Source organism: Heptranchias perlo, unplaced genomic scaffold (assembly GCF_035084215.1).
Source record: "Heptranchias perlo isolate sHepPer1 unplaced genomic scaffold, sHepPer1.hap1 HAP1_SCAFFOLD_55, whole genome shotgun sequence".
Classification (NCBI taxonomy): domain Eukaryota; kingdom Metazoa; phylum Chordata; class Chondrichthyes; order Hexanchiformes; family Hexanchidae; genus Heptranchias; species Heptranchias perlo.
Window position 1 is genome coordinate 2,867,205 of NW_027139570.1, and position 71,933 is coordinate 2,939,137.

Sequence of the window (71,933 nt, forward strand, 5' to 3'; positions counted from 1 at the left end):
CTGGGTCACTGTGGTATCATTGTCCACAGTCTGCTTTGTAATTTCCGCCATTTCGTCCAAGATGACTGCGTACTTTCCGCCATTTTGTCAAAGATGTCTGCCGCACTTGCCGACATATTGTCCAAGATGGCGGTCGTACTTGCCGCCATTTTATACACGATGGCCGCCATGCTTGCGGAAATTATTTCTAAAATGGCCACCGTTCTTTCCGCCATTTTGACCAAGATGTCTGCCGTAATTGCGGCCATTTTGTCCAAGATGGCCACCATACTTATGGACATTTTGTTCAAGATGGCTGGTGTACTTTCCGCCATTTTGTCCCAGAGGGCCGCCGTACTTGGGATGTCTGTGGGGTGACTGGGTGCATTCTGGGATCCCTGTTTATACTCTGGAATCACTCTGGGGTGACTCGGGGCACTCGGGATCCTTAGATGCACTCTGGGATCACTCTGGAGTGACTGGTTGCACTCTGGGGTCCCTGGGCGCACTTTGAGATCAATCGAGGGTGACCGGGTGAATTCTGGCATCAATCTGATGTGACTGGGTTCACTCTGGAATACTGCGAGCACTCTGGGATCACTTTTGGATGACTGGGTGCACTCTGGAATCCCAGAGTGCTCTCTGGGATCATTCTGTAGTGACTAGGTTTACTCTGGGGTCACTGTTGGTTCATTGAAACGTTCTTGGGTCACTGTCATATCACTGTCGACACATTGCGTGGTAATTTCCGCCATTCTGTCCAAAATGGCTAGATATTTGCCACCATTTTATCCAGGATGTCTGCCGTACTTGCCGCCATTTTGTTCAAGATGACCGCCATACTTACCGCCATTTTCTCCAAGATGTTTGACATACTTACATCCATTTTGTCCAAGATAGCCGCAATACATGTCGCCATTTTGTCCAACATGGCCACCATTGTTGCAGCAATTTTGTCCAATAGGGCCGCCGTTCTTGCCGCCATTTTGTCCAAGATGGCCGCCATATTTGTGGCAATATTGTCCAAGATGGCCACCGAACTTGCCACCATTTTGTCCCATCGGCCAGCCGTACTTGTAGCCACCCTGAGATAATTGTGTGGTGACTGGGTGCACTCTGGGATCCCTGGGTGCACTCCGGGTCACTCAGTGTTGACTGGGTGCATTCTCTGATCACTCTAGGTTGGCTGGGGCCCTATGTGATCATTGGGTGCGACTCTTGGTTAACTCTCGGGTCACTGGGACATTCTGGCGTCAGTGTGAGATCACTTGGCGCACTCTGCGCGTTACTTGACAACATTTCGACCAAGATGGTCGCCGTACTTGCCGCCATTTTGTCCAAGATGTTAACACTACTTACGGTCATTTTGTCCAAGAAGGCCGCCATACTTACGGCCATATCATCCAAGAAGGACGCCGTCCTTGCCGCCATTTGACCATGAAGCTCGCTGTACTTGACGCCGTGTAGTACTCTGGGATCACTCTGGGATGACTGGGTGCATTCTATGATCCCTGAGTGCACTCTGGGATCACTCTGGGGTGACTGGCTGCAACCCAAAATCCTTGGGTGCACAATGGGATCAATCTGGAGTGACGTTTTGTGCTCTGGGATTCCTGTGTGCCCCCTCGGACAACTGGGTGCGACTCTGGGTTAACTCTGTGGTCACTGGGACATTGCGGGTTCACTGTGGGATCATTGGGGAACTCTGTGCGTTTCATTCCGCCATTTTGTGCGAGTTGGCCGCCGTACTAGCCGCCATATTGTCCAAGATGGCCGCTGAACTTGACGCCATATTGTCCCAGAGGGCCGCCCTACGTGCCGCCAATCTGACTGGGTGCATTCTGGATCCCTGGTTGCACTCCCTGATCACTCTGGGGTCCCTGGGACATTCTTGGATCACTCTGGGATCACTGGGTGCGACTCTAGTTTAATTCTGGGGTCAATGGGACATTGTGGTGTCACTGTGGTACCACTGTGCGCGGTATTTGCCGCCATTTTGTCCAAGATGGCTGCCGCGCTTGCTGCCATGTTGTCCAAGATAGCCGCCATACTTACGGCATTTTATCCAAGAAGGATGCGTACTTGCTGCCATTTTGTCCAAGATGGTCGCTGTACTTGACGCCATCTTGTCCAAGATGGTTGTCGAATTTGACGCCATGTTGGCCATGTGTAATACTCTGGGGTCACTCTAGGATGACTGCGTGCACTCTGTGATCCCTGGGTGCACTCTGGATTCACTCTGGGGAGATCGGGTACACCCTAAGATCCTTGGGTGCACTCTGGGGTCACTCTGGAGTGACTGGGTGTACTCTGGGATCCATGGGTGCGCTCAGGGATCACTGGGTGCGACTCTGGGTTAACTCTGGGGTCACTGGGACATTCTGGGGTCACTGTGGGATTAGTCGGGACACTCTGCGCGGTACTTGCCTCTATTTCGACCAAGATGGCTGCCGTATTCGCCTCAATTTTGTCCAACATGGGCGCTGTATTTGACGCCTTCTTGCCCACGATGGCTGCCGTACGTGCCGCCATGACGGCCGTGTGTAAATACTCTGAGGTCACTCTGGGGTAACTGGGTGCACTCTGTGATCCGTGGGTGAACTCCCTGGGTGCACTCCGGATCACTCTGGGTTGACTGAGTGAACTTTCGGATCAGTGGGTGCACTCTGGGAACCGAGGGTGCACACTGCGATCACTCTGGGGTGATTGGGTGCATTCTGGGATCCCAGGGTGAAATCTGGGATCACTTAGAAGTGATAGGTTGCACTCTTGTGTCACTCTGTTCATTGGGATCATTCGGGACACTCTGCGCGGTACTTCCCGCCATTTTGTGCGAGATGGCCGCCGTTCTTCCTGCCAGGCTGGTCCTTGTGTAAATATACACATACATAACATATATATTACATCTATTATAAATACGAGTAGTTGTTGTTGCTGTAGTAGTTGTTGTGGAGGTGGTCTAAATGCAAAGACTGCCACTTGGGATCTCTCTGGGGTGACTGGGTGCATTCCGGGGTCATTGTAGGGTTACTGGGATATTCTGGTGTCGCTGTGGGATCACTGGGGACACTCTGCACGGTACTTGCCGACATTTCGTCCATGATGTCTGCCATACTTGCCGCTATTTTGTCGAGGTTGGCCGCCGTACTTGCTGCCTTTTTGTCGAAGATGCCACCATGCTGGCCTTGTTTAAATACATATATATCGTAGATATATATTATAAATACAAGTTGTTGTTGTTGTAGCAGTACTTGTGGTGGTGGTCTAAATATAAAGACTGCCACTCTGGGATTCCTGGTTGCACTCTGGGATCACTTTGGGGTGACTGCGTGCACTTCGGGATCCCTGGGTGCAGCCAAGGTTCACTCTGGGATGACTGGCTGTACTCTGCTGTGATTGGGTGCACTCTGGGATCACTCAGGGTTGGCTGCGTGCACTCTGGGTTCACTGAATGCACTTTCGAATCACTCTGGTGTGATCTGCGTGCACTCTGGGGTCACTGTGGGGTAGCTGGGGCATTCTGGGGTCACTGTGTGCTCATTGAGCACTCTGTGCGCAATACTTGCCGCCATTTTTCCAAGATGACCACCGCACTTACAGCTACTCAGTCCAAAATGCCTCCATGTTGGCCGTGATTCAATAGATTTATATATTATGCATATTATAAAGACACGTTGTTGGTTTTGTAGTTGTAATTTATGTGGTGGTGGTCTAAATATAAAGACTGCCACTCTGCGATCCCTCTGTGGTCACTGGGTACAAGCTGGGATCTCTGGGTGAACTCTTTGATCATTCTGTGGTGATTGGGTGCACTGTGGGATCCGGGGTGCAGTCTGGGATCACATCGAGGTGACTGGGTGTACTTTGCGCTCACTGTCACTGGGGACACTCTGCGCGGTACTTGCCGCCATTTTGTCCAAGTTGGCCGCCGTACTTTCTGCCAATTTGTCCAAGATGCCGCCGTGTTGGCCGTATGTAAATACATATATATATTACATACATTATAAAGAGAAGTTATTGTTTTTGTTGTAGTAGTTGTTGTGGTGGTGGTCTCAATATAAAGACTGCCACTCTGGGATAACTCTTGGGTGCCCATTGCCTCCGCGAGAGGGGGCCGGCCAAGGTCTCCTCCCCTAAATGGGACCGATCGAGGCCTCCCCCAAAGGGGACCAACAAAGGCCTCCCCCAGACCTTCACGCAGAATGTGTGGAGAGAGATGCGTTGGTATCTGTCCCAGTTCACCCCCAACCCTCGGTAACACAGGACTCTGTGCTCTACGGGCTGTTCCCTGCGACGCACACCGAGACAGATATCAACTGCTGCTGGAAGACCATCAACTCTGTGAAGGAGGCCCGTTGGTCAGCCCGAAACCTGCCATCTTCCAGCTGAAGGAGCTGTCCACGACCGAGTTTTGCCGACTGGCACATCCCAAGGTTCAGGAGATTGTGCTGTGGGACTCACTGAAGCGAGGTGCGGCCGCCGCAAGGGCTCGATGTCGAAAGGCTACTGTGTGAAGCCATCCCTCCTTTTATTATACAGAATGTATTATAACACATGTGCTGTGTTTTGTATTGGATTAATGGGATCATAGTGTGTTGTTTTGAATTGAATTTGCGAAATTTAACCCTGAACTGTATGTATCATTAAATATTATGAAATAAAGTATATTTTGAAAATAAAATAAAATTGCCGCTCAACCGCACTCCTTTGAGCAGCGAGAGACCTGTCCGAAAGTCTGACAGAAGCCTTTTTTGCCTGAAAGTGAGTCCGGTTTGACGTATTGTTGCTCAAAGGCGCTCCCTGCTGGTGAGCAGAGGCCAATGCTCGAGCAAAACAGGCGTGTTCGGACAGACACAGAAAGCTTTCAGGTTTGAGAAAGGAAAAGCGCCAACATTTTAAGCAGTAAGCAGTCTGTAAAGTTAAGAAAGCGGCCTTGAGCTCAATACCGCTTACTCCAAAAGCACGTTCGTTATTTTGAGCCAGAATTAAACCAACGATTTAAGAGTGATTGTGCTTTCAAGTTTTAATCTCTACAAGTTTTACACACTACCAGCTGAGCTATCGAAGGGAAGCAGCAAAGGTCCCTCTCTTTGGTGATTGTTCACCGTGCGCCTTTTGACACTCCCGGACTCGTGGAATCGCGTGGGCATGACCGAGACTGACTCGGTCCCTGCTCATACCGCAGCGCTGTGAGAGTGTGAGCTCCGACTTACTCGACACACCTTTGGCCAGTCGAGCAATGGGGAACGTGTCTGACCAAAATTCAGAAGATTGTTGGTTCGATTTCCACCTAAATGGAGAGTTTTTGCAAACTGCCGATTATTTTATGATTTTACACCTTGCAAACTGTCCTACTTGATAGAGCTGCCTGGATAATTATGCATCAAGTGCCTTCTTAGCGCAGTTGGCAGCGCGTCAGTCTCACAATCTGAAGGTCCTGAGTTCAATCCTCAGAGAAGGCATCATTATGCTATTTTTTCCCATCTTTGCTCAAGACCAAAATCAAGAAATTTTGCTTCTTGCAGCACACAAAAAGATTTGCTGCCCCTTGACCTCTCTGTACCGTAGCACGCAGTGAAGCTTAAGAAGTACATGGACCATGGGCTCGCTGAAAACTGACGCCACTTTTGTTTCTGGACAATTGACCCAAGTCAAAAGGTGAGTCGAGAATGCAAGAATCGAATCTGCTATCTCTCACATACTCAGCGAGCACTCGACCAGAATCATGGAAAGGTTGCAGCACGGAAGGAGGCCATTTGGCCATTCGAGTCCACACCAGCTCCATGCAAGAGCAATCCAGCTGGTCCCACTCCCCCGCCCCATCGTTTTTCCTCATGTCGTCTTTGGTTCTTTTGCCAATCACCTTAAATCTATGTCCTCTGGTCCTTCTCCCTTCTGCAAATGGGAACGATTACTCGCTATATACTCTGTCTAAACACTTCATGGTTTTGAAAATCTCTATCAAATCTCCTCGCAACCGTCTCTATTCCCAGAAGAACAATCCCAGCTTCTCCAGTCCATCCACGTAACTAAAGTCCCTCTTCCCTGGAATCATTCTATTAAATCTCTTCTGCACCCTCTTTAATGCCTTCACATCTTTCGGAAAGTGCGGCGCCCAGAAGTGGACATCATACTCCAGTTGTGGCTGAACCAGTGTTTTATAAAGGTTCATCGTGACTTCCATACTTTAGTACTCTATGCCTCTATTTATAAAGCCCAGGATCCCGTATGCTTTTTTAACCGCTTTCTCAACCTGCCCTGCCACTTTCAATGATATGTGCACATATACCCCCAGATCTCTCTGTTCCTGTATCACTGTTAGAATTGTGCCCTCTGGTTTATATTGCCTCTCCTCGTTCTTCCTACCGAAATGCATCAATTCTCATTTTTCTTCGTTAAGTGTCATTTGCCATGTGTCCGCCCATGCAACCAGTCTGTATATATTCTCTTCAACTCTATCACGATCCTCCTCACTGTTCATCACCCTTCCAAGTTTGGTGTCATCTGCAAATTTTGAAGTTGTGTCCTGTGCGCCCCAGTCCAAGTCATTAATATATATGAAGAAAAACAGTGGTCACAGCACTGACCCCTGGGGAACACCACTGTCCACCTCCCTCCATTCCGAAAAACAACCGTTCACCACTACTCTGTTTCCTGTCCCTTTGCCGATTCTGTATCCATGTTGCTACTGCCCACTTTATTCAATGCCCTTCACAGTAGTTGTTTTGCACTCGCCTCCAAGCAGCTCCACGATCAGCAGAGAAATCTCGCCTTGGGTTGGCCCCCTCCCTGACGATAATCAATACTTTGCTCCAATCGGTGGTATCGAGCATCAGCGAGTGAGCAACAGCAGAACGGGAAGCCACAGTAATCGTGAATGATGCTGAGAAGAGCCCGAGCCTGCGGAAGGTGGACGAGATCACAGGAAAGGAACAGCAGCCCCGAGCTTGAGGGAGCAGCGAGAGCCCTGTCTGTCTGATCGAAGACATTTTTGCCTGAAAGCGGTTTGAAGTGTTGTTGCTCAAAGGCACTCCCTGCTGGTGAGCAGAGGCAAATGCTCGAACAAAACAGCCGTGTTCTGACAGGCACAGAAAGCTTGAAGGTTTGACAAAGGAAAAGTGCTCTCCTGTGCCTCAGCGCCAACATGTTAAGCCGTAGGCTGCCTGTAAAGTTAAGAGAATGGCCTTGAGCTACTTACTCCAAAAGCACGTTTATTACTTGGAACCAGCAAACTTTGATCTGTTAATTGTACTATAGTCCTCCGCTCTACAAGCTGAGCGATCGAAAGGAAGCAGCTCATGTCTCTCTCTTTGGTGATTGTTCACCGTGCACCTTTTGACACTTCCAGACTCGCGGAATCGCGTGGGCATGACCGAGACTGACTCGGTAACTGCGCATTCTCCAGCGTTGTAGAAGTGTGAGTTACCGCATGCTTTTTGAAAACTGGGCCAGTGAAGCAATGGATAACGTGTGGAGGCTCGATTCCCGTTTGATTCGAAAGTTTCTGCGAAATTGTTTCATTACAAAACATACATTACTGCATACAATTTAAGAATACACAGAGTTAAAACTAAATTTCACAATTTCGAAGCAATACAGTACAATACAGACCGTATCTCACGGGATGAACCGTCCAGTTAAAGGGGCCTCATGCTGTGATCTCACGGTGTGAACCGTCCAGTTCAGGGGGCCTCATCCTGTGATCTCATGCTGTAAACCGTCCAGTTAAAGGGGCCTCACCATGTGATATCACGGTGTGATCCATCCAGTTAAAGGGGCCTCAAAAATTATCTTTCGCTCCAGAGTCCGCTCCGTGGAGCAGGACGAGAAGTGCTCGCGCTTCTTCTTCCAGAAGCTGCTCAGGGAGACTTCTGTGATCAGCAGCCTGAAGAAGGAAGAGGGCTCGGTGACGTCTTCACAGACCAACATACTGAGTCCACCCCACCTTGTAATTTGCTCATTTACCTCATGCTCATGCTTTAATATTGCATTTTTTTGATAAAGATTAGAAAGCTATTTGATAAACTTGAGTAATGAAGGAGGAGAGACAGAAAGCGATATAGAAACAACAACAGAGGAATAAACAGGTGGAGGGAGAAACTGATATCGAGAGATAGGGAGATAAAGGTGGATGGATAGATAGCTTTATAAATAGATAGATGGATAGAGAGATCGATAGATAGATGGATAGAGAGATATGTAGATAGAAAGATAGATAGATAGGTAGAGAGATAGATGGATTGATGGATAGACGGATATAGAGATATATAGATAGACGAATAGTGAGATAGATGAATAGATAGATAGATAGATAGATAGAAAAATACATTTAAAGCAGTGCAGAGACAACGATACATACGAATCGGTCGAAGGAGATTTATATTGATTTTTAATAAGGTGAAAATAACAATGGATATAGTTGAAAGAGATAAAGAAACATAAAAATAGTAGAAAGAGAGCACGATAGACAGATTTATAATTCGAGAAAGAGTTAGAGATTGGCAGCAGTAGCAATGGAGAAGTGGAGTAAGTTGGAACATTGGGGGCGGGGGGGGGAGTGGGTGCAGGAATAGTCCGTCTTTTTGTGATAGTTTAATTGAAATGTATTGAATCAATTGAAGATCAATTAGCAATGGGCAGCTACAAATTTCCCGGTACAAACTCAAATACCCCTCGCCACAATAAAGCTATGCTGGTAAACAAACAACTCTATTTAAACCCAAAACTGAAATGCAACAAATCAGCAAAGGTTACTTGAAAGGCATCTGGTGATGAGCTTCAGGCGAAATGGACTGGGAATGTTGTACTGAATTAGGCCGACCATGGAAGGCCCAGCGGTGATATTACGTACCACGTGTTTCTCTGCTCAAATGTTGAGAAAAGACTCGAAATTAAATGAATACAACTGCAGTTCCTGAACGGGACTTTCTCCTGCAGCTTAATATCCTCTTAACAGAACCGCCACCTGTCAAGGTCAACCTGCTTGTCCTGTTCGGATTTTGACATTTCAGTTAATGATTAGTTTTGAGGTACTGTATTCGTTTGAGGTGCTGGATTAGTTTGAGGAACACGATTAGTTTGAGGTGCTGTATTTGTTTGAGGAACACTATTAGTTTGAGGTGCTGTATTTGTTTCAGGTACTGTATTAATTCGAGATACTGTATTAGCTTGAGGTACTGTATTAGTTTGAGGTACTGTATTAGTTTGAGGTACTGTATTTGTTTGAGGTACTGTATTTGTTTGAGGTACTGTATTAATTCGAGGTACAGTATTAATTTGAGGTGTTGCGTTAGTTTGAGGTGCTGTATTAGTTTAATATGCCGTACTAATTTGAGGTACTATATTAGTTTGAGGTACTGTATTAGCTTTTGGTGATGTATCAGTTTGAGGTGCTGTATCAGTTTGAGGTGCTGTATTAGTTTGAGGTGCTGTATCAGTTTGAGGTGCTCTATTAGTTTGAGGTGCTGTATTAGTTGAAGTTCTTTATTAGTTTGAGATACTGTATTAGATTGAGATGCTGTATTAGTTTGAGGTATTATATTAGTTTCAGGTTCTGTATCAGTTTGAGGTACTGCATTAGCTTAAGGTGTTGTATTTGTTTGAGGTACTGTATTAGTTTGAGGTACTTTATTAGTTTCAGATGATGTATTAGCTTGAGATATTATAGTAGTTTCAGATTTTCTATCCGTTTGAGGTACTGTATTAGTTTGAGATGCTGTTTTAGTTTGAGAAGCTGCATCACTTTGAGGTGTTATATTAGTTTGGGGTATCTGTATTGTAAGGAAAGATATATTCTTTATATTAAAGTAATATTAACCTTTAGCTTTTGCCTCTTAAATAAGGAAGTATAAATCTCTGTTGGGAGAATGACACTACAATCATAAGACAGATTTGCTTCATTCTATATGCATGCATATGTTTAATATAGAGACGAGTAGCTTCTGAAGTCCAGAAACTCTTGGATTGCAGCTGATATCATTATACTAATAAGTTTATTTATCCTTTTGATATAAACAATTCTCTGACAATCATAACAAGGCCTTTAAATCATTCAGAGCTGGTGTGTATGTGTGTCAGACAGCATTGTGTGCTATTCGTCTTACCAGCTTCACAGGGAAGCAGGAGAGGTGTGACATCTGTATGATTGCTACGTATCATTCCAAGCTGACTCAGCTGGAAAGGGCTGTACTGGTGAGAGATAAACACCATTCTGCTCTCTGGTCAATGGGCAAGGCCATATGTTTTAACGAACAAGTTCAAAAGTTATCGTTATAATTAATGCCTAAAGCAGAACACCTGGCTGTGCGGAAGGAGCCTGTTTGCACCACAAGGCGACATCTAGTGGAGGAGTGTAGTTAGGTGATGAGGGAAGTGATAATCTGATAACAGAGAAAATGCTGGAAACCCTCAGCAGGTCAGGCAGCATCTGTGGGGAGAGAAACAGAGTTAATGTTTCAGGTCAATGACCTTTCCTCAGAACCAAGCTGGGCAGTTGTGTTCGTCAATGGTATGAAACAGAGGAATTGTTTCATTCATGTGGGTGATTTGGGTACTTTTCTCTCTGTGGAAGTTCAAGATCAAAAGTGAAATAAAGGCTTTTCTGGGATTTGAACCCGTGACCTTTTACAGATTTGTATTAATAATCCCAAAGCAAGAATCATACCGCTAGACCAAGGAGCCCACTAATAACAACCAGTGCACTCAAGAGCCAGTCATTGTAAACCCCTTTTTGGTGGCTATCCTTGATAAGCAATTATGAGGACAGGTTGCATAGAATCATAGAAGTTACAACATGGAAACAGGCCCTTCGGCCCAACATGTCCATGTCGCCCAGTTTATACCACTAAGCTAGTCCCAATTGCCTGCACTTGGCCCATATCCCTCTATACCCATCTTACCCATGTAACTGTCCAAATGCTTTTTAAAAGACAAAATTGTACCCGCCTCTACTACTGCCTCTGGCAGCTCGTTCCAGACACTCACCACCCTTTGAGTGAAAAAATTGCCCCTCTGGACCCTTTTGTATCTCTCCCCTCTCACCTTAAATCTATGCCCCCTCGTTATAGACTCCCCTACCTTTGGGAAAAGATTTTGACTATCGACCTTATCTATGCCCCTCATTATTTTATAGACTTCTATAAGCTCACCCCTTAACCTCCTACTCTCCAGGGAAAAAAGTCCCAGTCTGTCTAACCTCTCACTGTAAGTCAAACCATCATGTCCCGGTAGCATCCTAGTAAATCTTTTCTGCACTCTTTCTAGTTTAATATTATCCTTTCTATAATAGGGTGACCAGAACTGTACACAGTACTCCAAGTGTGGCCTCACCAATGCCCTGTACAACTTCAACAAGACATCCCAACTCCTGCTTTCAATGTTCTGACCAATGAAACCAAGCATGCTGAATGCCTTCTTCACCACCCTATCCACCTGTGACTCCACTTTCAAGGAGCTATGAATCTGTACTCCCAGATCTCTTTGTTCTATAACTCTCCCCAACGCCCTACCATTAACGGAGTAGGTCCTGGCCTGATTCGATCTACCAAAATGCATCACCTCACATTTCTCTAAATTAAACTCCATCTGCCATTCATCGGCCCACTGGCCCAATTTATCAAGATCCCGTTGCAATCCTAGATAACCTTCTTCACTGTCCACAATGCCACCAATCTTGGTGTCATCTGCAAACTTACTAACCATGCCTCCTAAATTCTCATCCAAATCATTAATATAAATAACAAATAACAGCGGACCCAGCATAGACTGGACTTGCATTCCCTTCAGAATATAATATTAAGGGGTGATCTAATTGAGGTGTTAAGATGATTAAAGGATTTGAGAGGGCAGATAGAGATTATTTCCTCTGGTCGGGAGAGTCCGGAACAAGGGGGTGTCACCTTAAAATTAGAGCTAGGCCGTTCAGGGGTGATGTCAGGAAGCACTTCTTCACACAAAGGGGAGTGGGAATCGGGAACACTCTCCCACAAAAGTCTGTTGAGGCTGGGGGTCAATTGAACATTTCAAAACTGAGATTGATAGATTTTGGGGCTAATTCGGGAGTTTAATGAATTTGACATTTTTTCCCTGTGACTTGTATAGTTTCGATCGATGAAATGTTCGTGAAGAGAGTCAGCAGTTCATGTTTTCCCGAGACACTTCCTTCAGACCTGAGACCGAAAAGTTACACGCAGAAAGTCCCCGATTTGCCCTCGGAGGGAAGCATTTTGGAGGGACTTGCTCCCCATCAACCTCCAGGGTCGAGTTTCTTCAAGCGTGAAAGGGGCTACAAACCTTTTTAAATTTAACAGCGGCTGCACCAGATTCCTGGTATAATAAGCACTAAACATTTTTAAGCAGACTCCTAAAATACAGTATGTAAAACGGGAAGGGATAAAAGTTCATAACATGCAAAGCACAAAGATTTATAAACGTTTTAATTGTCACTTGGCAAACAAGTTAGCATTTCCTTCAGTGTGCAACAGAACGTATTAATGGTGATTAAAAAAAACATTAAATGTCTCACAGACTTGAATTATTTTTGTGCAATGAACTGTTCCCAACCACAAGGGAACACTGCATCAATCATATATATTTAAGTATATAATAAGTATATAAACATACACAATGGATGTTATTTGTTAACCTCGTGGCGCAACGATAGCGCATCTAACTACCAGATCAAAAAGCTGCGTGTCAAAGTCACTATTATTCTGCGGTGTCAGGGAGGGAAGCGTCATTTAAAAAATAAACTACTGGTAGCGGTGAGCAAGTTAAGGCACAGCAGGTGTTGGGGCAAGTGAGTGAACCGTCTTAGTTCAGTTGGTTGGTGCTTAAACACCCGGGTGCTTGATTCTGACACATTGATGGGCCCGAGGGAATTTTACAAGTGATCTTCATTGCTCCCTGTCATTGATAATTGACATGAAATGTTAATCTGGCAAAGCCGGCGAACAAAATATTAAACAAGCGAAACAAATACTGAGCAAAATTAATTGCAATGTTTGGGGGGAAGTGCAGCTGAAAAGCAGAAGATCTGAATGGAATGATCAATGATTGAGCGGAATGCATTGCTCGACTTGTTACTCGATTGCCTTCCACACCATGGAATTCAGGAGAACCTGTTTCATGGTTTGCACTGAACCCTTGGAGCGGAGCCAACAGCCGGCTCGCTGCAACAACAGACAAGGAAGTAGCAGTTTCCTCAGGCTTGTCGAGCTCAGTCGGGAGAGGCATTCACCTGACGACCGTGGGTGCGAGTTGCAACTTTTACGCTGCACTCATGAGCGGACCCCAGCGCTCCATTTTCGCTGAAATGGAGAATTTCTCCACCACCTTTTTTTTGATATCATAATTGCTGGCGTGCGAGTGAAAACGGCCCTCCGCTTCACTGTGAGTGCAAGTGACAAGTCTGTAGGTGCCGCGTGGCGTCCAATGAATGTCAAAACTTTAAAAGAAGAGTGAGCGATTCAGCTACACCAACCTCGCTGGTGGGCAAGAGATTTATTTTTGTCAGAGGTTCCAGCCTTGCCTTCATCTCTTGCCCTTTGCGAAGCACTTGTTCCGGTTTAAATTTACAAACTGGGTGAGTTGGTGATCGGGGGGACTGCAGGAGACTCAGCGGCCCCGGGTGAGACACAGAAAAATCCGCCCAAGCCCTGTCCCAATGTACGTTTGTGGAAGTAAACACGGGAGGGGACGGTGTGACGCTCCAGTCAAACCCCTGTCCGGGAACGCCTCGATTTTAAAATTCTCATCCTTTCTTTCAAATCCCACCATGGCCCTCGCCCCCTCGCTATCTCTGTAACCGGCTGCAGCCCGACAACCCATCGAGATCATATGGCTACAAGAGCAGGTCAGAGGCTGGGTATGCTGCGGCGAATGACTCACCTCCTGACTCCCCAAAGCCTTTCCACCATCTACAAGGCACAACTCAGGAGTGTGATGGAATACTCTCCACTTGCCTGGATGAGTGCAGCTCCAACAACACTCAAGAAGCTCGACACCATCCAAGACAAAGCAGCCCGCTTGATCAGCACCATATCCACCAGCCTAAACATTCACTCCCTTTACCACTGGCGCACTGTGGCTGCAGTGTGCACCATCCACAGGATGCACTGCAGCTGCAGCAACTCGATAAGGCTTCTTCGACAGCACCTCCCAAACACGCGACCTCAACCACCTAGAAGGAAAAGGGCAGCAGGCACATGGGAACAACACCACCTGCACGTTCCCCTCCAAATCACACACCATCCCGACTTGGAAATATATCGCCGTTCCTTCATCGTCGCTGGGTCAAAACCCTGGAACTCCCTTCCTAACAGCACTGTGGGAGAACCGTCACCACACGGACTGCAGCAGTTCAAGAAGGCGGCTCACCACCACCTTCTCAAGGGCAATTAGGGATGGGTAATAAATGCTGGCCTCGCCAGCGACGCCCACATCCCATGAACGAATTAAAAAAATCTCTGTGCTCCTCCAATTCTGGCCTCTTGCGCATCCCCGATTTTAATCGCTCCACCATTAGCGGCTGTGCCTTCAGCTGCCTAGGCCCTAAGCTCTGGAATTCCATCCTTAAACCTCTCCGCCTCTCTCTCCTTCAACACATACCTTAAAACCTATCTCTTCGACTAAGCTTTTGGTCACCTGTCCCAATATCTCCATCTGTGGCTTAGTGTCAAGTTTTGTTTAATAACGCTCCTGTGAAGCACCTTGTGACGTTATACGACGTTAAAGGCGCTATATGAATGCAGGTTGTGTCCTCTGGTTATCGACCCTGCTGCCAATGGAAACAGCTTCTCCACATCCATTCTATCAAAATCCCCTCATAAATTTTAACACCTCTATTAAATCTCCCCTTAACCTTTTTTTGCTCTAAGGAGAATAACCCCAGCTTCTCCAGTCTCTCCACATAACCCATCCCTGGACACGATGCAAGGCGGAGGGTTGCAACCAGGTTTGCAAATTATTGCCAGTCGGGAGCTGGACAAATCGAAAGGAACCGAAATGACAAACAGCTTTGTGAATCTGCTGATACGCTTTGGGAAACGGAATTGGAGGCGAAGAAAGGACTGACCATACAGGCGGACAAGACGCAGCTGAGTCGGCATGTCCCCCTGGAACAGGTACTCTGATGTTGTGGGTGAAATTTAGAGGTCGGAGCCATTTAAAGCGCTCCCAGTTACTGCAGATCAGGGATCAAAATCTGACATCAACGATCAAAACCTGACATCAGCGTCGGCACGCTCAGAATGTTTTTTCTTTATTTGTTCATGGGATGTGGGCGTCGCTGGCGAGGCCAGCATTTATTGCCCATCTCTAATTGCCCTTGAGAAGGTGGTGGTGAGCCGCCTCCTTGAACCGCTGCAGTCAGTGCAGCGAAGGTTCTCCTACAGTGCGACTGAGTAACAGACAAAGCACCGGTGGGCGCGCCGGTTGCAGGAGAGCTGGTTGGCGGTGATATCGATGCTGTGAGCGAGACCAGACCGTTTCCATGTTTCCACAAACAATGTCCCATCCTTTATTTCTGGGAAAGTAACACTGATCGTGGTCAATTGCATTTCTGTGGCTGCAACATGCAACTTTGGCTCGGTGACACGCTGCTTTAGTGTATCTTGCAAGAAAAAAAAACCGCACGGTCTCTGTGGCGCAATCGGTCAGCGCATTCGGTTATTAACCGAAATGTTTGGTAGTTCGAGCCCACTCAGAGACGAAAATTGCATCTTTTTTTCCCACTTTAGGATTCATTGCCTCATTCTGGAAGCCTTCAAGCCGGTGTCAGGTTTTAATTCCTGATTTCCAGTAACTGGGAGCACTTTAAATGGCTCCGATCTCCGAAACTCTTTTCAAGTTTTCTAATGTGTGATTTGGCTGCAAGAAAACACTCTGTGAACAATGTAATCTGAGCATGCCTGATTCGCCATAATTTACACTGCTGTCGGATATCAGGCACATGAAAACAAAACAGTGAAATGTTTGTGTCGGCGCGATGCTCTGGGATTCCCTGCCTGACCATCGCCACCGATCCTTCTCTGCAGCCTTCCTAAATACAGCGCAGTAAATGTATCCCTGTGAAATGAGCTCCTGGACAGTAATAAGGAAATGAGTTTGGCTGAGGGGGTTCTGTCCCGAACACGGAGTATCAGGTGTTAGGTTTCCGGAGTGTAGTGGTTATCATGTTCACATAACACGCGAGAAGTCTCCGGTCCAAAACCGGCGAAGAACATTTTGAAACGTTGCTCCCATTAACAATGAGTAAATATTTAATGATTCACACAGCTGATTCAATGTGAACAAAGTCCATATCTCCCAGCCCTGTTGTTGCAGTCCGCTGGGAGCAGGCGATTGAAGCGAGGGTGATATTGGGGGTGAAGGCTGCTTCCAATACTGTCTCACACCCGGTGGGATCTGGCGGAGATTTTATAAGCCCTATCTATTCAACCAATAAATGAAACGGTGTTTGAGAAACATTCATATGCATAATAACATCCAGGACCCTGTCTTCAGAGTGCGTGGCGCAAAGGTCAGACTCCAGGTCAAAAGGCTGCGTGTTCACATCACATCGGGGTCACTGTTTCTTTCACCGCTCACATGAGACTGGATAATTCCCGAATTAAGGTTGTAATTGCTTTTTCACACAAAACAAAACAGATGTTTGGTCTAAACCCTGACTCAGTACCTTCCCAGTGGCAGGGAGGGGAGCGCCTGATACCCTCATTTATTTCATGCAACAAACTGACACGAATACTGGTATTGATTCAAAATCGACCTGCAGATGGATACACACAGAAAAAAGACAACCATAGAAACAGACAGCAATTACTTGCATATATATATATATATATATATCGCCTTTAACGTGGTCAGACGATTTAAACTCGGTGAACTTGCTTTAGTTTTCTGAAATGTACTTGTCCATCCTTCAGAGGTCACGGGAAATATATTTTTTGCCTTTCGAAAAAAGACGCGAAAAGCAGAGACATGTTTTGTTTTCAACACGGCTGGTGAAATGGCCGGACTATCATAAATTAGGAGTCGCCTTTGAAACATTTGAAGGCGACTACCTAAAAATCACTTGGTGCAAATTTGAAATCACGGTTACTATTTATTTAGGTCTGAAAGAAATAACAATAAACATGTCAGTCAGCGCCCGCGGTGAGACGGTGTCGAACTTGTTTGCTGCTAAGTTCACCGCTGGGCTAAAGCTGACGCCGTTCAAAAGACGCGAACCCACTCAATGGAAAGGATGAGCTCATAATCAACAGGTCCCGTCAACGTCAAACATCTCCTTTCTTGTTCAATAGAGGGAGCAGAGGCGTGTACATCATCAGACACCAGCAACTTTAAGAAATGGAACAGACAAAGGCACAGATGCAAGATCCAAATCTTTTCAATGCAAAGTTATTTCACTTTATTTAAAGTGCCGTGAGGCTGAAAACGGGTCCCAGATGATTTGCGTTCACTCGTGACTTGTTTTCCAATGATTGTCCGCCAGGTTTGCAATTCAATTTGTATTGGATATTGAAGATATTTCAGGATGATTGCACATCATACCATGTGTAAAGCAACCATCTTGATAACTTCAATCATCACACACTGTACATGGACGCTGCAGAGGCCCCAGCACCCCTTTCAATATTGTTTTTTTTAACTCACAGTTTTCAAAAGGGAATTGGATAAACGCTTGAATTGAAACATTATCAGGGCTATGGGGAAACAGCAGGCGAGTGGGACTAACTGGACAGCTCTTTCAGAGAGCTGGCACAGGCACGATGGGCCGAATGTCATTCGAATGGCGCTGTCCTATTCTATGATTCTATTAATAGATCAATTTCCGCCTTTCACTGAGCCTCTCTAAATGGTGCGCAGTAATCGTGTCCCTGTGAAATGAGCTCCTGAACAGTAATACGGAAATTAGCGTGGGTGAGCGGATTGAAACTCTGGTTAGGCTCCTAACAGGAAATTTCCTCTCTCAGTTTGATGAGATTATCAATTATCTCCCCCCCCTTTCGATCTTAAATGTCTTTACATATTTTTTGATCTCTTCTTCGACTGTCATGCCCACAATAGTAGTCTCCCTGGTAAATACTGAAGAAAAGTGATTATTTAATATATCTGCCATTTCGCTGTCATTGCCTGTGAGTTAGTCGTGTGTATCCCTTAGTGGCCCAATTCCTATCCTAAATTTTCTTTGGCTGTTGATGTGTCGAGAATACTTTGCTTTTCTGATATTCCTTTTCGCCTTTCCAATAGTTCTTTAGACTTCTTTCCCAGTCTTTTCACATTCCCCTCTCTCCTTTATTGTCCAGTGTGGGCCTTTTTCTTCAGTTTCAATTTTGCCCTTATTTCTTTATTCATCCCTGGTGTTTCCTTTGTGGCAAGTTTGTTCTTGCTTTTTAGTGGGATATCTTTCTCCTGGACTCTATTGATCACCGTTTTAAAAGTTTCCACTGCTGTTCTATTTCTTTGTCCAGGTCATTAATATGTCAAACATTTCACCGTTGGAAACTTCTCAAGTCACATATCCATGACAAAGCCAATTGCTTTTGTGGGAGGAGCAAATCAACTTGGTCGAAAAATCAGCTGCAGGCCAATCCACAAATAATACACTTCCACGTCTTAGTAAAAAATAAGCAATATCAGAAGTGGGATTCGAACCCACGCCTCCAGAAGAGACTGCGACCTGAACACAGCGCCTTAGACCGCTCGGCCATCCTGACTACAAACTTAACGTTTCATTCTGCATCAATTCCGCACCGTTGGCCAGTGAACGCATCATAAAACTTTAAAATGATACTCGCCCAACGTGGGGCTCGAACCCACGACCCTGAGATTAAGAGTCTCATGCTCTACCGACTGAGCTAGCCGGGCATGATTACACATAACCGCCTTATCTTTAATTGCAGCAAGCAGGCGAAAGACTCCATTTCAAATTATTGGAATCAATTCTGAGGGACAGGATGAACTGTCACTTCGAAAGGCACGGACGAATCAAGGACAGTCAGCATGGATTTGTTAAGGGGAAGTTGTGTCTGACGAACCTGATTGAATTTTTCGAGGAGGTGATAAGAAGGATCGATGAGGGTAGCGCAATTGATGTCGTCTGCATGGATTTTAGCAAGGCTTTTGAAAAGTTCCCACATGGTAGATTGGTCAAAAAAGGAAAGGACCATGGGATCCAAGGGAATGTGGCTTATTGGATCCAAAATTAGCTCGGTGGCAGGAAGGAAAGTGTAATGGTCGACGGGTGTTTTTGTGGCTGGAAGGCTGTTTCCAGTGGGGTGCCGCAGGGCTCGGTACTTGGTCCTTTGCTTTTTGTGGTACACATTAACGATTTGGACTTAAACGTCGGGGGCATGATGAAGAAATTTGCGGGTGACACAAAAATAGGCCGTGTGGTTGATATCGAGGTGGAAAGCTGTAGACTGTCGGGGTTCAGGCAATTTTCTGATAACAAAGCACTCAATCTATTCCTGAACGAATTTTGAACGAAAATGTGCGTTTGAACCGGCACAGGCACGATGGGCCGAATGATCTCCTCTTGTGGACTAACATAATACGATGATACTAAGTGTTGTCAGACGGAAAAGCAACACATTCCAAATAAGAGCAGAGAGAGGAAACAGCATAACAGCACGGTGAGATATTGTATTTGAGAAGGATGAGGAGGGATAGTTTATCATGGTGGGAGTCACATACGGTATCATTTGTGACTTTGATAAGGACCATTTCATGCTGCGACAGGGGCGGAAACCTAATTGGAGAGATTCAGCCCGGGCGCGGCCCCATTGTGCGCGGTGAGACAGAGGGGGGTGGGGGAAGTGTCAGAGCTGGGGCTCACCGGTGGAAGCAGCAGAAAAGTTTAAAACGGTACTCGCCCAACGTGGGCTCAAACCCACCACCCTGAGAGTGTTTAAAGCAAAGGGGGAACAGCCACTGTCTGCATCTCTTGCTGCACTTGAAACAACACATTCCAACTGCGAGCAGAGAGAGGACACCATTCAGTTGCCCATTGTTTAGTGAAATATTATCCATTTCCGTAGTGTAGCGGTTATTACGTCTGCTTTGGACGCAAGAAGTCCCCAGTTCGATTCCGGGCAGGAACATTATGTTGGAACTTGGTCTCCAGAAACATTCACATCGATTTTCTTCTCCTGCCAAAAAGGGAGACAGTGGCTGTTCCCTGATTCTTTGGAAAGTGCATCTTTTACTTAATTGAACAGTTTACTTTTAGTGAGAGAAAACTGATCCACAGTGACGCTCTTTTCAAGTTTTATTCCCTTTTAATCTGGAAAGATATATTTGCTTTGGACAGAGTGGCTTTTGAAACGAGTTGTCGGGTGGGATCGAAAAAACCTTTTCCGCTGGTGGGGTCAAGGGAACCAAACCAAACATCTACCAAATTCTCCCGAATTATCCGGTTCAATGGGAAACCGACCAACAAAAGCCCTTTCATTGACCGTGGAGGTTCAGACATTTTTCTGATAACAAAGCGCTCAATCTATTTCTCTTGTCTACTTCCCGATGTTTCCGGATACTGTCTGCATCTCTGCCCTGTGTTTATCTCACTATGTGTCCACCTGCAGGGTGGTTTTTGAACGAAGACGTGTGTTTGTCTTCTGTTCGGAATAAAGTCAGTGCGGTTTGACGTGTTGTTACTCAAAGGTGCACTTGCCCTGCTGGTGAGCAGAGGCAAGTGCTCGAGCAAAACAGACGTTTTCGGGCAGATGCACAAAGCTTTCAGGTTGAAGAAAGGAACGGAGGTCTCCTGTGCCTCAGCGCCAACATGTTAAGCTGTAGGCTGTCTGTAAAGTAAAGAAAACGGTTTTGAGCTAATTTCTGCTTACTCCAAATGCACGTTCGCTGGTTCCAACCAGAATCTTAAGGATGACTTTTATCTGTTAATTGTATTACAGTCCTCCGCTGTACCAGCTGATCGATCAAAGGGAAGCAGCAAAGATTGCTCTCTTTGGTAAATGTTCATTGTGCGCCTTTTGACACTCCCGGACTCGTGGAGTCACATGTGCATGACCGAGACTGACTCGGTTCCAACTCATAGCGCATCGTTGTGGGAGTGTGAGCTGTTACTTTCTCTGCACTCCCGAGAGGCGAATGCAGCAGTGGACACCGTGTCTTATGACAAATCAGAAGATTGTCTGGTCAACTCCAACCTGACTGGATTGTTTTTCCAAACTGTCCATTACTTTATGACTTTTAATAGCTTGCAAATTGCCCTAATTGGTAGTGCTGCCTGGAAGTCTCCACCGTTCGTGCACTCTTAACAGAGCAGGAAATGCATTAGTTTTATTCACTTTGTAAATCCTGAGTTCAATCCAAAGAAAAGATACCAGGACCCGTGAAGTTTTTTTCCATGTCTCACTTTATCTTTCCATCTTTGCGAAACACCAAAATCAAAAACTTTTGCTGACTGCAGCACACCAAAAGATTTACTGCCCCTTGATCTCTCTTCATCGAAGCTGAGGATTGACGTGGGTTCTGGATTTGCTGAAAACTGACACCATTTTTGTTTCGGGACAATTCCCCAAGGTAAAAAAGTGAGTGGAGAATGCGGGCATCGATCCCGCTACTTCTCGCATGCTAAGCGAGCGCTCTACCATTTCAGCTAATTCCTCTGCGTAACGAGACTAATTGCCCTTCACAATAGTCGCTTCACACTCGCCTCCGAACAGCGCCACGAATTGCCACCTCCCTGAATTTTCTCAATACTTTGCTCCAATCCGCGGTATCGAGGATTCGCAAGTGAGCAACCGCTGAACGGGAAGGCACAGTAATCGTGAATGATGCCGAGAAGAGCCCGAGCCTGCGGAACGCAGACGAGGTCATCGGAAAAGAACAGCAGCCCGAGCTTGAGGAAACAGCGAGAGATATGTCTGTCGGTCTGACTGACTGATGGAAGGCTTATTTGCCTGAAAGTGAGTGCGGTTTGACGTGTTGTTATTCAAAGGTACGCCCTGCTGGTGAGCAGAGGCAAGTGCTCGAGCAAAACAGCCGTTTTCGGGCAGACTCAAAAATCTTTCAGGTTTAAGAAAGGAAAGGAGGTCTCCTGTGCCTCAGCGCCAACATGTTAAGCTTTTGGTTGTCTGTAAAGTAAAGAAAACGGCCTTGAGCTAATTTCTGCTTACTCCAAAAGCACGTTCGCTAGTTCCAACCAGAAACCTAAGAATGACTTTTCTCTGTTAATTGTATTGCAGTCCTCCGCTGTACCACCTGAACGATCGAAGGGAAGCAGCCAAGATTGCTCTCTTTGGTCAATATTCACTGTGCGCCTTTTGACACTCCCGGACTCGTGGAGTCACGTGTGCATGACCGAGACTGACTCATTTCCTGCTCATGCCGCAGCGCTGTGGGAGTGTGAGCTGCTACTTTCTCTGCACACCCGAGACCAGTGGAGCAGTGGATATCGTGTCTAATGACAAATCAGAAGATTGTCTGGACAACTCCTACCTGACTGGATTGTTTTTGCCAACTGTCCATTACTTTATGACTATAGATAGCTTGCAAACTAACCTAATTGGCAGTGCTGCCGAGCAGTCTCCACCGTTCGTGCGCTCTTCACACAGCAGGGAATCCATTAGTTTTATTAACTTTGTCAATCCTGAGTTCAATCCACAGAAAAGATGTCAGGACCTGTGAAGCTTTTTTCCAAATCTCACTTCATCTTTCCATCTTTGCTAAACACCAAAATCAAAAGCTTTTGCTTACTGCAGCACACCAAATGATTTGCTGCTCTTTGATCTCTCTTTCGCGAAGCTTCGGATTGACGTGGGTTCTGGATTTGCTGAAAACTGACACCATTTTTGTTTCGGGACAATTCCCCAAGGCAAAAAAGTGAGTGGAGAATGCGGGCATCGATCCCGCTACTTCTCGCATGCTAAGCGAGCGCTCTACCATTTGAGCTAATTCCCCTGCCTGGCGAATCAAATTGCCCTTCACAATAGTCGCTTGACACTCGCCTCCAAGCAGCGCCACGAATTGCCACCTCCCTGAATTTTTTCAATACTTTGCTCCAATCCGCGGTATCAAGTGAGCAACCGCAGAACGGGAAGGCACAGTTGTCGTGAATGATGCCGAGAAGAGCCCGAGCCTCCGGAACGCAGACGAGGTCATCGGAAAAGAACAGCAGCCGCAGCTTGAGGAAACAGCGAGAGCTCTGTCTGTCTGTCGGTCTGACTGACTGATGGAAGGCTAATTTGCCTGAAAGTGAGTGCGGTTTGACGTGTTGTTATTCAAAGGCAGTCCCTGCTTGTGAGCAGAGGCAAGTGCTCGAGCAAAACTGTCGTTTTCAGGCAGACACAAAAAGCTTTTGGTTTCAGAAAGGAAAGGAGGTCTCCTGTGCCTCAGCGCCAACATGTTAAGCTTTTGGCTGTCTGTAAAGTAAAGAAAACGGCCTTGAGCTAATTTCTGCTTACTCCAGTTCGCTAGTTCCAACGAGAAACCTAAGGATGACTTTTATCTGTTAATTGTATTGCAGTCCTCCGCTGTACCAGCTGAACGATCGAAGGGAAGCAGCCAGGATTGCTCTCTTTGGTCAATATTCACTGTGCGCCTTTTGACACACCCGGACTCGTGGAGTCACGTGTGCATGACCGAGACTGACTCATTTCCTGCTCAGACCGCAGCGCTGTGGCAGTGTGAGCTGCTACTTTCTCTGCACACCCGAGACCAGTGGAGCAGTGGATATCGTGTCTAATGATAAATCAGAAGATTGTCTGGCCAACTCCTCCCTGACTGGATTGTTTTTGCAAACTATCCATTACTTTATGACTTTAGATAGCTTGCAAACTGTCCTAACTGTGACTGCTGCCTGGCAGTCTCCATCGTTCGTACGCTCTTAACACAGCAAGGAATGCATTAGTTTTATTAACTTTGTAAATCCTGAGTTCAATCCACAGAAAAGATATCAGGACCTGTGAAGCTTTTTTCGATGTCTCACTTCATCTTTCCATCTTTGCTAAACACCAAAATCAAAAACTTTTGCTTACTGCAGCACACCAAATGATTTGCTGCTCCTTGACCTCTCTTTAGCGAAGCTTCGGATTGACGTGGGTTATGGATTTGCTGAAAACTGACACGATTTTTGTTTTGGGACAATTCCCCAAGGTAAAAAAGTGAGTGGAGAATTGGATATCGATCCCGCTATTTCTCACATGTTAAGCAAACTATCTGCTATTGGCGCTAATTCCCCAACTGCGGTGGCGGAATTGCCCTTCACAAAGGTCGCCTCACACTCGCCTCTAAGGAGCGCCACGAATTGCCACCCTCCCTGAATATATTCAATACTTTGCTCCAATCGGTGGTATCGAGCATCAGCAAGTGAGCAACAGCTGAACGGGAAGCCGCAGTGAGCGGCCTTGATCTAACTGCTTCTTATTCCAAAATCACATTCGCTACTTGGAGCCGGAAATAAACCAGCAACCAAAGGGTGACTCTGCTTTATTTTCCACGATAATCCTCTATTCTACCAGCTGAGCGATCGGAGGGAAGCAGCAAAGATCCTTGTTTCGTGATTGTTCACCGTTTTGAACACCCCGACTCGTGCAGTCACGTGGGCCTGACGGAGATTTCCTCGGTACCTGCCCTTCACAGTAGCTGCTTTGCACTCGCCTCCAAGCAGCTCCATGGCCAGCAGAGAAATCTTGCCTTGGGTTAGCCCCTCCCTGAATACAATCAATACTTTGCTCCAATCGGCGATATCGTACATCAGCAAGTGAGCAACAACAGAACGGGAAGCCACAGTAATCGTGAATGATGCTGAGAAGAGCCCGAGCCTGCGGAAGGCAGACGAGGTCACCGGGAAGGAACAGCCGCCTCCAGCTTGAGGGAGCAGCGAGAGCCCTGTCTGTCTGGTTGACTGATGGAAGACTTTTTGTCCTGAAAGCGGTTTGACGTGTTGGTACTCAAAGGCACTCTCTGCTGGTGAGCAGAGGCAAGTGCTCGAGCAAAACAGCAGTGTTCGGGCAGACACAGAAAGCTTTTAGCTTTGAGAAAGGAAAAGAGGTTTCCTGTGCCTCAGCACCAACATGTTAAGCTGTAGGCTGTCTGTAAAGTTAGGAGAACGGCCTTGAGCTAATTTCTGCTTCGTCCAAAAGCACGTTTGCTAGTTCCAACCAGAAACCTGAGGATGATTTTCTCCACTTGCTGAGGATTTCCAGCATTTTCTCTTTATATTTCACATTTCCAGCATCCGCATTATTTTGCTTTTGATTGGATGAACCTCGTCCTTCTAAACCCCATCACAGAATTATCAGCGAGATGGGTTTACAATGGCGGATGACCTTACCCAGAATGCCGCGCGCGATAGAATACGGTCTATCTCCATTCGAAGGGGCGCAGCGCGCAGGCGCGGCAAGGGCAGCCGGCCGGATAAATCAGCGCCTTGGAGAGATAGAGGGGTTTCTGGGGCGCGTTGGATTGTGGGCTCTCCGGCCGCCATTAGTCGCAGGTTGTGGGTCAATGTTCTATTGCCCGCGTCGCCCACAGACCGTTTCTGGAAAAACAGACTGAGGAACTCAGAGCGGGTTTGATGAACAGACACTGACCGTAAAATGTAGAACAGAGTTTCTCAAACTATTTTTCTCGTGACACAATGGAAGAAAAACACTTCCCCCAGGAACCCCAAACAATAATAACTTCAGACTGGAGTTTTCATCAAATCCCAATAAAGGTCAGTCCATGCTCGCTCTTCAATTCACTTCAAGTAATAATTAAAATTAGACATCGACGTTGCTTGAAAAACATTTTAAATACAGTATAAATACAGTAAAAGAAGATCAGGTTGAGTTTCACTTACTTAATGTGAGGGGTGGGTCTGTCAGTTGGTCATGATCTCGTTCCAATCTGGATCACAGGATGAAAGTGCTTCACGCATATCAGGTGCGCTGTTGAGTTTCTTTCTCTTGTTTTTAACCATGTCAAAGTCGAAAATCCCATTTCGCACAGGTAGGTTGTTGTGAACGGCAGCAACAACAGAACACGAATCATAACAGAGGATATTCTTTGAAAGCACTGATCCAAAAAGATGACAATCTGAATGACTTGTGGCGTGTTTTCAATGTGTTCACAGATGAGTCGCACCGGCTCGTTTTCTTGCTCAGGCATCAAGTTTAGCCTCATTATTGATTCAGGATTTCCCAAAGCAAAAGGATCTTTCACCCAACGCTTTTCCTTCAAATTTTCAAATCCCTCTGCAGGGAAGTAGCGACTAAAATGGTCAGACAGAGCAGCGAGATGTAACTGTGTGACACATTTCATTTCATTCCCTTTATCTTCATTGATGCTGTTCTCCTCAATGTGTTGTAACAGTGTGAAGCAGGAAATGAGCTCCGCTCCCATTTCTGATCATAACTCTTCAAAAACCCTGTATTTCAGTGAGCTTCCTTTAATGAAAAACCCCTTCTCATTCCAAGCCATTAGAGAGAGTGCGGTGCCCAGAACTGAGCACGGAACTCTAAATGATGCCTAACCAGAGCTCTGTATAACGGTGACATAACTTCCACTGCTTTTTTTCCAATTCCCTTGAGATAAAGATCAAAATTTAATCTCCATTTTAACATTGTTTCAGTGAATTAGTGATCACTTTTAGTGATTTCTGTATTGGACCCCTAAATCTATCTCCTCCCCCACAGTTCCTAGCTTCTTGCCATTTAGAAAATACACTGATCTATCGTTTTATGGTCCAAAGGGATAACCTCATACTTCCCCACGTTGAACTCCATCTGCCACAGTTTCACCCACTCACTTAATCTATCAATGTCCCTTTGCAAATGTCTGCTCCCATCTACAATGTTTACTGTGCTACCTAAATTATTGTCGTCAGCACACTTGGAAATAAAGCTCTTTAATAAGAACATAAGAAATAGCAGCAGAATAGGCCATATGTCCCATCGAGCCTGCTCCGCCATTCAATAAGATCATGGCTGATCTTCGATCTCATCTCCACTTTCCCGCCCGATCCCCATTTCCCTTGATTCCCCAAGAGTCCAAAAATCTATCGATCTCAGCTTTCAATATAACTCAACGACTGAGCATCCACAGCCCTCTGGGGTGCAGAGAATTCGAAAGATTCACAATCATCTGAGAGAAGAAATGTTTCCTCATGTCGGTCCTAAATGGCCGACCCCTTATCTTGAGACTATGAGCTCTAGTTCTTGACTCTCCAGCCAGGGGAATCAGACTCTCAGCATCTGCCCTGTCAAGCCGTCGAAGAATTTTATACATTTCAAAGCGATCAACTCTCATTCTTCCAAACTCCACCGAATATTGGCCAATTTTAGACAATATTTCCTCATACTACAGTTGCAGCAAGACCTCCTTACTCTTATATTCCAACACCCTCACAATAAAGGCTAACATATCATGTCCCTTCCTCACTCTCATTCGACTCTTGGTAACTCAGTATTTCCAGCAGCCGATTATGTTTTGGAAACAAAATCCAACTGAACTGCATCAAATTCGATTGCAAACTTAAGAGTTTGTGATCGAAATAAACGAACAAGAACACTTAACTGCGATAGCCGGGAATCGAACCCGGGTCAACTGCTTGGAAGGCAGCTATGCTCACCACTACACCACCATCGCTAAAAATAACCAACAATAAAATAGTTCCCAAACATCCGATCCTGACCAGACACTGCAGGCTGTTGGATTTTGTTCTTCATTTTCACTGGTTTCTGACGGATCCTTTCTCGCTCTGTTGCAGTTCCTGTTTCCGCCCAGTAGATTTCACCAACCCCCAATCAATGGAAATTCCACACCAGCCAGTAATTCTTCACCTGATATCGGACTGAAGAGACAGTCGATACCTGCAATACTTGACCAGCTGGAAATACATTTTACCACAGCTCACATCAGCCTTTGAGTAAAGTTAAATAATTCCATGAAATCATTACAGAGACCTGACTACCAACTGGGCAGGAATGGCAGCTTAATATTCAAGTCTATAAGATCTTTAGAAAGGACAGGGAAATAGGGAAAGGAGGAGGAGCAGCAATATTACTAAAGGACAATATTACAGCAGTTCAAAGATAGAATATCAGTGAGGGTGAGCGGGCAGTGTAAACACTCTGAGAGAGACCCATCACAAGTGCCCCCACTGTACTCCCCCAGAAGGTATAAGAAGGGCGAGTGCGGGAGGATTTCTTCATTCTTTGTGAAAGTGTTTGTGAGATTGTGGAAATGTCTGGAAGAGGAAAAACCGGCGGTAAAGCTCGGTCCAAGGCCAAGTCTCGCACATCCCGGGCCGGACTGCAGTTCCCTGTTACCCGTGTTCACAGGCTCCTGCGAAAGGGGAACTATGCTGAACGTGTGGGTGCCGGAGCCCCGGTCTATCTGGATGCTGTGCATCGAGTATCTGACGGCTGAAATCCTCGAGGTGACCGGCAACGCGGCCAGGGACAATCAAGAAGACCAGCATCATCCCCAAACACCTGCAGCTGGCCATCCGCAACGACGAGGAGCTCAACAAGCTGCTGGGACTGGTGACCATCGCTCAGGGTGTTGTCTGATATCCAGGCCGTGCTGCTGCCGAAGAAAACCAGCATTGTGAGCTCCAAGAGCAAGTAACCCGGCCAAGGCTTAATCTGATATCCCAAAGGACAGGACCAACCTGATTGAAATCTTTGAAGAAGGAACAGAAAGTGCAGACAAGTTTAATGCAGTAGAGGTGATATATTTGGATTTTCCGAAGGCCTTCTATAATGTACCACATTGTCGACTCATGGCTAAGTTCAGAGCACGTGGAGTCAGAGTCAGGTGGCTGAATGGATAGTAAGTTGGTGACAAAACTGAAAGCCGAGAATAGAGGTTAAGGGTCGCTACTCAGACTGGCAAAAGGTGGGAAGTGGAGTTCCAGTTGCTGGGACCACTGTTCTTCACAATTTACATTCACGATTTGGATTCGGGAATCGGAAGTACAATTCCAAAATTTGGGGACGACACCAAATTGGGGGATTTAGTTAATACAAAGGAAGAATGCATCAAAATGCAAGAGGGAATTAATAAACTTACAGAATGAAGAATCAGGAGGTCACACACTGCTTGGATAATAAGAGTCTAAACGGGATAGAGGAGCAAAGGGATCTAGTGGTCCAGATACACAAATTACTAAAAGTAGCGACCCAGGTTAATCAGGTCATAAAAAGACAAATCAAACACTAGGATTCATTTCCAGAGGGATAGAGTTGAAAAGCAAAGAAGTCATGTTAAACTTGTATATAACCTTGTTTAGACCAGACTTGGAATACTGCGAACAGGTCTCGTCTCCATATTATAGACATAGGGGCATTGGAGAAGGTGCAAACAAGATTCACAAGGATGATACCAGAAATGAGAGGATATTCTTATCAGGAAAGGCTGAACAGACTGGGTCTCGTTTCACAAGAAAAGAGAAGGCTGAGGGTTGATCTGATCGAGGTTTTTAAGATAATGATAGGGTTTGTTCGGATAGATGTAGAGAAAATGTTTACATTTGTGGGGAGTCCAAAACTTCAGGTAATAAATATAAAATATTCACTAATAAATCAAATAGGGAATTCAGGAGAAATTGCTTTACCCAGAGAGTAGTTAGAATGTGGAACTTGCAACTACGAGGTTGTATCTGAGGCAAATAACATAGGGACATTTAAGGGGAAGATAGATCAGCACATGAGGGAGAAAGGAATAGAAGGATATGCCGATAGGGTTAGATGAAGTAAGGAAGGAGGAGGCTCATCAGCAGCATAAACGCTGGCATAGATTAGTTGGGCAGAATGGCCTGTTTCTGTGCTGTAGGTTCAATGTAACTCGATGTAAAGGCTCTTTTCAGAGCCACCCTCTGTATCTGTGAAAGGACTGGTGACTGTCTGAAGGGAAACGCGAATATCATGCTACCAGTGTGGCTTTGAGCTGCTTTTGTTTCGTTGTGGACGAGATGAGGAATTCATGGGACTGGAGTCGGGGCAGTGACCACAGTCCGGTACTTTAAACGGTGACTTATAGATCCCAGCCCACACATCACCAGATTTCTTGTATTTATTTAAACTACTTGCCATGCTGGGCTCGTAAAGAATCACCAGAACTGCTCGATTAACCTTTCTACATCTGTGGAATTCAGCGCTTCGCTCCATTTCTGTTCTATTTTGTTGGATTATTTACATAACGCATCAAACTCACTGGGGAATCACTGAAATGTAACTCTGTACAGAAACAAATAACAGTGAATTGCCTGGTGCCCAGGAGATCAGGAACATTACTCGCCTTTCGTCCTGTTAACGAGTAAACCGTGTTTAGATTCCACCGACCCGCTTTGGTTCCATATGGGGGATTAAACAGAGAAATCGGGAGGGGAGGAGACAGTCAGAGTGACAGAGCGGAGAGCGGCCTCTGATCTTCCAGCTCCACCTCCAGTTCTCTCCATTCGACAGTTTCAAACCGTTTATCGATAATAGAACCGAACCTCAGCGCTCCGCACAAACCCTGACAGACCCGGGCTTCATATTCAAGGATTCCCAAAACCCGAAGCTTTCAAATAAGCCCCGTTACAATGAGAAATCGTTAATATTCCTGCCTAAATACAGTCCATTCAATAACAAGTCAACTCGGCTCCTCCATTTCAGTCTGTTTCCCTGTTCTATCTCCCCACACATCCCCTCACAGACGGGTTCAGCGTTTTACATAGATCTTATTCCAGCTTATTTGGAGAATCTCATGTGTTGGGGTTTGAGTTATGATGCGGAGTTTCTCCGCCAGTGTTACCGTCTCACAGAGACTCTCGCCCTGAATCTGTGAAAAGATTATGACCATGAACCGGGACTGGAGCCGAACACATCCCCAGTTACAGTGAGGCCCGGCCCGGACATCTCATTCTTTCAATTTTATATCAGACAGTATCCCACTTTCATGTCCAGCAATAGAGAGAGAGAGAGAGAGTATCAGTCTTACACTCCCTATCTGTGTCCAAATCACGCTCAATAGCAGTATCCACCTTCATATACAGCACCAGAGAGAGAGAGGGAGGCAGACACGGTGAGAGAGACAGAGAGAGCGGTGAGACACAGTGACAAACAGACGTTAACAGTATTAGTTCCAGACTGACCGGGAAAGTGCGATTTTATCCAGAAAGATCGCGTTGGAGAGACAGAAGATGCAATCTCATCTCTCACTGATATTGTACAAGGGTCAGAAACACTATTAATCCCACACTCAGGGACAGTACAGAGAGGGACAGAAACAATGGGCCACATTTAACCCTCTAATGCCTGTTGTACTATCTGCAGTTTTACAGCTCAGGGCTGTTCGATATTACTCTCAGTGACTACAGTTTCACTCCGGTTAAATTAATCTGCGACTGTTGCTGCCTGATATTAACCCTACACGGTCCCAGCAAATACACCGACTCCCACTTTCCTCCCATGTTTCTCCAGGATTGGTTTGAGAAATCCTCTCTCAGTCACACATTATAGGGGCCATTAATGAAGAGAATCCATTGGCCGATTTCACAGCCGCTCACTTTATCTCTGAAAGGTTCTTTACCATCAAAAGACCCCGAGCGAAACATCAGGGATGGAAACATCTAGTTTAATAGTTGGAGATTGTAAAGTCAGTCTGGATTCCAGCGTTAGGCACTGGTGGAATCCCATCTGTTTCCCATTCGGGTTCCTGTTCCTGCACTGCCTGTGGACCCCATTCCCTCTGACATTTCCCCCAGCCCCACTTCCTTTGCTCAGACTCGGAAAAATTCCAATTGGGGAAAGTTTCCATCGATTTTTGGATTGGGAATTGTGGGCGCCATTCCCTCAGTGAGCGGAAGAAGATGGTTTAAAACAGGCGGGAATGGAGAGATCACGGCCCCCCGGGGGAAGGGAGCAAAGAGCAGCCTCGTTACAGCAGCTCATCGCTTCGGGACCGTGTCCGCGGGTGGGCTCAGAGATCGGCATTGAGTTCGGGGGAAGTTCAGGGGGAGTCCTGGGGCTGTTTGTAAGAGGCGGAATGGATCAGGAACTGGTCCCTGAACATGGATTGAGAGGGGGGAAGGGAGAGGTCATTCTCGGGCTGTGTGTGTACAGGGTGTGTACAGGGGAAGGGAGAGAGAATGGGAAGAACCTGCTATTAAAATCATTGCTGCTTTCTCTCCCCAAACCAGTAATGAATGGCCCTGGTTTAGTTCCAGCCTCACCCTATTTATTGTGATTGGATAGTGAAGAGTGGAAACAGAGCCGGACAGTAAGGATGTGGGGAGTTATACAAAGAGCATCTATTGCAGGCTTCAGCTGAGAAGTGTGAAGGACACATTTTAAACAGCGGCTGTTTGGTTTCGGTTGAACGGTTAGTCCCATGGGAGAGGGGATTAGAAACCTGACCTGTACAAAGGTCCCTGCCCCATCGGGTCGTCCCATTCATGGATCGGTGCAGGGGTTGGGCCGTGTCTGGATGTCATTAAATTGTTGTAAAACAGCCCAACACACCTGGTATGCAGAAGCTGAGTGCTGCAGTACTGCAGTGGAGTCAGACACTGACACTGTTTGTATCACTGGATTTCATTTGTGGATATTCAAAATGAGCATTAACAGAGATATTAAACTGATCACTTCTGTATTTTCTACGTCACGTGTTCCTGAGTAACAAGAGATAGTTTTCTTTCTCCAGGCAAACCCTGGAACGATCCAGAATAAATGTGATGCTTCCTCCATCCGAGGCAGAAGGAACAATGCAGCCAGCTCCTTCTCACACACAGTAGGTATATTATCACTCACAGAGCACAGAGACACAGACAGGTCATCAGTTCCACAGTCTCAGACAGCAGAAGTAGTCAGTCCCACACTGATCACAATTTCCAGAGACACATTTTCAATCCAACAGTCAAGCAGAGTAGGTGAGGCTGGCACTGTTCCATTCCCCCTAACTCAGTCCCGCTGACAGGTAGATACCAAAATCCCAGTCCAAAATCACACTCTCAGAGTGAAAGGCACTGTGTCAATCTCACAATAGAGCAAAATTAGCTACGAATTAAATACCAGATAGAAATCACACATGGTACCCGATTCAAAGGTACAGAATGAATCCCAATAATGTACCCCGAGATTCAAATTGAATACTAGCCCAGAACTCTCACATATGACTTTAATACATGCAATATCCATTCGAAAAGTGTATCATATGATACAAATTGCACACAAGTCCAAAACTCACGTAGATTATCAGATTGAGAAATATTGAAAGATAGTAAACCTGAGAAACAAATTAGATACTTGTTCAGAATGTAATCGTAGAATGAGATTTATAGATAGATTGTCAATTCTATTAGTGCAGACTGAGATACACATTACATACCAGTCCAAAAATCTCATACAATATTAGATTGAAAGATACGGTGTCAATTCTATTTCTACAGACTGATCTACACATTACATACCAATTCAAAAATGTCACCTTATCAGTTTGAAAGATACATTAATATCCACAACAGTACTCACAGAGATACAGATTTAATAGTACTCCAAAAAGCACACAAATTATCGGATTAAAACCTCCAGCATCATATCCTAAAGTATGTCCATATTTACCAATTAAACAATGAGTAAAACTATTTAAACATCGAGATATTAAAGCTACAATATTGAACGCCATAATGTAATCTGTACAGAATAATTACGTACAGATACAGAATGAATCTCACATTCAGAGACAGTACCAGAGACACAGAGACACAGAATGACTCCAACTCTCACAGATGCAGAAGGAATCCCAAACTCACATACAGTACAAGAGACTGACAGACACACAGTTAATCCCACACTCACACACAGTGCCAGGGACTGACAGGTACAGTATGAATCCCACACTAACATGCATTATGAGTAACTGCATATTTAGGATGAATTCAACTCCCACATACAGTACTGGAGACTGTATATACAGAATTAATCCCACAATCACATGCAGTATGAGTAACTGCATATCTAGGATGAATTCAACTCCCACATACAGTACTGGAGACTGTATATACAGAATGAGTCCCACAGTCACAGGGAGTACCAGAGACTGACAGATACCGAAAGATTCCCACACTAACACACAGTTTTATATAAAGAATTAATCACAAACTCTCACACACACTGCTGACAAGATACAGAATCAATTCCAAACTCACACACATATCAGAGAGTGACAGATACAGATGAATCCCACACTCACACACAGTACCAGAGACTGACAGATACAGAATGAATCCCACACTCACACACAGTACCAGAGACTGACAGACACAAAATGAATCCTACACTCACACACAGTACCAGAGACTGACAGATACAGAATGAATCCCACACTCACACACAGTACCAGAGACTGACAGATACAGAATGAATCTCACACTCACACACAGTACCAGAGACTGACAGATGCAGAATGAATCCCACACTCACACACAGTACCAGAGACTGACAGATACAGAATGAATCCCACACTCACACACAGTACCAGAGACTGACAGATACAGAATGAATCCCACACTCACACACAGTACCAGAGACTGACAGATGCAGAATGAATCCCACACTCACACACAGTACCAGAGACTGTCGCAGCATGAAATGGTCCTTACCAAAGTCACAATTGATACCCTAAGTGAATACCACCTTGATAAACTAACCCTCCTCATCCTTCTCAAATACAATATCTCACCGTGCTGTAATGCTGTTAGACTAGTTTCCTCTCTCTGCTCTTATTTGGAATGTGTTGCTTTTCCATCTGATATCACTTGGTATCATCTTATTATGTTAGTCCACAAGAGGAGATCATTCGGCCCATCGTGCCTGTGCCGGGTCAAACACACGTATTCGTTCAAGATTCGTTCAGAGATAGATTGAGTGCTTTGTTATCAGAAAATTGCCTGAACCCCCACAGTCTACAGCTTTCCTCCTCGCTATCAACCACACGGCCTATTTTTGTGTCACCCGCAAATGTCTTTATCATGCCTCCGACGTTTAAGTCCAAATCGTTCATTTATACCACAAAAATCAAAGGACCAAGTACCGAGCCCTGCGGCACCCCACTGGAAACAGCCTTCCAGCCGCAAAAACACGCGTCGGCCATTAACTTCCTGCCACTGAGACAATTTTGGATCCAACAAGCCGCATTCCCTTGTATCCCATGGGCCTTTACTTTTTTGACCAATCTGCCATGTGGGAACTTTTCAAAAGGCTTGCTAAAATCCACGTAGACTGCATCAATTGCGCTACCGTCATTGATCCTTCTTGTCACCTCCTCGAAAAATTCAATCAGGATCGTCAGACACGACCTCCCCTTGACAAATCCATGTTGACTGCCCTTGATTCATCCGTGACTTTCGAAGTGACAGTTCATCCGATCCCTCAGAATTGATTGCAATAATTCGAAATGGAGTCTTTCTCCTGCTTGCTGTAATGACAGATCAGGCGGTGAACAATACTCAGGCCCGGCTTGCTCAGTCGGACAGAGCACGAAGCTCTTAATCGTGGGTTCGAGCCCCACGTTGGGTGAGTAAACTTTTATGATGCTTTCACTGGCCAACAGTGCAGAAATTATGCAGAATGAAACATGAAATCGGTCGTCAGGATGGCCGAGCGGTCGAAGGCGCTGCGTTCAGGTCGCAGTCTCTTCTGGAGGCGTGGGTTCGAATCCCACTTCTGACATTTGTTATCTTTACTGTTACGTGGAAATATTTTATTTGTGGATTGGGCTGCAGCTGATTTTACTGCCAAGTCGATTTGCTCCTCCCACAAAAGCAACTGGCTTTGTCATGCATATGTGACTTGAGAAGTTTCGAACGGTGAAATGTTTGACATATTAATGACCTGGACAAAGAAATAGAACAGCAGTGGGAAACATTTAAAACGGTGATCAATAGAGTCCAGGAGAAATATATCCCACTAAAAAGTAAGAACAAACTAGCCAGAAATGACACACCAGGGATGAATAAAGAAATAAGGGCAAAATTGAAACGAAAGAAAAAGGCCCACACTGGACAATAAAGGAGAGGGGGAATGTGAAAAGACTGGGAAATAAGTCTAAAGAACTATTCGAAAGGCAAAAAGGAATATCAAAAAAAGCAAAGTATTCTGGACACATCAACAGCCAAAGAAAGTTTAGGATCGGAATAGGGTCACTAAGGGATACACACGACAAACTCACAGGCAATGACAGCGAAATGGCAGAAATATTAAATAATCACTTTTCTTCAGTATTTACCAGGGAGACCAGCATTGAGTGCATGACAGTGGAAGAAGAGATCAAAAAAATATAAAGACATTTAAGATCGAAAGGGGGGGAGATAATTGATAATCTCATCAAACTGAGAGGGGAAATTTCCTGTTAGGTGCCTAACCAGAGTTTCAAACCGCTCACCCACGCAAATTTCCGTATTACTGTTCAGATTCATTTCACAGGGACACGATTACTGTGCACCATTTAGGGAGGCTCAGTGAAAGGCGGAAATTGATCTATTAATGGAATCATGGAATAGGACAGCGCCATTCGAATGCCATTCGTCCCATCGTGCCTGTGCCAGCTCTCTGAAAGAGCTGTCCAGTTAGTCCCACTCGCCTGCTGTTTCCCCATAGCCCTGAAAATGTTTCCATTCAAGCGTTTATCCAATTCCCTTTTGAAAACTGTGAGTTAAAAAAACAATATTGAAAGGGGTGCTGGGGCCTCTGCAGCGTCAATGTAGAGTTTGCGATGATTGAAGTTATCAAGATGTTTCTTTACACATGGTATGTTGTGCAATCATCCTGAAATATCTTCAATATCCAACACAAATTGAATTGCAAACCTGACGGACCAACACTGGAAAACAAGTCACGAGTGAACGCAAATCATCTGGGACCCGTTTCAGCTTCACGGCACTTTAAGTAAAGTGAAATAACTTTGCATTGAAAAGATTTGGAACTTGCATCTGTGCCTTTATCTGTTCCATTTCTTAAAGTTGCTGGTGTCTGATGATGTACACGCCTCTGCTCCCTCTATTGAACAAGAAAGGAGGTGTTTGACGATGACGGGACCTGTTGGTTATGAGCTCATCCTTTGCATTGAGTGGGTTCACGTCTTTTGAACGGCGTCAACTTTAGCCCAGCGGTGAACTTCACAACAAACAAGTTCATCACCGTCTCACCGCGGGCGCTGACTGACATGTTTATTGTTATTTCTTTCAGACCTAAATAAGTAGTAACCGTGATTTGAAATTTGCACTAAGTGACTTTTAGGTAGTCGCCTTTAAATGTTTCAAAGGCGAATCCTAATTTATGATCGTCCGCCATTTCTCCAGCCGTTTTGAAAACAAAACATGTCTCTGCTTTTCGCGTCTTTTTTCGAAAGGGAAAAAAATATATTTCCCGTGACCTCTGAAGGATGTACAAGTACATTTCAGAAAGCTGAAGCAAGTTCACCGAGCTTAAATCGTCTGGCCACGTTAAAGGCGCTATATACATATATATAAATATGTATATATATGTAATATATGCAAGTCATTGCTGTCTGTTTCTGTGGCTGTCTTTTTTCTATGTGTGTCCATCTGCAGGTCAATTTTGAATCAATACCAGTGTTCTTGTCAGTTTGTTGCATGAAATAAATGAGAGTATCAGGCGCTCCCCTCTCTGCCATTGGGTCGGTACTGAGTCAGGGTTTAGACCAAACTTCTGGGTTTTTTTGTGAAAAAGCAATTAAAACCTTCATTCGGGAATTATCCAGTCTCATGTGAGCGGTGAAAGAAACACTGACCCCGATGTGATGTGAACACGCAGCCTTTTGATCTGGAGTCAGACCTTTGCACCACGCGCTCTGAAGACAGGATCCTGGATGTTATCATTGATATGAATGTTTCTCAAACACCGTTTCATTTATCCCACCTTGGATGAATAGATTGGGCTTATCAAATCTCCGCCAGATCCCACCGGGTGTGAGACAGTATTGGAAGCAGCCTTCACCCCCAATATCACGCTGGCATTCATCGCCTGCTCTCAGCGGACTGCATGAACAGGGCTGGGAGATATGGACTTTGTTCATATTATTCAGCAATGTGAATCGTTAAATATTTACTAATTTTTAATGGGAACAAGGTTTTAAAATGTTTCTGCCTGTTTTCGAACCGGGGACTTTTCGCGTATAAGGTGAACGTGATAACCACTACACTACGGAAACCTGATGCTGCCAACTCCGTGTTAGGGATATAACCCCTCAGCCAAACTAATTTCCGCATTACTGTCCAGGAGCTCGTTTCACAGGGATCCATTTACTGCGCTGTATTTCGGAAGGCTGCAGAGAAGGATCGGTGGCGATGGTCAGGCAGGGAATCCCAGAGCATCGCGCCCACACAAACATTTCACTGTTTTTTTTCATGTGCCTGATATCCGACCGCAGTGTAAATTATGGCGAATCAGGCATGCTCAGATCACATTGTTCACAGAATGCTTTCTTGCAGCCAAATCACACATTAGAAAACGTGAAATGAGATGAAGAGATCGGAGCCATTTAAAGTGCTCCCAGTTGCTGCAGATCAGGAATGAAAACCTGGCACCGGCTTCAGGGCGATCAGAATGAGGCAATGAATCCGAAAGTGGGAAGAAAAAAAGCGCAATTTTCGTCCCTGGGTGGGCTCGAACCACCAACCTTTCGGTTAACAGCCGAACGCGCTAACCGATTGCGCCACAGAAACCGCCCGGTGCTTTTTCTTGCTAGATGCACTAAAGCAGCGTGTCACCGAGCCAAAGTTACATGTGCAGCCACAGAAATGCAATTGTCCACTATCAGTCTTACTTTTCCAGAAATAAAGGATGGGACATTGTTTATGGAAACGGTCTGGTCTCGCTCACAGCATCGATATCACCGCGAACCAGCTCTCCTGCAACCGGCGCGCCCACTGGTGCTTTGTCTGTTATTGAGTCGGACTGTGGGAGAACCTTCGCCACACGGACTCCAGCGATTCGAGAAGGCGGCTCACCACCACCTTCTCAAGGGCAATCAGGGATGGGCAATAAATGCTGGCCTCGCCAGTGACGCCCACAACCCATGAACGAATGAAGAAAAAGTATTCTGAGCGTCCTGACGCTGATATCAGGTTTTGATGCCTGATCTGCAGTAACTGGGAGCGCTTTAAATGGCTCCGACCTCTTAATTTCACCCACAACATCAGAGTAACTGTTCCAGGGCGACATGCCGACTCAGCTGCGTCTTGGCCGCCTGTCTGCTCAGTCCTTTATTCGCCTCCAATTCCGTTTCCCAAAGCGTATCTACAGATACACAAAGCTCTTTGTCATTTCGGTTCCTTTCGATTTGTCCAGCTCCCGATTGGCAATAATTTGCAAACCTGGTTGCAACCCTCCGCCTTCCATCGTGTCCAGGGATGGGTTATGTGGAGAGACTGGAGAAGCTGGGATTGTTCTCCTTCGAGCAAAAAAAAAGGTTAAGGGGAGATTTAATAGAGGTGTTCAAAATTATGAGGGGATTTTGATAGAATGGATGGGGAGAAGCTATTTCCATTGACAGGAGGGTCGATAACCAGAGGACACAACCTGCATTTATATAGCACCTTTAATGCAGTAAAACCTCACAAAGTGCTTCACAGGAAGAGTTTTTGAACAAAACTTGACACTAAGCCACATAAGGAGATATTGGGACAGGTGACCAAAAGCTTAGTCGAAGAGGTAGGTTTTAAGGTATGTGTTAAAGGAGAGAGAGGCGGAGAGGTTTAAGGATGGAATTCCAGAGCTTAGGGCCGAGGCAGCTGAAGGCACGGCCGCAAATGGTGGAGCGATTAAAATCGGGGATGCGCAAGAGGCCAGAATTGGAGGAGCACAGAGATTTTTTTTATTCGTTCATGGGATGTGGGCGTCGCTGGCGAGGCCGGCATTTATTACCCATCCCTAATTGCCCTTGAGAAGGTGGTGGTGAGCCGCCTTCTTCAAACGCTGCAGTCCGTGTGGTTAAGGTGCTCCCACAGTGCCGTTAGGAAGGGAGTTCCAGGATTTTGACCCAGCGACGATGAAGGAACGGCAATATATTTCCAAGTCTGGATGGTGTGTGACTTGGAGTGGAACGTGCAGGTGGTGTTGTTCCCATGTGCCTGCTGCCCTTGTCCTTCTAGGTGGTAGAGGTCGCGGATTTGGGAGGTGCTGTCGAAGAAGCCTTGGCGAGTTGCTGCAGCTGCAGTGCATCCTGTGAATGGTACACACTGCAGCCACATTGCGCTCGTGGTGAAGAGAGTGAATGTTTAGGCTGGTGGATGGGGTGCCAATCAAGCAGGCTGATTTGTTCTGAATGGTGTCGAGCTTCTTGACTGTTGTTGGAGCTGCACTCATCCAGGCAAGTGGAGAGTATTCCATCACACTCCTGACTTGTGCCTTGTAGATGGTGGAAAGGCTTTGGGGAGTCAGGAGGTGAGTCACTCGCCGCAGAATACCCAGCCTCTGACCTGCTCTTGTGGACACATGATCTCGAAGAGTTGTAAGGCTGGAGGAGGTTACAGTGATAATGAGGGAGCGAGGGCCATGGTGGGATTTGAAAGCAAGGATGAGAATTTTAAAATCGAGGCGTTCCCGGACAGGGAGTTTGACTGGAACGTCACACCGTCCCCTCCCGTGTTTACTTCCACAAACGTACATTGGGACAGGGCTTGGGCGGATTTTTCTGTGTCTCACTCGGGGCCGCTGAGTCTCCTGCAGTCCCCCCGATCACCAACTCACCCAGTTTGTAAATTTAAACCGGAACAAGTGCCTCGCAGAGGGCAAGAGATGAAGGCAAGGCTGGAACCTCTGACAATAAATCTCTTGCCCACCAGCGAGGTTTGTGTACCTGAATCGCTAACTCTTCTTTTAAAGTTTTGACATTCATTGGACGCCACGCGGCACCTCCAGACTTGTCTCTTGCACTCACAGTGAACCGGAGGGCCGTTTTCACTCGCACCGGCAGCAATTGTGATATCATGAAAAAGATGGCGGAGAAATTCTCCATTTCAGCGAAAATGGAGCGCTGGGGTCCGCTCATGAGTGCAGCGTAAAAGTTGCAACTCGCACCCACGATCCCGAGGGGAATGCCTCTACCGACTGAGCTAGCCAAGCCTGAGGAAACTGTTACTTCCTTGTCTGTTGTGGCAGCGAGCCGGCTGTTGGCTCCGCTCCAAGGGTTCAGTGCAAACCATGAAACAGGTTCTCCTGAATTCCATGGTGTCGAAGGCAATCGAGTAACAAGTCGAGCAATGTATTCCGCTCAATGATTGATCATTCCATTCAGATCTTCTGCTTTTCAGCTGCACTTCCCCAAAACATTGCAAATAATTTTGTTCAGTATTTGTTTTGCTTGTTTAATATTTTGTTCTCCGGTTTTGCCAGATTTACATTTCATTTCAATTATCAATGACAGGGAGCAATGAACAATGAACGAGTGACCAATGGTCCGTTTATTATTAAAAAGCAGTGATTCCGAAATTATCCAGGCTGATATGAATGGTAAGATAAATAGTGATTTCGACATGATTTAAATATGCAGCCTTCACAATCTGGAGTCAGACGCGCTACCGTTTCTCCACGGGGTCTACTGATGGCATAGATTATATATGTATAAAAATTTATTATATCCTTAAATATATATATATTTGATGCAGTGTTCCCTTGTGGTTGGGAATAGTTCATTGCACAATAATAATTCAAGTCTGTGAGACATTTAATGTTTTCTTTAATCGCCATTAATACGTTCTGTTGCACACTGAAGGAAATGCTAACTTGTTTGCCAAGTGACAATTAAAATGTCAATAAATCTTTGAGCTTTGCAAGTCATGAACTTTTATCCCTTCCCATTTTACATACTGTATTTTAGGAGTCTGCTTAAAAATGTTTAGTGCTTATTATACCAGGAATCCGGTGCAGCCGCTGTTAAATTTAAAAAGGTTTGTCGCCCCGTTCACGCATGAACAAACTCGACCCTGGAGGTTTATGGGGAGCAAGTCCCAACAAAATGTTTCCCTCCGAGGTCAAATCGGGGCCTTTCTGCATGTAACTGGTGAACATGATAACCGCTACACTACGGAAAGGACAAACTTTTCGGTCTCAGGTCTGAAGGAAGTGTCTCGGGGAAACATGAACTGCCGAGTCTCTTCACACTGACTCTTTTCACGATTATTTCATCGATCGAAACTATACAAGTCACAGGGAAAAATGTCAAAGTCATTAAACTCCCGAATTAGCCCCAAAATCAATCAATCTCAGTTTTGCAATGTTCAATTGACCCCCGGCCTCAACAGCTTTTTGGGGGTGAGTGTTCCAGATTTCCACACCCCTTTGTGTGAAGAAATGTTTCCTGACATCACCCCTGAACAGCCGAGCTCTAATTTTAAGGTTACGCCCCCTTGTTCTGGACTTTCCCCACCAGAGAAAATAGTCTCTATCTGCCCTGTCAAATCCTTTAATCATCTTAAACACCTCAATTAGATCACCCCTTAATATTCTATACTCAAGGGAATGCAAGTCTGGTCTATGCAACCTGTCCTCATAATTGCTTATCAAGGATAGCCACCAAAAGGGGTTTTACGATGGCTGGCTTTTGAGTGCATTGGCTTTTGCCAATGGGCATGTTGGTCCAGGGTTATGATTCTCGCTTCGGGGTTGTTTGTCCAAATATGTGAGAGATCCCGGACGAGCCCTTATTTTACTTTTGATCTTGAACGTCCAAAGACAGAAAAGTACCCAAATCACCTCACATGAGTGAAACAATTCCTATGTTTCATACTATTACCTAGCACAACTGCCCAACTTGGTTCTGATGAAAGGTCATTGACCTGAAACATTAACTCGGTTTCTCTCTCCACAGATTCTGCCTGACCTGCTGAGGGTTTCCAGCATTTTCGATGTTATCAGAGTATCACTTCCCTCATCACCTAACTACACTCCTCCACTAGATGTCGCCTTGTGGTAAAAACAGGCTCCTTCCACACAGCCAGGTGTTCTGCTTTAGGCATTAATTATAACTATAACTTTTGAACTTGTTAGTTAAAACATATGGCCTTGCCCATTGACCAAAAAGCAGAATGGTGTTTATCTCTCACCAGTACAGCCCTTTCCCGCTGCGTCAGCTTGGAATGATACGGAGCATTCATACATATCTCATACCTCTCCTGCTTCCCTGTGAAGCTGGTAAGACGAATAGCACACAATGCTGCCTGACACACATACACACCAGCTCTGAATGATTTAAAGGCCTTGTTATGATTGCCAGAGAATTGTTTATATCAAAAGGATGATTAAACTTACGAGTATTATGATATCAGCTGCAATCCAAGAGTTTCTGGACTTCAGAATCTACTCGTCTCTACATTAAACATATGCATGCATATAAAATGAAGCAACTCTGTCTTATGATTGTCGTTTCATTCTCCCAACAGAGATTTATACTTCCTTACTTAAGAGGCAAAAGCGAAAGTTAATATTACTTCAATAAAGACTAATTATTTCCTTACACTACAGATACCCCAAACTAATATAACACCTCAAACTGATAGAGCTTCTCAATTTAAAACAGTACCTCAAACTAATACAGTACCTCAAACGGATAGAGAATCTGAAACTAATATAATACCTCAAGCTAATGCATCATCTCAAACTAATACAGTACCTCAAACGAATTCAACACCTTAAACTAATACAGTACCTCAAACCGATACAGAACCTGAAACATAATTTAATACCTCAACCAAATACAGCATCTCAATCCAATACAGTATCTCAAACTAATAAAGTACCTCAGACGAATACAACATCTTAATCCAATACAGCACCTCAAACTGATGCAGAATGTGAAATTAATATTTTTTTTATTCGTTAATGGGATGTGGGTGTCGCTGGCGAGGCCGGCATTTATTGCCCATCCCCAATGCCCTTGAGAAGGTGGTCGTGAGCCGCCTTCTTGAACCGCTGCAGTCAGTGTGGCGAAGGCTCTCCCACATTGTTATTTCGGAATAGACAAAGCACCGATTCGCACGCCGGTTGCAGGAGAGCTGGTTGGCGGTGATATCGAAGCTGTGAGCGAGACCAGACCGTTTCCATGTTTCCACAAAAAATGTCCCTTCCTTTATTTCTGGAAAAGTAACACTGATAGTGGACAACTGCATTTCTGTGGCTGCAACAGGAAACTTTGGCTCGGTGACACGTTTCTTGAGTGTATCTTGCAATCAAAACCATGGGACGGTCTCTGTGGCGCAATCGGTTAGCCCATTTGGTTGTTTATTGCAAAGGTTGGTGGTTCGAGCCCACTCCAAAACCAAAATTGCGCTTTTTTCTTCCCACTTTCGGATTCATTGCCTCATTCTGATCGCCCTGAAGCCGGTGTCAGGTTTTAATTCCTGATCTGCAGTAACTGGGAGCACTTTAAATGGCTCCGATCTCTCAATCTCATTTCAAGTTTTCTAATGTGTGATTTGTCTGCAAGAAAACACTCTGTGAACAATGTGATCTGAGCATGCCTGATTCGCCATAATTTACACTGCGGTCGGATATCAGGCACATGAAAAAAAACAGTGAAATGTTTGTGTGGGCGCGATGCTCTGGGATTCCCTGCCTGACCATCGCCACCGATCCTTCTCTGCAGCCTTCCGAAATACAGCGCAGTAAATGTATCCCTGTGCAATGAGCTCCTGGACAGTAATACGGAAATTAGTTTGGCTGAGGGGTTATATCCCTAACACGGAGTTGAGCCGTCAGGTTTCCGTGGTGTAGTGGTTATCACGTTGACCACACACGCAAAAGGTCCCCGGTTCAAAACCGGGCGGAAACATTTTGAAACCTTGTCCCCATTAAAAATGATTAAATATTTAACGATTCACATTGCTGAACAATGTGAACAAAATCCATATCTCCCATCCCTGTTATTGCAGTCCGCTGGGAGCAGGCGATGAAAGCCAGCGTGATATTGGGGGTGAAGGCTGCTTCCAATACTGTCTCACACCCGGTGGGATCTGGCGGAGATTTGATAAGCCCCATCTATTCAACCAAGGTGGGATAAAAGGAACGGTGTTTGAGAAACATTCATATATATAATAACATCCAGGATTCTGTCTTCAGAGTGCGTGGCGCAAAGGTCTGACTCCAGATCAAAAGGCTGCGTGTTCACATCACATCGGGGTCACAGTTTCTTTCACCGCTCACATATTGGACTGGATAATTCCCGAATGAAGGTTTTAATTGCTTTTTCACACACTAAAAAACAGATGTTTGGTCTAAACCCTGACTCAGTACCGACCCAGTGGCAGGGAGGGGAGCGCCTGATACCCTCATTTATTTCATGCAACAAACTGACACGAACACTGGTATTGATTCAAAATCGACAGAGACGACAGCAACTACTTGCATATATATATATATATGTATATATATATATGTGTGTGTATAGCGCCTTTAACGTGGTCAGAAGATTTAAGCTCGGTGAACTTGCTTCAGATTTCTGCAATGTACTTGTCCATCCTTCAGAGGTCACGGGAAATATATTTTTTGCCTTTCGAAAAAAGACGCGATGAGCAGAGACATGTTTTGTTTTCAACACGGCTGGTGAAATGGCCGGAATATCATAAATTAGGAGTCGCCTTTGAAACATTTAAAGGCGTCTATCTAAAAATCACTTCGTGCAAATTTAAAATCACGGTTACTATTTATTTAGGTCTGAATGAAATAACAATAAACATATCAGTCAGCGCCCGCGGTGAGACGGTGTCGAACTTGTTTGCTGTGAAGTTCACCGCTGGGCTAAAGCTGACACCATTTATAAAATGTGAACCCACTCAATGTAAAGGATAAGCTCAAAACCAACAGATCCCGTCAACGTCAAACACCTCCTTTCTTGTTCAATGGAGGGAGCAGAGGCGTGTTCATCATCAGATGCCAGCAACTTTAAGAAATGGAACAGATAAATGCACAATTGCGATTTCCAAATCTTTTCAATGCAAAGTTATTTCACTTTACTTAAAGTGCCGTGAGGCTGAAAACGGGTCCCAGATGATTTGTGTTCACTCGTGACTTGTTTTCCAGTGTTTGTCCGTCAGGTTTGCAATTCAATTTGTATTGGATATTGAAGATATTTCAGGATGATTGCACAACATACCATGTGTAAAGCAACCATCTTGATAACTTCAATCATCACACACTCTACATCGACGCTGCAGAGACCCCATCACCCCTTTCAATATTGTTTTTCTTAACTCACAGTTTTCAAAAGGGAATTGGACAAACGCTTGGATGGAAACATTTTCAGGGCTATGGGGAAACAGCAGGCGAGTGGGACGAACTGGACAGCTTTTTCAGAGAGCTGGCACAGGCACGATGGGCCAAATGGCATCCGAATGGCGCTGTCTTGTTCTATGATTCTATTAATCGATCAATTTCCGCCTTTCACTGAGCCTCCCTAAATGGAGCGCAGTAATCGTGTCCCTGTGAAATGAGCTCCTGAACAGTAATACGGAAATTAGCGTGGCTGAGCGGTTTGAAACTCTGGTTCGGCTCCAAACAGGAAATTTCCTCTCTAAGTTTGATTACTTTATCAATTTTCTCCCCCCTTTCGATCTTAAATGTCTTTACATATTTTTTGATGTCTTCTTCTACTGTCATGCCCACAATACGGGTCTCCCCGGTAAATACTGAAGCAAAGTGATTATTTAATATTTCTTCCATTTCTCTGTCATTGCCTGTGAGTTTGTCGTGTGTATCCCTCAGTGGCCCTATTCTTATCCTAAATTTTCTTTGGCTGTTGAAGTGTCTAGAATACTTTGCTTTCTTTGATATTCCTTTTTGCCTTTCTAATAGTTCTTTAGACTTCTTTCCCAGTCTTTTCACATTCCCCTCTCTCCTTTATTGTCCAGCGTGGGCCTTTTTCTTCAGTTTCAATCTTGCCCTTATTTCTTTATTCATTCCTGGTGTTTCATTTCTGGCTAGTTTGTTCTTGCTTTTTCGTGGGATATATTTCTCCTGGACTTTATTGATCACCGTTTTAAATGTTTCCCACTGCTGTTCTATTTCTTTGTCCAGGTCATTAATCTGTCAACCATTTCACCGTTTGAAACTTCTCAAGTCACATCTGCATGACAAAGCCAGTTGCATTTGTGGGAGGAGCAAATCAACTGGGCAGAAAAATCAGCTGCAGCCCAATCCACAAATAAAATACTTCCACGTTTTCGTAAAAATAAGTAATGTCAGAAGTGGGATTCGAACCCACGCCTCCAGAAGAGACTGCGACCTGAACGCAGCGCCTTCAACCGCTCGGCCATCCTGACGACGGACAGCATATTTCATTCTGCATCATTTCTGCACTGTTGGTCAGTGAAAGCAGCATAAAAGTTAAAAATGGCACTCGCCCAACGTGGGGCTCGAACCCACGACCCTGAGATTAAGAATCTCATGCTTTAGCGACTAAGCTCACCGGACCTGACTGCTGGTACCCTCCTTATCTGTTATTGCAGCAAGCAGGTAGAAATACTCCATTTCCAAATTATTGGAATCAATTCTGAGGGACAGGATGAACTGTCACTTGGGAAGGCACGGACGAATCAAGGACAGTCAGCATGGATTTGTTAAGGGGAAGTTGTGTCTGACTAACCTGATCGAATTTTTTGAGGAGGTGACAAGGAGGATCGATGAGGGTAGCGTAATTGATGTTGTCCACATGGATTTAGCAAGGCTTTTGAAAAATTCCCACATGACAGATTGGTCAAAAAAGTAAAGGCCCATGGGATCCAAGGGAATGTGGCTTATTGGATCCAAAATTGGCTCAGTGGCAGGAAGCAAAGGGTAATGATCTTCGTGTGTTTTTACGGCTGGAAGGCTGTTTCCAGTGGGGTGCCGCAGGTCTTTGTAGTTGGTCCTTTGGTTTTTGTGGTATACATTAACGATTTGGACTCAAAAGTAGGGGGCATGATTAAGAAATTTGCGGGTGACACAAAAATAGGCCGTGTTGTTGATAGCGAGGAGGAAAGCTGTAGACTGTGGGGGTTCAGGCAATTTTCTGATAACAAAGCACTCAATCTATCTCTGAACGAATTTTGAACGAAATCGTGTGTTTGACCCGGCACAGGCACGATGGGCTGAATGGTCTCCTCTTGTGGACTAACATAATGCGATGATACTAAATGTTGTCAGACGGAAAAGCAACACATTCCAAATAAGAGCAGAGAGAGGAAACTAGTCTAACAGGATAACAGCACGGTGAGATATTGTATTTGAGAAGGATGAGGAGGGATAGTTTATCATGGTGGTAGTCACATCGGGAGATTCAGCCTGGGTGCGGCCCCATCGTGCGCGGTGAGACGGAGTTGGGGGTTGGGGAAGTGTCAGAGCTGGGGCTCACCAGTGGAAGCAGCATAAAAGTTTCAAACGGTACTCGCCCAACGTGGTGCTCAAACCCACCACCCTGAGAGATTTTAAAGAAATGGGGGAACAGCCACTGTCTGTATCTCTTGCTTTGCTTGAAACAACACATTCCAAGTACGAGCAGAGAGAGGACACCATTCAGTTGCTCAATGTGTTGAACAAATTGCTATCAGTTTCCGTAGTGTAGCGGTTATCACGTTTGCTTTATACGCATAAGGTCCCTGGTTCGATCCCGGGCAGAAACATTATTTTGGAACTTGGTCTCCATGAACATCCAAATCGAATTTCTTCTCGTGCCAAAAAGGGAGACAGTGGCCGCTCCCTTCTTCTTTCGAAGCTGCATTTTTCACTTCATTAAACAGATAAATTTGAGTGAGAGAAAACTGATTCTCAATGACGCTCATTTCAAGTTTTATTCCCTTTAAATCTGGAAGGCTTTGAACAGAGTGGCTTTTGAAAGGAGTTGGTATGGTGGGATCGACCAACTTTTTCCGCTGGTGGGAGACGAGGGAACCGAATCAATCACATACCAAGTTCTCCTAAATTATAAGTTGCAACGGGAAACCGACCAACAAAAGCCCTTTCATTGACCGTGGAGGTTCAGACAATTTTCTGATAACAAAGCGCTCAATCTATTTCTCTTGTCTGTTTCCCGATGTTTCCGGATGCTGTCTGCATCTCTGTCCTATATTTATCTCATTATGTGTCCACCTGCAGGGTGGTTTTTGAACTAAAACGTGTGTTTGTGTCTTCCGTTTGATGCATAAAATAAATGAGGTCATCAGGTGCTTCCCTCTCTGACACTGGGGAACCAGAGGCAGACTTCAGAGCAGGGTTCTGTTCATTGTGAAGACGCAAAGAAAATATGAATTGCAGAATTATACAAACCAGCTCCAAGGGAAAAAACTGTGACCTCACCGTGATTTAAACACGCAACCTTCTAACCTGGAGTCAGACAGGCTACCGTTGTCAACGAGGCCTGAGTGCTGCAATAGGTGTTTGTTTCTATCAACATTTGTCAAGCACCGCTTTATAGCTAACATATTGGGTCAGCTTTCAAATGCCCGCTCACTCCCACCGGATGTCAGGCAGCATCAGAAGTGTCCTTCACCTGTCAGCGGCAGCATGGCGCTCGCTTCCATCGCCTGCTGTCAGCGGACTGCAGCAAATCCAATTACATTCATCCTGCACCCAGAATTATCACATCACAGGAAAAGGATGTGGGAAACTGCTCAAGATACATAACAGGAGGGAAAACTTCTGAAAAACACTTAGACTTTCGGTGTTTAGACTTCGATTAGAACTGCAAAAAAGAACGTGTGAAAATATAAACTGTGGGTGTGATGTTGATATATGTAGGAAACTGCTCAAAATACATAACAGGACGGGAAACGTCTGAAAAACACGTGGACTTTCGATGTTTGGACTTTGGCTGGAACTGCAAAAAAGAACGTGTGAAAATATAAACTACGGGTGTGATGTTTATATATAAAGTGAATGTTTGTTCAAGGATTTGTCCCGTTACTGTGGTAACTATGGGTTGTTAATCCATCAACAATAACTTCCACTTGATTCTAGCCCGAGTGGTTACAAAATAGCAAGTTTAAGAGATTGACTTACAACAGAGTTGCACCACAGCTGTCTTCAACATTACATTCAACAGTATTATTATTGTAATACAACTGTCTACAGATTACATTAATGACAAGCAATCAACACAACCTGACCTGTCTGCGAATCCAGATATATCAGACCTGACCTTTGGGGACAGCCTGTGGCAATGGACTTCTGACTGTCCCCTATTGAGAGTTCTAACATTTGAGAAGGGAGCATGCCCTATCTTTATACGATTCGGCTGCATTGTTCTGTACGTAAGCACCACTGATCTTAACTCATGGTCGTAAACCATCCCACTTTGCTGACTCTCAGAAACCACCAAAGATTATTTAATGTCTTAGTGTTTATTTAGCCTTTCTCTGTCATCAGGTTTTAGATGCTGATACTAGGTTAGCACAACCTGGAGTTCAGGTGTCCAGGACACCCAAGTTGCTCTGGACATCAACATTTAATAGTTTCTCACCATTTCAAAAATGTTCTTTTTTTCTGTTCTTCCTACCAAAGTGAATAACCTCACATTTCCCCACATTATACTACATCTGCCACCGTCTTGTCCACACACTGAACCTGTCTATATCCCTTTGCAGACTCTTTGTGTCCGCCTCACAGCTTACTTTCCCATCTAGCTTTGAATCATCAGCAAACTTGGATATATCACACTCGATCCCTTCATCAAGTCATTAAAAGTCTTCCATAGGCTTATAAATAGTAAACGGGTCGTAAGCGGAGGGATAAGCCCGATGAGGGACCAAAAGGGAGATCTTCGCGTGAAGGCATATGGCATGGCTGAGGTACTAAATGAGTATTTTGCACCTGTCTTTACAGAGGAAGAAAGTGCTGCCTAAATCACTGTAAAAGGGGAGGTAGTTGGGATTCTGGATGGGGTGAAAATTGATCAAGAGGAGATACTAGAAAGGCTGGCTGTACTTAAAGTCACCTGGTCCGAATGGGATGCATCCTCGGTTGCTGAGGGAAGTAAGGGTTTAAATTGCAGAGGTCCTGGCCATAATCTTTCAATCCTCCTTTGACACAAGTTTTGGTGCCAGAGAACTGGAGAATTGCAGATGTTCCACCCTTGTTCAAAAAAGAGTGTAAGGATAAACGCAGCAACTACTGGTCAGTCAGTTTAACCACGTTGGTGGGAAGCTTTTAGAAATGATAATCTGGGACAAAATTAATAGTCATTTGGACAAGTGTGTATTGATAATAGAAAGCCACTGTGGATTTGTTAAAGGCAAATCATGATTGAGTTTTGTGATGAGTTAACAGAGAGGGCTGATGAGGACAATGTGGTTGATGTTGTGTATATGGCCTTTCAAAAGGCGTTTGATAAAGTGCCACAAAATAGGCTTGTCAAAAGGGGCGATAGTGGCTGCTTCTTTATTCTTTAAAAGCGCTTTCTTTTATTTCACTCAACAGATAACTCTGAGTGAGCGAAAACTGATCCACAGTGACGCTTATTTCAAGTTTATACCCTTTTAATCTGAAAGGATATATTGTCCTTGGAAGGAGTGCAGCACAGATTCATCAGATTGTTACCAGGGTTAAGGAGTTAAATTATGAGAAGATGTTATATAAACTCGGCTTAACGTCACACAAGTCACACTGCAAAAAGTTTTCATTTTTGATACATACATTAATATCCTGCACTTGGATATACAGGGTATAATTTCAAAGTTTGCAGATGACACGAAACTCGGGAATGTAGCAAACAATGTGGTGGATAGTATCAGATTTCAGGAGGACATCGACTGCCTGGTGAAATGGACTTTATTAATAGAGGCATGGATACAAAAGAAACAAAGTTATGCTGAACGTTTATCAAACTTTGGTTGGGCTGCAGCTGGAGTATTGTGTTCACTTCTGGGCACCGCACTTTAGGAAAAATGTCAAGGCCTTGGAGAGGGTGCAGAGGAGATTTACTAGAATGGCAACAGGGATGAGGGACTTCAGTTATGTGGCGAGAATGGAGAAGCTGGGATGATCCCCTTAGAGCAGAGATGGTTAAGGGGAGATTTGATAGAGGTATTCAAAATTATGAAAAGTTTTGAGAGAGCAAACAAGGAGAAACTGTTTCAAGTCTCTGAGATGATTCTTTTAATTACCATTAATAAACCCACAACTTTCTGTTTCGCACTGAACGAAATGCTAACAAGTTTGCCGAGTGACTGTCGAAACGAGGCTCACTTTTCTGACTTTCATCCCTTCTCATTTTACGCACTTTATTTTAGGAGTCTGCTTAAAAGTGTTCAGTGGTGATGAGACCAGGAATCTGGTGCAGCCGTTGTTGAATGTCAAAGGATTGCTGCCCAATTTACACGAGAGAAAGCTCGCGCCTGGAAGTTTGTGAGGAGCAAGTTCCAGCAAATTGTTTCTGACCCTGGATTAAACCGGGAGTTTTTCGTGTGTGACGCCATTACACCACGAAAAATGTATTTAGTCTAGCCCAGGTCAGATGGAAGTGTAAAGGGAGAAAGTGAACTGCTGACTCCCACTTCTGGGGGATATCACAAAGAGCTTCATAGAGGGGTAATCAAAAACATAGAATCATAGAAACACAGGCGGCCATTCGGCCCATCGTGCCTGTGCCAGTTCTTTGAACTAAATGGTGCAATTTTAAAGGGGCTGCAGGAATAGAGAGACCTGGGGGTATACGTACATAAATCTTTGAAGGTGGCAGGACAACTTGAATAGATTATTAAAAAAAAGTATTCGGAATCGTTGACTTTATTCATGGAAGCCTAGAGTACAAAAGCAAGGAACTTATGCTAAACCTTTATAAATCACTTGTTAGGCCCAGCTGGCCACCACACAATTCTGCCCACCACACTTTAGGAAGGATGTCAAGGCCTTGGAGAGGGTGCAGAGGTGATTTACTGGAATGGTGCCAGGGATGAGGGAATTCAGTGAGGTGGAGAGACGGGAGAATCTGGGGTTGTTCTCCTTCGAGCAAAGAAGGCTAATGGGAGATTTAACAGAGGTGTTCAAAATCATGAAAGGTTTTGAAAGAATAAAAAAGGAGAAACTATTTCCAGTGCCAGAAAGGAGGTGACCAGAGGACACAGATTTAAGGTAATTGGCAACAGGGGTGAGATGAGGAGAATTGTTTAACGCAGCGAGTTGCCATGATCTGGAATGCACTGCCTGAAAGGGTGGTGGAAACAGATTCAATAATAATATTCAAAGGGGAACAGGATAAATACTTGAAGGGGAAAATTTTGCAGGGCTATGGAGAAAGGGAAGGGGAGTGGGTCTAATTGGATAGCTCTTTCAAAGAGTTGGCACAGGCACGATGTGCCGAATGGCCTCCTTCTGTGATGTTTCCATGCTGTGATTCTATGTTATGGAGGATTTTCTGATGTCGTGGATATTCGGGGCAGAGGACCAAGTGGGGATTGAGCTCGACGGCAAGTGTATACAGTTCGTTCAAAGGACTGAAGCCGATGGTTTCATTCTTCCCGTCGTTTAGCAGCAGGAAATTACTCGGCCATGCAGGCGACTTTTGTCTTCATTCATGGGATGTGGGTGTCAATGGCAAGGTCAGCATTTATTGCACATCCCTAATTGATCTTGAGAAGGTGCTGGTGAGCCACCTTCGTGAACTGTACCTTTCATTGACCGTGTCATTGACATTTTGTGGATAGAGAGAAACTATTTCCGCTGTTTGGGGATTCTTGGACGAGGGGGCACAGTCCAAAAATTAGAGCCAGATCTTTCAGGAGTGAGATTAGAAAACACTTGTACACACAAAGGATGGAAGAAGTTTGGGACTCTCTTCCCCGAACTGCAATTGATATTTGCTTAATTTCTAATTTTAAATCTGAGATCGATAGCTTTTTGCCAACCGAAGGTATGAAGGGATATGGGCTGTTCTATAGTTCTCTCTATAGTTGTTGCCTTGTGTTTAAAGCATATTTTCGTTTAAAGCTCGGTTTAGAGTTGAGCCGCTTGGCGTCAAAACTTGCAGTGGATCGAGACCGGATTGCTTATTGCAGAAAAAGCAAATCAACTGGGCCGAAAAATCAACCGCAGCTCAAGCAACAAATAAAATAGGAGTCAAAATAACTGATGTGAGAAGTGGGATTCGAACCCACGCCTCCGAAAGAGACTGCGACCTGAACGCAGCGCCTTAGACCGCTCTGCCATCCTGACTGATAAATTATTTCTTCACTCGCCACCCTTTGCACATTGAGACCCCCCAGAGAAAGTTTCACTCACTCCAGTCCTTGGTAAGATAAATGCTGCTGGAAAGGCTCGGTGAGCGGGATGCCACCTCCCCGGGTTTTCCTGAGCCTATTGTACTTTATTCCTATTTAATCACGGGAATATCCGCAATCGGGAGCTAAAAAGAATTAAAAGCTGAATCACAGAGAAAGCGAAATCCATATTACACCTGATAAACCAACTAACAGAGCTCCCTGGTGGTCTAGTGGTTAGGATTCGGCGCTCTCACCGCCGCGGCCCGGGTTCGATTCCCGGTCAGGGAAGTAACTTTTGAACACTTGTCGCATGAACTAACTCAAAGTCTGTGGGAAGAAAAAAAACAACCATTGTTTTCATCACCATTAATTAACCGATAACGTTATTTTCCAGAATGAAAGGCTACTGAGGGAAGTTGGAAAACTTTAATAATTTCTTTTGTGCGATGAACTTTTTATCCCTTCTCATTTTACACACTGTATTTTTAAGGGCTCGGTTTATAATGTTCAGTGCTCGTGAGACCACGAATTTGTGTCAAATTTAACAGGACCGGCTATTTCACAGAGAAAAAATAAATTTGCCCCAACATAATGCGGCTGTCCGAGATTGAACCGTGGACTTTTCACGTGAAAAGCGAACCTGACAACCGCTACACTACAGAAACTTCGGTTTTGTTTATCAGCCAGAAGTTCGAATGACTGCATTGATTCTCTTTCACAACTATTCAATTGATCGAAGTTGCACAAGTCACAAAAGAATAATTTAAAAGGCTAAAGGAATGTTCGGCTTTATCTCAGGGGGCGGGAATATAAAGAAGTGGAAGTTATGTTCCAGTTATGTTCATTTCAAAGTTATTAAACTCCCAAATGTGACCTGCCTTGTTTGGACAGGGTTGACCCTGACGTCACAGCCTCAACAAACCATATTCTGAACATTTCCATTGGGAATAGGAGGAGGCCATTCAGCCCCTTGAACCTGTTCCGCCCTTCAATTAGATCATAGATGATCTGTTCCTCAACTTCATTTCCCCGCCTTTCTCCCTATCCCTCGATACCCTTACCCAACAAAATCGATCGATCTCAGTCTTGAAAGCTTCAATTGACCCCCAGCATCCACAGTCTTTTGGAGGACAGAGTTCCAGACTTCTACTGCCCTTTGTGTAAAAAAGTGCTTCCTGATTTCGAACGTGAATGGCATGGTTCTAATTTTAAGGTTATGTCCCCCTCGTTCTTGATTCCCCAGAGGAAATTGATTCTCTATCTCAATTCTATCGAATCATTTAAACATGTTAAACACCTCGCTCAGACCGCCCCTCAATCTTCTATACTCGAGGGAATATGAGCCCGGTCGATGCAGCCTGTCCTCATAAATTAACCTTTTTAGCCCCGGTAACATTCTGGTGAATCTGCTCTGCACCCGCTCCAAGGCCAATCTATCCTTCCTGAGGTGCAGTGTCCAAAACTGAACGCAGTTACTCCAGACGCAGTCTAACCAGAGCTTTATATAACTGGAACATAACTTCCACTTCTTCATATTCCAGCCCCCTGAGATAAAGGCTAACATTCCGTTCGCCTTTTAAATTATTTTTGGACCCGTCCGTTAGCTTTTACTGATTTATGCAAAAGAACCGTTAATTCTCTCTGCTTCTCCACAGTTCCGAGCTTCTTACCATTTGGAAAATACCCTGAACATCGGTCCAAAGTGGATTACCCCACATTGAACTCCATCTGCCATAGTTTTGCCCACTCACTTAATCTATCAATGTCCCTTTGCAACTTTCCAATCGCATCCACACGACTCACTGTCCCACCTAACTTAGTGTCATCAGCAAACTTGGATATACGACTCTCTATTCCTTCATCAAAGTCATTGATAAATATGGTGACAAGCTGAGACCCCAGTTACAGATCCCTGGGGGACACCACTAGTCCCATCCTGCCAATTGGAGTATGTACCCATTATCACTACTCTCTGTCTCCTATCTCCTAACCAATTCTCTACCCATGTCAATACGTTGCCTCAAGTTCCATGCGCTTTCATTTTTGCCAACAGTCTCTTGTGTGGCACCTTATCAAATGCCTGTCGGAATTCTATATTAATAATATCATAGGAACATAGGAGCATCGGAACATAGCCTTTGTATGTAGAAGTGTTTTCTAATCTCACTCCTGAAAGGTCTGCCTCTAATTTTTAGACTGTGCCCCCAAGTCCTAGAATCCTCGACCAGCGGAAATAGTTTCTCTCTGCCCATCGTGCGTGTGCCAGCTCTCTGAAAGAGCTGTCCAGGTCGTCCCACTCGCCTGCTGTTTCCCCATAGCCCTGAAAAAGTTTCCATTCAAGCGTTTATCCAATTCCCTTTTGAAAACTGTGAGTTAAGAAAAACAATATTGAAAGGGGTGATGGGGCCTCTGCAGCGTCGATGTAGAGTGTTTGATGATTGAAGTTATCAAGATGGTTGCTTTACACATGGTATGTTGTGCAATCATCCTGAAATATCTTCAATATCCAATACAAATTGAATTGCAAACCTGATGGACAAACACTGAAAAACAAGTCACGAGTGAACGCCAATCACCTGGGACCCGTTTTCAGCCTCACGGCACTTTAAATAAAGTGAAATAACTTTGCATTGAAAAGATTTGGAACTTGCATCTGTGCCTTTATCTGTTCCATTTCTTAAAGTTGCTGGCGTCTGATGATGTACACGCCTCTGCTCCCTCTATTGAACAAGAAAGGAGGTGTTTGACATTGACGGGTCCTGATGGTTATGAACCCATCCTTGACATTGAGTGGGTTCGCGTCCCTTAAACGGCGTCAGCTTTAGCCCAGCGGTGAATTTCGCAGCAAACAAGTTAGACACCGTCTCACTACGGACGCTGACTGATATGTTTGTTGTTATTTCTTTCAGACCTAAATAAATAGTAACCGTGATTTTTAATTTGCACCATGTGATTTTTAGGTCGTCGCCTTTAAATGTTTCAAAGGCGACTCCTAATTTATGATAGTCCGGCCATTTCACCAGCCGTGTTGAAAACAAAACATGTCTCTGCTTTTCGCGTCTTTTTTCGAAAGGCAAAAAATATATTTCCCGTCACCTCTGAAGGATGGACAAGTACATTTCAGAGTGCTGAAGCAAGTTTACCGAGCTAAAATCGTCTAACCTCGTTAAAGGCGCTATAGATATATGCAAGTAGTTGCTGTCTGTTTCTGTGGCTGTCTTTTTTCTGTGTGTCCATCTGCAGGTCGATTTTGAATCAATACCAGTATTCGTGTCAGTTTGTTGCATGAAATAAACGAGAGTATTAGTCGCTTCCCTCCCTGCCACTGGGTAGGCACTGAGTCAGGGTTTTGACCAAACTTCTGTTTCTTTTTGTTGAAAAAGCAATTAAAACCTTCATTCTGGGATTATCCAGTGTCATGTGAGCGGTGAAAGAAACACTGACCCCGATGTGATGTGAACACGCAGCCTTTTCATCTGGAGTCCTGGATTTTTATGACACATATGAATGTTTCTCAAACACCGATTCATTTATCCCACCTTGGTTGAACAGATAGGGTTCATCAAATCTCCGCCAGGTCCCACGGGGTGTGAGACAGGATTGGAAGCAGCCTTCACCCCCAAATGCACTGGCTTTCGTTGCCTGCTTGCAGCGAACTGCAATAACAGGGCTGTGAGATATGGACTTTGTTCACATTGAATCAGCAGTGTGAATCGTTAAATATTCACTCATTTTTAATGGGAACAATGTTTTAAAATGCTGCCGCCTGGTTTCGAACCAAGGACCTTTTACGTGTGAGGCGAACGTGATAACCACAACACTACGGAAACCTGACGGCTCAAGCGCCGTGTTAGGGACATAAACCCTCAGCCAAACTAATTTCCGTATCATTGTCCAGGAGCTCATTTCACAGGGATACATTTACTGCGCTGTATTTCGGAAGGCTGCAGAGAAGGATCGGTGGTGATGGTCAGGCAGGGAATCCCAGAGCATCGCGCTCACACAGACATTTCACTGTTTTTTTCATGTGCCTGATATCCGACGGCAGTGCAAATTATGGCGAATCAGGCATGCTCAGATGACGTTGTTCACAGAGTGTTTTCTTGCAGACAATTCACACATTAGAAAACTTGAAATGAGATTAAGAGATCGGAGTCATTTAAAGTGCTCCCATTTACTGCAGATCAGGAATTAAAACCTGGCACCGGCTTCAGTGCTATCAGAATGAGGCAATGAATCCGAAAGTGGGAAGAAAAAAAGTGCAATTTTCGTCCCTGGGTGGGCTCGAACCACCAACCTTTCGATTAACAGCCGAACGCGCTAACTAATTACGTCACAGAGACAATCCGCAAGATGCACAAAGCAGCGTTTCACCGAGCCAAAGTTACATGCTGCAGCCACAGAAATGCAATTGACCACGATCAGTGTTACTTTTCCAGAAATAAAGGATGGGACATTGTTTGTGGAAACATGGAAACGGTCTGGTCTCGCTCACAGCATCGATATCACCGCCAACCAGCTCTCCTGCAACCTGCGCGCCCACCGGTGCTTTTTCTGTCAGTTCTTTGGACTGTGGGAGAACCTTCACCACACTGACTGCAGCGGTTCAAGGAGGCGGCTCACCACCACCTTCTCAAGGGCAATTGGGGATGGGCAATAAATGTCGGCCTCGCCAGCGACGCGACGCCCACATCCCATGAAGAAATAAAGAAAAAGTGTTGTGAGCGTTCTTGCGCTGATGTCAGGTTTTGATCCCTGATCTGCAGTAACTGGGAGCGCTTTAAATGGCTCCGACCTCTTAATTTCAAATGCAACATCAGAGTACCTGTTCCAGGGGGACATGCCGACTCAGCTGCGTCTTGGCCGCCTGTCTGGTCTGTCCTTTATTCGTCTCCAATTCCGTTTCCCTAAGCGTGTCCGGGGATGGGTTATGTGGAGAGACTGGACAAGCTGGGATTGTTCACCTTCGAGCAAAAAGAGGTGAAGGGGAGATTTAATAGAGGTGTTGAAATTATGAGGGGATTTTGATAGAATGGATGGGGAGAAGCTGTTTCCATTGGCAGGAGAGTCGATAAGCAGAGGATACAACCTGCATTTATATAGCGCCTTTAACGTAGTAAAACGTCACAAGGTGCTTCACTGGAGCGTTATTAAACAAAACATGACACGAAGCCACATAAGGAGATATTGGGACAGGTGACCAAAAGCTGAGTCGAAGAGGTAGGTTTTAAGGTATGTGTTGAAGGAGAGAGAGGCGGAGAGGTTTAGGGAGGGAATTCCAGAGCTTTGGGCCTCGGCAGCTGAAGGCACAGCCGCCAATGGTGGAGTGATTAAAATCGGGGATGCGCAAGAGGCCAGAATTGGAGGAGCACAGATATTGTTTTTATTTGTTCATGGGATGTGGATGTCGTTGGCGAGGCCGGCATTTAGTGCCCATCCCTAATTGCCCTTGAGAAGGTGGTGTTGAGGCGCCTTCTTGAACCGATGCAGTCCGTGTGCTGTTATGTAGTGAGTTCCAGCGACGATGAAGGAACGGCCGATATATTTCCAAGTCTGGATGGTGTGTGACTTGGAGGCGAACGCGCAGTTGGTGGTGTACCCATGTGCCTGCTGCCCTTGTCCTTCTAGGTGGTAGAGGTCGCGTGTTTGGGAGGTGCTGTCGAAGAAGCCTTGGCGAGTTGCTGCAGCTGCAGTGCATCCTGTGGATGGTACACACTGCAGCCACAGTGCGCCAGTGGTGAAGGGAGTGAATGTTTAGGGTGGTGGATGGGGTGCCAATCAAGCGGGCTGCTTTATCTTGGATGGTGTCGACCTTCTTGAGTTTTGTTGGAGCTGCAATCATCCACTCCTGACTTGTGCCTTGTAAATGGTGGAAAGGCTTTGGGGAGTCAGGAGGTGAGTCACTCGCCGCAGAATACCGATCCTCTGACCTGCCCTTGTAGCCACATGATCTGGGAGGGTTGTAGGTTACAGATGTATAGTGGGGCGAGGGCCATGGTGGGATTTGAAAGCAAGGATGAGAATTTTAAAATCGAGGCGTTCCCGGACAGGGGATTTGACTGGAACATCACACCGTCCCCTCCCGTGCATACTTCCACAAACGTACATTGGGACAGGGCTTGGGCGGATTTTTCTGTGTCTCACCCGGGGCCGCTGAATCTCTTGCAGTACCCCCGATCACCAACTCACCCAGTTTGTACAATTAAACCGGAAAAAGTGCCTTGCAAAGGGCAAGAGATGAAGGCAAGGCTCGAACCTCTGACAAAAAAATCTCTTATCCACCAGCGAGGTTTGTGTACCTGAATCACTAACTCTTCTTTCAAAGTTTTGTCATTCATTGGACGCCGCGCGGCACGAACAGACTTGTCTCTTGCACTCACAGTGAAGCGGAGGGCCGTTTTCACTCGCACGCCAGCAATTGTGATATCATGAAAAAGGTGGCGGAGAAATTCTCCATTTCAGCGAAAATGGAGCGCTGGGGTCCGCTCATGAGTGCAGCATAAAAGTTGAAACTAGCACCCACGATCCTGAGGTGAATGCCTCTACCGACTGAGCTAGCCAAGCCTGAGGAAACTGCTACTTCCTTGTCTGTCGGGCCCATCAATGTGTCAGAATCAAGCACCCGGGCGTTAAAGCAACAACCAACTGAACTAAGACGGTTCACTCACTTGTCCCAACACCTGCTGTGCCTAAACTTGCTCACCGCTACCAGCAGTTTATTTTGAAAAGACGCTTCCCTCCCTGGCACCGCAGAACTAGTGACCAAAGTTCCGTTTATTGTTAAAAAGCATTAATTCCGAAATTATCCAGGCTCCTATGAATGGTAAGATAAATAGTAACTTCGACGTGATTTGGACACGCAGCTTTCTGATTTGGCGTCAGATGCGCTACCGTTGCGCCACGAGGTTAACTGATGGCATAGGTTATATATTTATATATACTTATTACTTACTTAAATATATATGATTGATGCAGTGTTCCCTTGTGGTTGGGAATAGTTCATTGCACAAAAATAATTCAAGTCTGTGAGACACTTATTGTTCTTTTCAATCACCATTCATACGTTCTGTTACACACTGAAGGAAATGCTAACTTGTTTGCGAACTGACAATTGAAACGTTAATAAATCTTTGCGCTTTGCATTTCATGAACTTTTATCCCTTCCCATTTTCCATTATGTATTTTAGGAGTCTGCTTAAAAATGTTTCGTGCTTATTATACCAGGAATCCGGTGCAGCCGCTGTTAAATTTAAAAAGGTTTGTATCCCCTTTCACACTTGAAGAAACTCGACCCTGGAGGTTTATGGGGAGCAAATCCCAACAAAATGCTTCCCTCCGAGATCAAATCGGGCACTTTCTGCATGTTACTGGTGAACACGATAACCGCTACACTATGAAAACGACAAACTTTTCGGTCTCAGGTCTGAAGAAACTGACCTGCTGACTCTCTTTACACTGACACTTTTCACGAACATTTCATCGATCGAAACTATACAAGTCACAGGGAAAAAAATGTCAAAGTCATTAAACTCCCGAATTAGCCCCAAAATCTATCAATCTCAGTTTTGAAATTTTCAATTGACCCCCAGCCTCAACAGCTTTTTAGGGGAGAGAGTTCCAGATTTCCACTCCCCTTTTTGTGAAGAAGTGCTTCCTGACATCACCCCTGGACGGCCAAGCTCTAATTTTAACGTTACACACCCTTGTTCTGGAGTCTCCCCACCAGTGGAAATAGTCTCTATCTGCCCTGTCAAATCCTTTAATCATCTTAAACACCTCAATTAGATCACCTCTTAATATTCTATACTCAAGGGAATGCAAGTCTAGTCTTTGCAACCTGTCCTCATAATTGCTTATCAAGGATAGCCACCAAAAAGTGTTTTACGATAGCTGGCTCTTGAGTGCATTGTTTTGTATCCGTGGGCTGGTTCATCCAGGGGTTGATTCTCGCTTTGTGGTTATTAATCCAAATATATAAGAGGTCCTGGTTCAAATCCCGGAGAAGCCCTTATTTTACTTTTGATCTTGAACTTCCAAAGACTGAAAAGTCTCCAAATCACCCCACATGAGTGAAACAATTCCTCTGTTTCATACTATTACCTAACACAACTGCCCAACTTGGTTCTGATGAAAGGTCATTGACCTGAAACATTAACTCTGTTTCTCTCTCCACAGATGCTGTCTGACCTGCTGAGGGTTTCCAGCATTTTCGATGTTATCAGAGTATCACTTCCCTCATCACCTAACTACACTCCTCCACTAGATGTCGCCTTGTGGTGCAAACAGGCTCCTTCCACACAGCCAGGTGTTCTGCTTTAGGCATTAATTATAACTTAACTTTTGAACTTGTTGGTTAAAACATATGGCCTTGCCCATTGACCAGAAAGCAGAATGGTGTTTATCTCTCACCAGTACAGCCCTTTCCCGCTCCGTCAGCTTGGAATGATACGTAGCAATCAGACAGATCTCACACCTCTCCTGCTTCCCTGTGAAGCTGGTAAGACGAATAGCACACAATGCTGCCTGACACACATACACACCAGCTCTGAATGATTTAAAGGCCTTGTTATGATGGTCAGAGAATTGTTTATATCGAAAGAATAATTAAACTTACGAGTATAATGATATCAGCTAAAATCAAAGAATTTCTGGACTTCAGAATCTACTAGTCTCTATATTAATCATATGCATGCATATCAAATGAAGCAAATCTGTCTTATGATTGTAGTTTCATTCTCCCAACAGAGATTTATACTTCCTTACTTAAGAGTCAAAAGCAAAAGGTTAATATTACTTCAATATAAAGACTACCTCTTTCCTCACAATACAAATACCCCAACTAATATAACACCTCAAATTGATAGAGCTTCTCAAATTAAACAGTACCTCAAACTAATACAGTACCTCAAACGGATAGAGAATCTGAAACTAATATAATACCTCAAGCTAATACATCGTCTCAAACTAATAAAGTACCTCAAACTAATACACTACCTCCAACAAATACAACACCTTAAACTAATACAGTACCTCAAACCGATACAGAACCTGAAACTAATATAATACCTCAAACTCATACAGCATCTCAATCTAATACAGCATCTCAAACTAATAAAGTACCTCAAACTAATACAGTACCTCAAACGAATACAACACCTTAATCTAATACAGCACCTCAAACTGATACAGATTCTGAAACTAATATAATACCACAAACTACTACAACACCTCAAACTAATACAGCACCTCAAACTAATAGAGCACCTCAAGCTAATACAACACCTCAAACTAAAGAACTCCTCAAACTGATACAGCACCTCAGGCTAATACAGTACCTCAAACTAATATATTACCTCAAATTAGTACAGCATCTCAAACTAATACAGCACCTCAAACTAACGCAGCACCTCAAACTAATACTGTACCTCGAATTAATACAGTGCCTCAAACAAATACAGTACTTCAAACTAATACAGCACCTCAAACTAATACAGCACCTTAAACTAATACTGTACTTCGAATTAATACAGGAACTCAAACAAATACCGCACCTCAAACTAATAGTGTTCCTCAAACAATACAGCACTTCAAACTAATAGTGTTCCGCAAACTAATACAGTACCCCAAACTAATACTGGACCTAAATAAATACAGCACTTCAAACTATCAGTGGTCCTCAAACAAATACCGCACCTCAAACTAATAGTGTTCCTCAAACAATACAGCACTTCAAACTAATAGTGTTCCTCAAACAAATACCGCACCTCAAACTAATAGTGTTCCTCAAACAAATACAGTACCCCAAACTAATACTGGACCTAAATAAATACAGCACTTCAAACTATTAGTGGTCCTCAAACAAATACAGCACGTCAAACTAATACTGGACCTAAACAAATACAGCACCTCAAACTAATAGTGTTCCTCAAACAAATACAGCACCTCAAAGTAATAGTGTTCCTTAAACAATTACAGCACCTCAAACGAATAGTGTTCCTCAAACAATTACAGCACCTCAAACCAAGAGTGTTCCTCAAACAAATAAAGCACCTCAAACCAAGAGTGTTCCTCAAAAGAATCCAGCACCTCAAACTAACACAGCACTACACACAAAGGGTGGTAGAAGTTTGGAACTCTCTTCTGCAAACGGAAAATTGATACTAGCTCAATTGCTAAATTTAAATCTGAGATAGATAGCTTTTTGGCCACCAAAGGTATGAAGGGATATGGGCTAACGGCAGGTATATGGAGTTAGATCACAGATCAGCCATGACCTTATCAAATGGTGGAGCAGGCACGAGGGGTTGATTGGCCTACTCCTCTTCCTATGTTCCGATGTCCCCCAAAACTAATCATTAACTCAAATGTCAAAGTCCGAACAGGTCAAGCAGGTTGACTTTGATAGGCGGCGGATCTGTTTAGAGGATATTAAGGTGAAGGAGAAAGTCCCGTTCAGGAACTGCAGTTGTATTCAATTAATTTCGAGTCTTTTCTCAACATTAGAACAGAGAAACACGTGATATGTAGTATCACTGCAGGGCCTTCCATGGTCGGCCTAATTCAGTACAACATCCCCAGTACATTCAGTCTGAAGCTCATCACTGGATGCCTTTCAAGTAACCTTTGCTGATTTGTTGCCGTTCAGTTTGGGTGTCAATAGAGTTGTTTCTTTACCAGCATAGCTTTATTGGGGCGAGGGATATTTGAGTTTGTACCGGGCAATTTGTAGCGGCCCATTGTTAATTGATCTTCAATTGACTCAATACATTTCAATTAAACTATCACAAAAAGACGGACTATTCCTGCACCCACTCCCCGCCCCCAATGTTCCAACTTACTCCACTTCTCCATCGCTCCTTCTGCCAATCTCTAACTCTGTCTCTAATTATAAATCTGTCTATCGTGCTATCTTTCTACTAATTTTATGTTTCTTTATCTCTTTCAACAACATCCATTGTTATTTTCACCTTATTAAAAATCAATATAAATCTACTTCGACTGATTTGTATGTATTGTTGTCTCTCCACTGCTTTAAATGTATCTATCTATCTATCTATCTATCTCGCCATCTATCTATCCATCTATCTCTCTATCCATATTTCTCTCTATCCATCTATCTACCTATATATCTCTCTATCGATCTATCTCTCCATCCATCTATTTAACTATCTATCTACCTGTCTCTCTATCTATTTATCTCTCTATCCATCTATCACACACACCGCTCTTCACACTCCCACTGGGGATGGAAGGGCCGCTGTCACTTCACACTGAGGAGCCGCTCTTCACACTCCCACTGGGGAAGGAAGGGCCCCTGACGGTCCACATGTTCAACACACATGTGCCCGTCATGGATGTGCTGACATTCCTCAGGAGAAACGTGGATGGCGCGGACTGGAGCATCAACATCGAGGTAATGTTCGTGATCTGGACGAACGAGAGGAGCATCACGGCGACGCTGAGTGTGAATGGCCCGCGAAACATCACTCACCTCCCCTCAAGCTTCGTGATTGGGACGAGTCGTGGGTTTGCGGTGTACCAGGGGCAGCCCAGAGTGTGTCGCTCCTGTGGCAAACCCGGGCACGAGGCGGCCTCCTGCAAGGTGGTGATCTGTAGAAACTGCAGCAAGATGGACAACAGGCACTGGACTGACAGGAGGGCAGGCCACGCAGGTGAGGAAAGACGCAGTCGTGGCTGCACCAATGGAGGTCAGACCCCTTCCCCCACTTCGGCGACTCCTGTGAAAAAGCCAAAGACCAAGAGGAGGAAAAGGAAAAGGCAGGGAGCGTCAAGAAAACCAACCAAGCCCCGACAGTCGACCCCGAGACTCTCCCTGAGCCGACGGAAGGTGAACCAGGGGCGGAAGAAGGATGGACCACACAGAAAAAGAAAAAGAGGAAGTCCTGTCGGATCAGGGGAACTGACATCAAAGGTTGGACCGGCAGCAAAAGGCGCTTCGAGCCCTCAATGGACAACAGCTGCTGCTCCTCGACTGATGAACAGGAAAAAAGGGGGAAGACCCCGCCTTCATCAAAGGAAGTGGCAAAACGCAACAGTGAGAAGAGACACAGACAGCACGCTCCCGGTTCCAGGGATTCGGGAGCAGGTATATCCCGCTCTGGGGCACCGGGAGAAGCGACACATACAGCACGCTCCAGCTCCAGGGACTCGGGAGCAGGTATATCCCGTTCTGGAGCACCGGGAGAAGTGTCACAGACAGCACGCTCCAGCCCCAGGGGCTCGGGAGCAGGAACATCCCGCTCTGGGGCACCGGGAGAAGTGAGACAGACAGCACGCTCCCACTCCAGGGATTCGGGAGCTGTAACATCCCGCTCTGGAGCACCAGGAGAAGTGTCACCGACAGCACGCTCCCACTCCAGGGACTTGGGAGCAGGAACATCCCACTGTGGGGCACCGGGAGAAGTGACACAGACAGCACGCTCCAGCTCCAGGGACTCGGGAGCAGGAGCATCCCGCTCTGGACCACCGGGAGAAGTGAGACAGAGAGCACGCTCCAGCTCCCGGGACTCGGGAGCAGTAACACCCCGCTCTGGGACACCGGGAGCAGGGACGCATCCAACGCACCCCAAATCCGGAACACTAGGAGCAGCACGACAGTCACGGAGAACGCACAAACAGCAAAGGCCGAGGAGCTGGACTTGGCCGCAGAAGTGACGGACATACCACCACAAGAAATCCCGCCGTTGACCGCCGAACGCAGACCCTCTCCCAAAGGAGGACAGGCCTATGTCGTCAGCCCAAGGACTGTCCAGAAGTTCCTGCACATGACACCAATGCAAAATCTGGCCCGAGGGTTGAAAATGGACGGTAACGTTGAACCTGGACTGATGCAATTGGAAGACGTGAATGGTTGTCCTTTGTATTTTTAAAATGGCTTTCAAAATTGCATCCTTAAACGTGTGTAGTATTAAAGCTGCTACACGGTGTGCTGAAACTCTGAACGACCTGTCGAGGGTCAAGAGGGACATGCTGTTCTTGCAGGAGTTTGTGATCCCGCATCTTAGCAACTACCGACAGTGGTCACGCATTTGGACCCACGGGCAGTCGAACTGGTCGGGAATCAACGATAGTCAATCCTCGGGCCTGGGGATTCTGCTGCGAGGACGTCAATTCACCATCACCGAGGTTAAGGAGGTGGTGGAGGGCCGCCTGCGCATAGCAGACATTCTGTACAAGAACATCCCGCTCTGACTGTGGCCAACATAAAAGGGAATCCCAAAGTCTTCTACAGGCATGTAAACAGTAAACGTGTAATAAGAGGAGGGGTGGGCCTGATTAGGGACCATAAAGGAGATCTACTCTTGGAGGCAGAGGGGATGGCCGAGGTACTAAATGAATACATTACTCTGTCTTTACCAAGGAAGAAAATGCTGCCAGAATCTCAATAAAGGAAGATATAGTTGAGGTACTGGATGGGCTAAAAATTGGTAAAGAAGAGGTAATTGAAAGGCTAGCTGTGCTTAAAGTAGATAAGTAACCCGGTCCAGATCGGATGCATCCCAGGTTGCTGAGGGAAGTAAGAAACGATAATCCGGGACAGAATTAACAGTCACTTGGACGAGGGTGAATTGATTAGGGAAAGTCAGCACGGATTTGTTAAAGGCAAATCGTGTTTAACTAACCTGATAGAGTTTTTTGATGAGGTCACAGAGAGGGTACATGAGGACAGTACAGCTGATGTGGTGTCTCTGGACTTTCAAAAGGCGTTTGATAAAGTACCGCATGGTAGGCTTGTCATCAATATGGCAGCCCATGGAATAAAGAGGGCAGTAGCGATATGGATACAGAATTGGCTAAGGGACACGAAGCAGAAAGTAGTGGTGAATGGTTGTTTTTCGGACTGGAGGGGGTGTACAGTGGTGTTCCACAGGGGTTGGGGCTGGGACCACTGCTTTTCTTGATAGTTATTAATGACTTGGACTTGGGTGTACAGGGCATAATTTCAAAATTTGCAGATGGCACGAAACTTGGAAGGGTAGTGAACAGTGAGGAGGATTGTGATAGACTTCAAGAGGATATGGACATGCTGGTGAAATGGGCGGACACGTAGAAGATGAAATTTAACGCAGAAAATTGCAAAGTGGTACATTTCAGTTGGAAAAACGAGGAGAGGCAATATAAACTAGAGGACACAATTCTAAAAGGCGTACAGGAACAGAGAGATCTGGGGATATGTGGACATACATCGTTGAAGGTGGCAGAACAGTTTGAGAAAGCGGTTAAAAAGCATACCGGATCCTGGGCTTTATCAACAGAGGCATAGAGTACAAAAGTAAGGAAGTCATGATGAACCTTTATTAAACACTGGTTCGGCCACAACTGGAGCATTGTATCAATTTCTGAGCACCGCACTTCAGGAAAGCAGTGAAGGCCTTAGAGAGGGTGCAGAAGAGATTTACTAGAATGATTCCAGGGATGACGGACTTTAGTTACGTCGATAGACTGGAGAAGCTGGTGTTTTTCTCCTTGGAACAGACAGGTTTCAAGGAGATTTGATGGAGGTATTCAAAATAATGAAGTGTCCAGACAGAGTAGATAGCGAGAAACTGTTCCCATTGGCAGAAGGCTCAAGAACCAAAGGGTGTAGATTTAAGGTAACTGGCAAAAGAAAAGGAAAAACTTTTCGACACCGCCAGTGGTTATGATCTGGAATGCACTGCCCGAGGGAATGGTGGAGGCAGATTCAATCATGGCCTTCAAAAGGGAACTGGATCAGCACTTGAAAGTAAAAAAAAAACAGCGCTACGGGGATAGGGCAGGGGACTGGGACTAGTGGATTGCTGTTGCATTGAGCGGCACTGATTCGATGGGCTGAATGACCTCCTTTCGTGCTGTAAACTTTCTATGATTCTATGATTCTAATGTGTACGATCCTCAACACCGAGATTCTGGAGGTCTTCCAGCATCTCCCGATGCTGCTGGCGACGTCCAGGCCGATCGTTCTCGCCGGAGGCTTCAACTGCATCATCAATGCGGCTGGACGATCCAGCGGGGGCGGCGGAATACTGGACACCACTTCCAAACTCCTGATGGAAGCAGTGAAAGAAGCAAAGCTTCATGTCGTCTTCAGCAACTCGGCAGACCGAGCGCCGCAGAGGTACACCTGGTCCAGGCCAGACGGGACTGTCCGTTCCAGGATAGACTTCCTATTTGTGTCCCCAACACTCAAGATCAGATCCACCCACGTCCAGCCGGTGTTTCTTCCTGACCACTGCCTCCTACTGGCCGACTGTCAATCGCTGGAGGACAAGAGGGCGGGTAGCGTGATCTGGAAGCTGAACGTGGGACTGTTGACCCCGGAGAACATCAAGGAACTAAAGAGGGATTACGCAGGTTGGAGGACCGTACAACCCCCCCTTCGCCTCCACGGTGCACTGGTGGGAAGCGATCAAGTCCAACATCAAGCGGTTCTTCATCCTCAAAGGCGTTCAGAAGACGAGAGAGAGGCAGAGGGAATTGGCACAGCTCCAGAAAAGCATTCAGGATATGCCGCAGCTGCAGTCGATGGGGGTCGATATCTGGGAGGAACTCCAGGAAGTGAAGGGTCAGTAAGCCTCGCTCTTCTTCTCCGAGGCCTCAAGGAAATCTTCCAGCCCAGAGTCCGCTCCGTGGAGCAGGGTGTGAAATGCTCGGGCTACTTCTTCCAGAAGCTGCACAGAAAGACCTCTGAGATCAGCAGCCTGAAGGAGGAAGACGGCACAGTGACGTCTTCACAGGCCGACATACTGAGGATCAGCAAATCCTTTTATGCCGGGCTGTACAACACGAAGTCCAGAGACAGCACGGCCTCCCAGTCCTTCCTGTCCTCTATCATGGAGGTCTTAGAGGACAGCGAACGGGGGAGCATGAATCGGCCACTGACCTTGGACGAGCTGACAAAGGCCGTCCAGTCCTTCGAGAAGAGTAGAACTCCGGGGAGTGATGATTTACCAGTTGAGTTGTACTTGGCTCTGTGGGACTGGATAGGCCCAGACATACTGGATGTGTACGGAGGTTTGTTTCTGGCAGGCAGCATGTCAGAGTCCATGAGGAAAGGCATAATCACCCTCATCTACAAGGAGAAGGGGGAGAGGGAAGAAATCAGAAATTGGGCACTCATTTCCATGTAAGTGTTGACAACAAGATTCTGTCTAAGGTCATCGCCAATTGGCTCAAGTGTGCTCTGGAGCGAGTTATCCACCCGGATCAGGCCTGTATTGTACCCGGCAGGAAGATCTCCAATAGACTTGCGCCACTCAGGGATACGATCGCCTATGTGCAGGTCAGCGGGGTGAACACTTGCCTCATCAGCCTGGACCAGGAGGAGGCCTTTTACAGTATATCCCACACGTTCATGATGGACGTGCTCTTCAAAATGTGATTTGGGGAAGGAATCCGCGATTGGATCTTACTGCTCTACATAGACATCTGTAGAACAGTCCTAATCAACGGGCAGGAGTCGGAAAGCTCACGGATCAGATCTGGAGTCAGGCAGGTCTGTCCTCTCTCCGCGGCCTTGGTCGTATGTTGCATCGAGCAGATTGCTGCGTTCATCAGGTAGGATGCAGATATCAGGGGGTGACTATCCTAGGCAGCGGATGCTCTCAGGTTTAGGCCTCCCAATACATGGACGACGTCACCGACTTTTGCTCCGATCAGCAGTAGGTTCACTGTCCTCAGCACCACCGTGAGCTTCCCTCGAGGCTGCGGCGGGGAGGAGGTCGTCGTCCATCTCCTGGTGGGATGCCCTTTGGTGCAGAAGGTCTGGAGACAGATGCGTTTGTATCTGTCACGGTTCATCCCCAACACCTCAGTAACACAAGATGCTGTGCTCTACGGGCAGTTCCCCGGGACGCACACCAAGACAGATATCAACTCCTGCTGGAAGACCATCAACTCGGTGAAGGAGGCCCCTTGGTCCGCCTGAAACCTGCTGGTCTTCCAGCTGATGGAGCTGTGCATGACCGAATGTTGTCCACTGACATACTGCAAGGTCCAGGAGTATGTGCTGAGGGATGTAATGAAGCGAGGTGCAGCCTATGCAAAGGGACTATGGGGAAAGACCACCGTGTCAGGCCATTTCACCATGTATTGTACAGAAAGTGCTCGAAGAATAAAATTTTGGGGCACAGATACACAAATCACTAAAAGTAGCGACACAAGTTATAAAAGGCAAATCAAGCATTGGGGTTCAAATCTGGAGGCGTAGAATTGATAAGCAAAGCAGTTATGTTAAACTTGTGTGAAGCCTAGTTTAGGCCACACTTGTAGTACTGTGCACAGTTCTGGTCTCCATATTAGAGAAAGATATTAAAGCATTGGAGAGAGGGCAAAAAAGATTCACAAGGATGATACTAGAAGTGAGAAGACATACTTATCAGGAAAGGCTGAACAGGCTGGATCTCTTCTCTGCAGAAAGGAGAAAGCTGAGGGGTGACCTGATAGAGGCCTTTAAGATAATGATCGAGTTTGGTAGGGTAGATGGAGAGAAAATGTTTCCACTTTTGAGCGAGTCCAAAATTAGAGGTCATAAATATAAGATAGTCACTTATAAATCCAATAGGGAATTCAGGAGAAACTTCTTTACTAAAGAGTGGTAAGAATATGGAACACGCTACCACAAGCAGTAGTTGCGGCAAATAACGTAGATGTATTTAAGGGGGAGCTAGATAAGCACAAGATGGAGAAAGGAATAGGGTATCCTGATAGGGTTAGATGAAGTGGGGAGGGAGGGGGCTCGTGTGGAGCATGAAAGCTGGCATAAACCAATTTCGATGTA

General features: G+C 45.3%; 13 non-coding genes across 13 annotated transcripts; 6 read left to right on the forward strand and 7 right to left on the reverse strand.

The window, feature by feature from the left end:
- The first annotated feature begins 5,368 nt into the window (after positions 1-5,368).
- Positions 5,369-5,441, forward strand: trnav-cac (transfer RNA valine (anticodon CAC)). Its single transcript has one exon. It is a non-coding gene; the product is annotated as a tRNA-Val (tRNA).
- A 10,172-nt stretch (positions 5,442-15,613) lies between these two features.
- On the forward strand, positions 15,614-15,688 carry trnan-auu (transfer RNA asparagine (anticodon AUU)). Its single transcript has one exon. It is a non-coding gene; the product is annotated as a tRNA-Asn (tRNA).
- Positions 15,689-18,612: 2,924 nt separating this feature from the next.
- On the reverse strand, positions 18,613-18,695 carry trnal-cag (transfer RNA leucine (anticodon CAG)). The gene has a single exon. It is a non-coding gene; the product is annotated as a tRNA-Leu (tRNA).
- A 78-nt stretch (positions 18,696-18,773) lies between these two features.
- On the reverse strand, positions 18,774-18,846 carry trnak-cuu (transfer RNA lysine (anticodon CUU)). Its single transcript has one exon. It is a non-coding gene; the product is annotated as a tRNA-Lys (tRNA).
- Positions 18,847-27,501: 8,655 nt separating this feature from the next.
- Positions 27,502-27,573, reverse strand: trnag-ucc (transfer RNA glycine (anticodon UCC)). The gene has a single exon. It is a non-coding gene; the product is annotated as a tRNA-Gly (tRNA).
- A 7,986-nt stretch (positions 27,574-35,559) lies between these two features.
- Positions 35,560-35,642, forward strand: trnal-cag (transfer RNA leucine (anticodon CAG)). Its single transcript has one exon. It is a non-coding gene; the product is annotated as a tRNA-Leu (tRNA).
- Positions 35,643-38,582: 2,940 nt separating this feature from the next.
- trnan-guu (transfer RNA asparagine (anticodon GUU)) lies at positions 38,583-38,656 on the reverse strand. The gene has a single exon. It is a non-coding gene; the product is annotated as a tRNA-Asn (tRNA).
- A 6,031-nt stretch (positions 38,657-44,687) lies between these two features.
- trnav-cac (transfer RNA valine (anticodon CAC)) lies at positions 44,688-44,760 on the forward strand. The gene has a single exon. It is a non-coding gene; the product is annotated as a tRNA-Val (tRNA).
- A 2,402-nt stretch (positions 44,761-47,162) lies between these two features.
- Positions 47,163-47,245, reverse strand: trnal-cag (transfer RNA leucine (anticodon CAG)). The gene has a single exon. It is a non-coding gene; the product is annotated as a tRNA-Leu (tRNA).
- Positions 47,246-48,510: 1,265 nt separating this feature from the next.
- Positions 48,511-48,583, forward strand: trnai-uau (transfer RNA isoleucine (anticodon UAU)). Its single transcript has one exon. It is a non-coding gene; the product is annotated as a tRNA-Ile (tRNA).
- Positions 48,584-54,024: 5,441 nt separating this feature from the next.
- Positions 54,025-54,107, reverse strand: trnal-cag (transfer RNA leucine (anticodon CAG)). The gene has a single exon. It is a non-coding gene; the product is annotated as a tRNA-Leu (tRNA).
- Positions 54,108-54,370: 263 nt separating this feature from the next.
- Positions 54,371-54,442, forward strand: trnae-cuc (transfer RNA glutamic acid (anticodon CUC)). The gene has a single exon. It is a non-coding gene; the product is annotated as a tRNA-Glu (tRNA).
- A 3,981-nt stretch (positions 54,443-58,423) lies between these two features.
- trnan-guu (transfer RNA asparagine (anticodon GUU)) lies at positions 58,424-58,497 on the reverse strand. Its single transcript has one exon. It is a non-coding gene; the product is annotated as a tRNA-Asn (tRNA).
- Between the last annotated feature and the right edge of the window lie 13,436 nt (positions 58,498-71,933).